The sequence below is a fragment of the Heloderma suspectum genome, chromosome 6 (assembly GCF_057233095.1).
Source record: "Heloderma suspectum isolate Gila_16-S chromosome 6, 16-S_ref, whole genome shotgun sequence".
Classification (NCBI taxonomy): domain Eukaryota; kingdom Metazoa; phylum Chordata; class Lepidosauria; order Squamata; family Helodermatidae; genus Heloderma; species Heloderma suspectum.
The window spans coordinates 79814878-79886966 of record NC_139463.1 but is presented as its reverse complement, the minus strand read 5'-3'; the positions used below and the strand labels follow the sequence as shown (position 1 = coordinate 79886966).

General features: G+C 45.2%; 3 protein-coding genes and 2 pseudogenes across 3 annotated transcripts; all 5 read left to right on the top strand.

Annotated features, from left to right (window-relative positions):
• The first annotated feature begins 20032 nt into the window (after positions 1 to 20032).
• Positions 20033 to 21866, top strand: LOC146341369 (olfactory receptor 10A2-like; annotated as a pseudogene).
• A 17684-nt stretch (positions 21867 to 39550) lies between these two features.
• LOC146341368 (olfactory receptor 10A2-like) lies at positions 39551 to 40489 on the top strand. Its single transcript, XM_084807400.1, has one exon. The coding sequence runs from the start codon at positions 39551 to 39553 to the stop codon at positions 40487 to 40489; it is 939 nt and encodes a 312-aa protein (XP_084663526.1).
• Positions 40490 to 42943: 2454 nt separating this feature from the next.
• On the top strand, positions 42944 to 43728 carry LOC146341367 (olfactory receptor 10A2-like; annotated as a pseudogene).
• A 7907-nt stretch (positions 43729 to 51635) lies between these two features.
• On the top strand, positions 51636 to 52574 carry LOC146341366 (olfactory receptor 10A2-like). The gene has a single exon (XM_084807399.1). It carries the CDS (start codon positions 51636 to 51638, stop codon positions 52572 to 52574), a length of 939 nt encoding a protein of 312 aa, XP_084663525.1.
• Positions 52575 to 57617: 5043 nt separating this feature from the next.
• LOC146341365 (olfactory receptor 10A4-like) lies at positions 57618 to 58568 on the top strand. The gene has a single exon (XM_084808333.1). It carries the CDS (start codon positions 57618 to 57620, stop codon positions 58566 to 58568), a length of 951 nt encoding a protein of 316 aa, XP_084664459.1.
• The last annotated feature ends 13521 nt before the right edge of the window (positions 58569 to 72089 follow it).

Sequence of the window (72089 nt, the reverse complement as noted above, 5' to 3'; positions counted from 1 at the left end):
TCAGGCAGGTTATGCTACAAAGAGAGTGACCATCCCAAAATCAAATACTAAGCTTTGTGGTTAAGCAGAGAGCTGTATGTGGATCTCTAGTCTGGTATGCTAACCACTAAACTATACTGGTACTTTCAACTACAATACAAAGTACACAGTACTGTAAAATAAACCTATTTAATAATACCAGTTAAAATGTTTGCCTGCCTATACATCTTGCTGTCCAAGAACCTTCTGCAGGACCCATCATGATAAGGTCCAATGATATCACGACAGGCTTCTCTTTCAAGAAATTCCTCACCTACCTCATTAATGTGGAAGGAACGCTCTCCAAACTCCTGCCCCAATTACAGCAGTAATAATTACACAGGCTGTGTTTTGACTTCTTTTATGGTGATTATTTGGAACATAATCTCCAACATCCCCTGCAACAGAAGGTATAGAAGTACTTGCAAAAATGCTTCATAAAACTTAATATGCACCACTTTTTAGATGCTTTCCCCACACATTTGAGTCTCCATGTAATAATAACAGCTGATTCTCATAACAGAACAAATTACTTGCTGTCATAAATGCTTATTTTATAGGAGCTTCACTCAGATTTCAGTAAGAGAGATAAGCAGAAGTGACAGAGCCTATTTCCCTTCTTGATCTTTAGTAAGAAATTGGTGCCATGTTTTGTTTTGAGGACATGCCATTAAGTCATCTTATTCCCCAAGGCCCATACATAATTTCTGACCACAGAATAACCAGAGCTGGCACAAATTTAATGAACCTTCTTCCTTACTTTATCCACCATGTCCTTAGGGATGGCTGAAAATTTCAGTCCAGTTCATTCTTTTGTGATAATATACCAAAATTGTACATTTTTTCATGTTCAGGAAAGAAACAACTTGAGACTGTTTGTTTTAATTTTTATTCTTTTCTTTTTTTTTAAGAAAAGGAATGTGAGAGAAACCGAAACTGACAGATTCATCCATCCAGGTCCAGGGCTTTGAGTGCTTTGCTCTTAAACATCTGGGATTGAATCCCTGTGTATTCAACCATGTTAATGCTAAACTGGGGTATGGTTACCACCTCTTTTTTTCTGACAAGCTCATCCTTAACAAGTATATCGCAGGCAGGACAACAGGACATTGTCTTCTCCATGTGGAAATAGCTATACCTATTGAATTTGGTTAGTGCAGATGCATGAGAATTTCATTTAAGTTCATTTTTTATATAAAAAAAAATTCACACATTTCTCCATATTTGGGGTGGAAAGCACTTCATATAAAATACATACATACATACATCTGGAAGTAAATGAAATTGACAGATTTGTCCATCCTGGAATCCAAATTACTAGAAAATTGATGGGTGTGTCCTTTGGAGATTTACACAAATAGAACAGCAACAACAACAACCACACATACACACACACACACACACACACACATACAAGTTTGTTTGTATGTATGTATGTCAGACTTGGACCAGGGAGACCTGAAAATCCCCACTCAGACATGAAGCTCAACAGCTGATCTTGGGCCAGACTGACCTATCTCCCATGATTGCTGTAAGGACATAATAATATAAGCTGTTATTCATGTTGCCCTGAGCTCATCAGAGGAGTTCTTTTTTTCTTTTCTTTTTTTCAAACAGTGATTCATTGTATTATATCAGGTGATGCAAAGGCCAATGCCTTAGAACAGCCTTCCCCAACTTGATGCCCTCCAGATGTTCTGGACTACATCATTCCTGACCATTGATCATGCTGACTGGGCCATATGGGAGTCAAAGGCCAAATATCTGGAGGAGAAAAGGCTGGGGAATAAAGACCTAATAAAGACTGAGTGGGATTATACAATACAATAATAAACAGAATGAAAGACCAAAATGCAAAAATACATACATAGATACATCAGGAAAATATTCATCGGGGGTCCTTAAAAGTTAACTCATTGTTGATTGGAAATGCTTGTCCCTGAGAAGTGTAGAGTACTGTTCTATGATGGTTGAAAAGACTCATATAGACCCTGGTCTATTAAGCAAGAAATCCCATCATTGTCAAAATCATTTCCCCTATAGCAGGGATGGATGGAAACTTCTGGCCCACAGGCCCGATTTGTTCTTCACATCTGGACTACTGAGGCTCTGGTGGAGGCCTATCCCCAAAGCCCTGCCCTTCAGAGAAAGGTGAGGGGAAAGGCAAGCTGGCCCTATTGGAAACCACCACCTCAAGGCTTTGAAGTGGAAGTTCCCAATGGATCAACTTTTTCCATTGTCTTTCCCACACAGCAGCTGGAGCACTTTGAAATAGCAGGTTCAGGAGGGGCCACCCTCTCTTTGTAGGTGCTCTAGTGGTATGTGTTCATATATGAATTGTGTGTGAAAGAGAGAGGGGGAATGAGACAACGTTCTGACCTGCCCACATAGGACTCTGGCCCTGCCCACTGGTGACATGTGGCCCCAGAGATTATTCTTGGATTCCAATGAAGCCGGGGGGGGGGGGGAGCTTTCCACCCCTATATGGTCTATAGGAGCACAAATGCTTGAACAACAGCATTTTCAGGAAACAATAGAGGAACTTGTTTGTGTATGTAAGTACGTATGTATTTATGGCAGAAAGAAGCTTTGGTGTAATTGTGATTCAATATATTCCAGCAGACACAGCCCTATACAAGGTGCAGATAGTGCAGGGAACCCTTCCCAACTGCCCCACCCCCCTCAAGATAGATCTGTCCAACTAGATCATGCTGTACTGCTGTTTCAATTCTCCTCCACTGAGTTCCAGCACTGGGCACACCTGGTCACAACTTTTTTTAAACAGTAGGCTCATGTCAGAGGCACTCAGTGAAGCAGGGGGGTCAGAGGACCACTCTCCCTTACTCCCAAATATGATCCTTATCCAGCTCACCCATGTTTTTACTGGGGGTTCTCTGCTAGGTGGATTAGTTGGGTGTGTACGTTTTGTTCAGGTTGTGATGGGATACTCTATCACTGGTAATCATGGGCTGTGTGGATATTTTATTTTGTCTATGGGATGGGGTGGGATGCTCGCTGATAGGTGGATTTGGCAATGCTTTTTTGAGTTCTGCTTCTTCTTAGGTCTGGGTAAGTCCTGTTTACTTGTGTGAATGCATATGAATAGATTTGCTTTTTGTTATTGAGACTCTGGCTTTGGTTACAGTGTGAAAGCGCAGAGGGATGGGAATTACTGTACTGGAATTGCTGTGTTGGGAACCCCTGCTTACTTCTTAGTAGACAGCCCAAAAGGTTGGATGTTGTGATTGCCTGTGCCTGTGCCAGCTGATTGTGATTTGTGTGTTTGTGTATGGGGTTATTCTCTCTGACAAGGGAGAGGGATGACAATTAGTGCTCTAGAATGACTGTGTTGCTTCTCCCAGAAAGTGTGGTTGCAAAGGACTGATTCTGTGTCTTGCTGATCTACCCCACTCCCCAACTTTCTGCTTTATGGGCATGATCTGAAAGTTAATTTGCTTCAATTTCCCTTTTCTATGCAATTGAGGCTGTTGCTGGAACTGAAAACTGTGGGTCCAAAGAAGTGCTGTGACATTCCTGGGCGGATTCCACCCCCCACACACTATTTTTCACTCATGACCTTAAGGCCACTTGCCTCAGTTTCCCCTTTCTCTGGTATGGGTTGCGAGTTCCTGTGGATTCCAAAGATGGCTTCACAATGGTGCAGTAAACATTTATCCCAACCTTCCCTCGTACAACCTTTCCTACCCCCCCCCATCCTTGTAGTCATGATATTTGCTAATGTCCATCTATTTCTCCTTTTGTTATGGGCTGCTGCTGGGTTCAGCAGACTGCTTTTTTGTTCTACTGTTTGCCTATAAGGAGCCCTTGGGCTCCACCTATGTTCACCTCCTTGGCTCTACCTATGATGACACTGCCCCATAGATGAGTAACTTACCCCCCTTTTTTCCCCACCCTCTCAAATGAAATTTCTACTTCTTGCCACCACAATACTTCCTACTTTCTGTAAGTCCTGTGGTGGCACGTTCTGTCCCTCCCACCATTCCTTATTTGTCTACCCTCAAAAAAACATCCTAATTCAATGCAGCAACAAGCCCTTAATGATAAATTACAATCAACAAATCAATTAAGAAAAAATAGAATCATAGAATCATAGAATCATAGAATAGGAGGGTTGGAAGGGGCCTACAAGGCCATCAAGTCCAACCCCCTGCTCAATGCAGGAATCCAAGTCAGAGCATCCCTGACAAATGGCTGTCCAGCCTCATCTTGAAGGCCTCCAGTGTGGGAGAGCCCACCACCTCCCCAGGTAATTGGTTCCATTGTCGTATTGCTCTGACAGTCAGGAAGTTTTTCCCGATGTTCAGCCGGAAACTGGCCTCCTGTAACTTGAGCCCATTATTCCGTGTCCTGCACTCTGGGATGATCAAGAAGAGATCCTGGCCTTCTTCTCTGTGACAACCTTTCAAGTACTTGAGGAGTGCTATCATATCTCCCCTCAGTCTTCTCTTCTCAAGACTAAACATGCCCAGTTCTTTCAGTCTCTCTTCATAGGGCTTTGTTTCCAGTCCCCTGATCATCTTTGTTGCCCTCCTCTGAACCCTCTCCAGTTTGTCTGCAGCCTTCTTCAAGTGTGGTGCCCAGAACTGGACACAGTACTCCAGATGAGTGCTAACCAGTGCTGAGTAGAGGGAAACTAGGACTTCCCGGGATTTGGAAGCGATGCTTCTATGAATGCAGCCCAAAATAGCATTTGCCTTTTTTGCAGCCACATCACATTGTTGGCTCATATTCAGCTTGTGATCGACAACAATGCCAAGATCCTTCTCGCTTGTAGTGTGGTTGAGCCACGTATCCCCCATCTTGTAACTGTGCATTTGGTTTCTTTTTCCTAGGTGCAGAACTTGGCATTTGTCCCTATTAAATGTCATTCTGTTGTTTCCTGCCCAGCGCTCCAGTCTATCCAGATCACTTTGAATTTTGTTTCTGTCTTCCAAAGTATTAGCTATCCCGCCCAATTTTGTGTCATCTGCAAATTTGATCAGCATTATTTGCACCTCCTCCTCCAAGTCATTAATACAAATGTTGAAGGGCACTGGGCCCAGGACTGAGCCCTGCGGTACCCCACTCGTTACCTCTCCCCAGTTTGAGAAGGTCCCATTGATAAGCACTCTTTGAGTCCGATTCTGTAGCCAACTGTGGATCCACTGGATCGTTGTTTCATCTAGCCCACTTTGAGCTAGTTTGCTCATCAGGATATCATGGGGCACTTTGTCGAAAGCTTTGCTGAAGTCAAGGCATATGATGTCTACAGCATTCCCACGGTCTACAAGGGAGGTTACTTGATCAAAAAATGAGGTCAGATTTGTCTGGCAGGACTTGTTTTTGACAAATCCATGTTGGCTTCGAGTAATCACGGCATTGTTGTCAAGGTGCTTCCAGATGGATTGCTTTTTGATCTGCTCCAGAATTTTCCCAGGGATTGATGTCAGACTGACTGGTCTGTAGTTCCCAGGTTCCTCCTTTTTACCCTTTTTGAAGATAGGGACAACGTTAGCCCTCCTCCAGTCATCTGGCACTTCCCCCGTCCTCCATGATTTCTCAAAGGGAATAGACAGCGGTTCTGAGAGTTCTTCTGCCAGTTCCTTTTTTACTCTAGGATGCAGTTCATCTGGCCCTGGAGATTTGAACTCATTCAAAGTAATGAGGTGTTCCTTGACCATATGCCTGTCGATCTCAAGCTGCAATCCTGCCCCTTCAGCCTGTACTTTGCCTTTGCCAGGGGGGTCATAGACCCTCTTTTGGCAGAAGACTGAGCCAAAGTAGGAATTGAGCACCTCTGCCTTTTCTTTGTCATCTGTTATCGTTTTGCCATCCTTATTTAATAGCTGAACCACCATTGCTTTCTTCTGCCTTTTACTATGCACGTCGCTGAAGAAAGCCTTTTTGTTGTTTTTAACATCCCTTGCTAACCTCAGCTCCTTCTCAGCTTTAGCCTTCCTGACGCCATCCCTGCAATTCTGTGCTATCTGCCTGTACTCTTCCTTTGTTACTTGGCCTTCTTTCCACTTCCTATATGTGTCCTTTTTTGTTTTCAGGTCATCCCTAAGCTTTTTGTGAAGCCACATTGGCTTCTTCTGTTGTCTTCCACCTTTTCTTCTTGTTGGAATTGCTTGTGATTGTGCCTTGAGAATTTCCTTTTTTAAAAGCTCCCACCCATCTTGGACTCCTTTTCTCGCTAGCATCGCTTGCCATGGGACCTTACTGGTCATTGTTCTGAGTTTATGAAAATCAGCTTTCCTAAAATCCAGGGTACGCGTTTGACTACACTCGGCTTTTGCTTCCCTTAGAACCAAGAACTCAAGTACAACACGGTCGCTTTCCCCCAGAGTTCCTGTAACTGCTACTTCATCCACTAAGTCATCTCTGTTGGTTAGGATCAAGTCAAGGATAGCCGATCCTCTAGTTCCTTCCTCTACTTTCTGTAGGAGGAAGTTATCCGCCACACAAGTCAGGAATTTCCTGGAGGGGCCATGTTTTGCAGAATTTGTCTCCCAACAAATATCGGGGAAATTGAAGTCCCCCATTACTACTACATCATGCTTCCTTAAAACATCGGCTATTTGCTTTTCAAAAGTTTCATCCTTGTCTTCTCCTTGATTGGGTGGCTGGTAGTAGACTCCGACCACCAGGTTCCTTTTATTCTTTGCTCCATTTATTTCAACCCAGATGCTCTCGATGGGGCTACCAAGCTCCTCCTCCTGTATTTCTGTGCAGAGATATGTATTTTTCACATACAGTGCAACCCCACCTCCCTTTCTCTTCCTCCTGTTCTTTTTGAACAAGTTATATCCTTCAATTGCTGTATTCCAGTCATGAGAGTCATCCCACCAAGTCTCAGTTATACCTATCAGGTCATAATTTCCCTCTTGTATTAAGAGTTCAAGTTCGTTCTGTTTGTTTCCCATACTCTGGGCATTAGTATATAAATATCGAAGACCATGTGCTTCATAGTCTGGCTTTCTTCCTACATGTGTCTGAAGACTATTATTGGGCGCTATCAGAGCTGTTCTCTCCATTGCAGTGCATGCTCCTATGTCCATTGTTATCCCCAACATTACATCTCCCTTCCCCGTAGGATTCAGTTTAAAGCCCTCCTGATGAAGTTCTTCATGCTGTGGCCAAACACATTCTTCCCATCCTTTGTGAGGTGCAACCCATCCCTAGCGAACAGCCCATCTTACAGGAAGTATAGCCCGTGGTCCCAGAATCCAAATCTCTCTCGTCGCCACCACCTTCGTAGCCAGTCATTCACCCAGACTATTTTTCGTTCCCTTTCTATCCCTCTTCTAACTACTGGAAGGATGGATGAGAAAACTATCTGGGCCCCAAAGTTCTTGAGTTTCCTTCCCAAAGCTTCAAAGTCTGACGTGATCTCTTCATAGCTCCGCTTGGCGGTATCATTTGTTCCCACATGGATGAGAAGAAAGGGATACCTGTCAGTGGGCTTTATGTGTGCAGGCAACCTTTCAGTCACGTCTCTAATCTGTCCTCCTGGGAGACAACATACCTGGCGAGTCCATGGGTCTTCGCGACATACTTGGGTCTCGATCCCACGCAGCAAGGAGTCTCCCACTACTACCACTCTTCTCTTCTTCTTCTTGTAGGCCTGGGTTTCATCGCCTCTGTTTGACTGACCTTTAGCCTCTTGCTCACTCTCATGCAGGTTCCCCTGTGATTCTTCCTCTACAGGCTGTCCTCCAGTCTCATCCGCAAGTACCTGGAATCGGTTCCACAGCTCCACTGCTTCCACTGGTGCAGAGTGGCGTCTAGTTCTTCTTCTCCTAACTGTCACCCTTTTCCAAGGAGTATCCTCTATTCCATTTTTCTTCCCCTCAGCATTTCCCACTGCCTCATCTTGCTGTTGCTCTTCAAGCTTCTGGTCTTCCCTTTGCTGCTGTAGTTCCCCCATTCTGTCCAAGAACTCTTCATGTTCTCTTATTCCCCGGGGGGTCGACAGTCGCTGCTCCAGTCCACTTACTTTTTCCTCCAGCAGCGTGATCAACTTGCACTTGTTGCAGGTGTAGGCCATGTTGTTCTCAGGCAAGAAAACAAACATTGCACACACCTTGCAGATAAATAATAATAAATAATAATAAATAAATAATGGCAAGTGCTCAATCAATCAATAAACTACTTATCAACTAATTAACCATCCACAATTCAACTAATCTACCAATTTTAACTTAATCATTATATCAAAAGAATAATAACCTACTATTAGAGGTTAGATCTAGGATCTGCCTTCCACAAGAGGAAGGGTTCTTCTGCAAGAGGCCTCAGATAATGCAGTGAAGTTCCTTGCATTTATGAATCAATGACTACTAGTGTTCCCAACCCACCTAGACTCTAGTGTATCATGGCTCCACTCTGGGTGGGAATTTGATCTCATTTTCAAGGCCACAGTTATGCTATTTATTTATTTATTTATTTATTTATGGCATTTATAGCCCACTTTTTTCCCTCTTGCAAGGAACCCAAGGCAACTTACAGTCTTCCTCCTCTCCATTTTATCCTCACAACAACAACCCTATGAGGTAGGTTGGGGTGAGAGTCTGTGACTGGCCCAAAGTCACCCAGTGAGCTTCCATGGCAGAGTGGGGACTAGAACCCATATCTCCCAGCTGCCAGTCCAACATTGTCACCATTACACCATGCTGGATCTCATGCTAGGTGCTAACTTCCTGAAAATCATTTAGAACATTTATGAGTATAGCATTTTAAACATAGACTTCAAAAGCCACTCTAGGTCACAGCTACGTCCATCAGTTGTTGGCAGAATAGCAAGAACCTGACAAGGGCTGAGCTGTGTGGAATCTCTATACAGTCAGTAAAAACAAGACCTGGAGCTGACTGTGGCTCAGATCATGAGCTGCTTCTTGCAAAATTTCAGCTTAAATTGAAGAACGTAGGGAAAACCACTAAACCATTCAGGTATGACCTAAATCATATCCCTTATGAATATACAGTGGAGGTGAGGAATAGATTTCAGGGATTAGACCTGATAGACAGAGTGCCTGAGGAACTATGGATGGAAGTCTGTAACATTGTTCCGGAGGCAGCAACTAAATCCATCCCTAAGAAAAAGAAATGCAAGAAAGCAAAGTGGGTGTCTGAGGAGGCTTTACAAGTAGCTGAGGAAAGAAGGGAAGCGAAAAGCAAGGGAGAAAGGGGAAGATATACCCAACTGAATGCAGAGTTCCAGAGAATAGCAAGGAGAGACAAGAAGGCCTTCTTAAATGAACAATGCAAAGAAATCGAGGAAAACAATAGAATGGGAAAGACTAGAGATCTCTTCAAGGAAATTGGAGATCTCAGGGGAATGTTTTGTGCAAAGACGGGCATGATAAAGGACAAAGAAAGCAGGGATCTAACAGAAGCAGATGAGATTAAGAAGAGGTGGCAAGAATACACAGAAGAACTATACAGGAAAGATCTGAATGTCCCTGATAGCCATGATACTATGGTCACTGAACTTGAGCCAGACATCCTCGAGAGTGAAGTCAAGTGGGCCTTAGGAAGCATTACTAACAACAAAGCTAGCGGAGATGACAGTATTCCAACTGAGCTATTTAAAATCCTAAAAGATGATGCTGTTCAAGTGCTGCACTCAATATGCCAACAAATTTGGAACACTCAACAATCGCCACAAGACTGGAAAGACTGGGAAAGGTCAGTTTACATTCCAATTCCAAAGAAGGGCAATGCCAAAGCGTGTTCAAACTACTGTACAATTGTGCTCATTTCACATGCCAGCAAGGGGATGCTCAAAATCCTACAAGCTAGGCTTCAGCAGTATGTGAACCGAGAACTACCAGAAGTACAAGCTGGGTTTCGAAGAGGCAGAAGAACTAGAGATCAAATCACCAACATTCGTTGGATCATGGAGAAAGCAAGAGAATTCCAGAAAAACGTCTATTTCTGCTTCATTTACTATGCTAAGGCCTTTGATTGTGTGGATCACAACAAACTAGGGATGTACGAAAGTCACTTACCTTTTCGCAGGGGTGCTTCGCGGTGGGGGGGAGGCGCTACGCTTCTCCCCCCGAAGTTCAGGCGAGGGGGGGAAAGGCATCCTTCCTCGCCCGGCCGAAATTCAGGCTGGGGAGAAGCGCCCCGTCTCCCCGGCCACGAAACAAAAAGTAAAAAACTACAACAACAACATGATAGGCTACGTAATGATTAACGTAGCCTATCACGGCTAGATTTCCAAAGTCAGCCATGATATGCTACGTAAATCATTATGTAGCCTATCAAGGGTGACTTTGGGGGGGAAAAAAGCGCGTAGGCAAATGGCGGCGCCCTATGGGCGCCGCCATTTGTGTTCCTTATTTGGTCCCGGTAGTCTACGTAAAGATTTACGTAGACTACGGCGTAATTTTTACGTAGACTACCGGGACCAAATAAGGAACGCAAATGGCAGTGCCCATAGGGTGCCGCCATTTGCGTATGCCCTTTTTTTTTTCTTTCAAAGTCACCCGTGATAGGCTACGTAACGATTTACATAGCCTATCACGGCTGACTTTGGAAATGTAGCCGTGATACGCTACGTTAATCATTACGTAGCCTATCACGGGGTGTTTTTTTTTTTTTTACACTTTACTTTGTAATGGCGGTGGTGGCAGCCAGTTGGAAGACCGGCTGCCGCCCCCGCCCCCGACGAAAGGACGACGAACTGCCGCCGCGACCCACCGCCAGGAGGGACATTCGCCAAAGGTAAGTCCCATCCCGGGGGGGCGGGGGGGTGGAGAATTTCACCGCCGATTTCAGGGGGCCGAAAGCGTTGGCGCTCGGCCCCCCGAAGATTTGGGGAGAAATTCTACGCCATCCCTACAACAAACTGGCAAATTCTTAAAGAGATGGGAGTACCAGACCACCTTACCTGTCTCCTGAGAAACCTGTGTGAGGGTCAAGAAGCAACAGTAAGAACCAGACATGGAACAACCGATTGGTTCAGAATTGGGAAAGGAGTATGACAAGGCTGTATATTGTCTCTAGGGATGTAGGAGAATTTCTCCACAAATCTCCAGGAGGCAGAATGCCAAGGCATTCGGCCTCCCGAAATTAGTGGAGAAATGGTCTGCAACCCCCCGGAATGGGACTTACCTTTGCCGAATGTCCCTGGCTATGGCGGATCCCGGCGGCGGTTTGCCGGTGGTTTGGCGGCAGCAGCGGCGGCGGCCGGTCTTCCGACCGGCTGCCACCACCGCCATTTCCCAGTAAAAAACAACAACAACAACAACCAACGTGATAGGCTACATAAAGATTTACATAGCCTATCACGGCTAGATTTTCAAAAAACACCATGATAGGCTACGTAAATCCTTACGTACCCTATCACAGCTGACTTTGGGGAGGGGAAGTGCCTAAGCAAATGGTGCGCCCATGGGCGCCGCCATTTGCGTTCCTTATTTGGGCACGTGTAGTCAATGTATACGTTTACGTAGACTATGGCGAAAATAAGGGCAACGCAAATAGCAACGCAAACATCCCTAATTCCTAAAATAAGGGCAACACAAACATCCCTAATTGTCGCCCTGCTTATTTCACTTATATGCAGAGGACATCATGAGACATGTCGGGTTGGATGAATCACAGGTCGGAATTAAGATTGCTGAGAGAATTATCAACAACCTCAGATACGCAGATGATACCACCCTAATGGCAGAAAGCAAAGAGGATCTAAAGAGCCTCTTGTTGAGGGTGAACGTGGAGAGTGCAAAAGCTGGTCTGAAACTCAACATTAAAAAAATGAAGATCATGGCATCTGGCCCCATCACTTCCTGGAACATAGAAGGGGAAGAAATGGAAGCAGTGACAGATTTTATTTTCTTGGGGTCCAAGATACTGCAGACGGTGACTGTAGCCATGAAATTAAAAGTCGCTTGCTCCTTGGGAGGAAAGCTATGGCAAACCTAGACAGCAGAGTAAGAAGCAGAGACATTACCTTGCCGACAAAGGTTCGTATAATCAAAGCTATACTTTTCCCAGTAGCAAAGTATGGCTTTGAGAGCTGGAATATAAGGAAGGCTGAGAGCCGAAGAATTGATGCTTTCGAATTGTTGATGCTGGAAAAGACTCTTACAAGTAGGGATGAACGAAGTTCACTTACCTGGTCCCGCAGCTTGCTTCACGGTGGGGGGAGGCGCTCAGTTCCTCCCCGCCAAAATTCTGGCCAGGGGGGAGGTGCCCTGTCCCTCCGGCCGAAATTCTGGCCAGGGGGGAGGCACCCCGTCCCTCCGGCCACGAATCCTCCTGGCTGGCTGGGACGCAAATGGCGGCAGCCGTAGCCGCCGCCGTTTGCGTCCCTGCAGTCAGCCGTGATACGCTACATAAATCCTTACATAGCCTATCACAGATGACTTTGTAGTGTAGACTACACGTGCCCAAATAAGGAACGGAAATGGCTGCGCCCATGGGCGCTGCCATTTGCGTACGCACTTTTTTTTTTTCCCCCAAAGTCAGACGTGATAGCTACATAAGGATTTATGTAGCCTGTCACAGGGATTTTTGAAAATCTAGCCATGATAGGCTACATAAATCTTTACATAGCCTATCACGTTTGTTCTTGTTGTTGTTGTTTTTTACAGGGAAATGGCGGCGGTGGCAGCCGGTCGGAAGACCGGCCGCTGCTGCAGCCTAACCACCGCCGAACCGCCACCGGGACCCGCCAGCGCCAGGGACATTCGCCAAAGGTAAGTCCCATTCCGGGGGTGGCAGGGGGGTGGCGGACCGTTTCTCCACCAATTTCGGGGGGCTGAATGTGTTGGCATTCGGCCTCCTGGAGATTCGTGGAGAAATTCTCCGCCATCCCTACTTACAAGTCCCCTGGACTGCAAGGAGGTCAAATCAGTCCATCCTAAAGGAAATCAACCCTGACTGCTCATTGGAAGGACAGATACTGAAGCTGAAGCTCCAATATTTTGGCCACCTAATGCAAAGAAAAAAGTCACTGGAAAAGACCCTGATGCTGGAAAAGAGTGAAGGCAAAAGGAGAAGGGGACGGCAGAGGATAAGATTTCTAGATAGCATCACCAATGCAATGAATATGAACTTGAGCACACTCCGGGAGAGAGCGGAGGACCGAAAGGCCTGGCGTGCTATGCTTAGGGATGTAAGAAAGTCACTTACCTTTTTGCAGTTGTGATTCGCGGTGGGGGGGAGAGATGCTCCATTCCTCCCCCGGGAATCCTCAATGGGGGGGAGGCGATCTGGTCCTCCCCCCCCCCAGGAATCCTGCCTGGCCGGCTCTGCTCCGCGGCGGCTCCGCGGAGTTCTGGCCGCGGACGGGCTACTCCGGTCGCAAATGGCGACTGCTGTAGCACCTGCCATTTGCATCCAGCCAGGCTGCCATGATAGGCTACATAAGTATTTACGTAGCCTATCACAGCAAGAAAAAAAAAAACTGCGTACGCAAATGGCGACGGCTACAGCGGCCGCCATTTGCGTTCCCTTTTTTTTCTCCTTTTTAGCTTACGTAAATATTTACGTAGGGTATTACAGCAAAAAAAAAGGGGAACGCAAATAGCATAGTGGGAGCTATTTGCGTTCTCCCCCCCGCATTTTATCCCACGTAAATATTTATGTAGGCTATTACAGCAGGAAAAAAAGGAATGCAAATAGCGCCCACTACGCTATTTGTGTTCCCCATTTTTTTTGCCGTAATAGCCTACGTAAATATTTACATAGGATAAAACGGTGAAAAATAGGGAACGCAAATGTCGGCCGCTGTAGCCACCGCCATTTGCATACGCTTTTTTTTTTTTGGCTTGCCGTGATAGGCTACGTAAAGGCGTCCCTGCGTTAGCTGTGATAGGCTACGTCAGTAAGTATTTACGTAGCCTATCACGGCTATGATGAAGAAGTCATGAAGAAGGCGCAGGGCGGCCGCCATTCGCAAGTCAGCGCGGACGGCTGCAGGTAAGTGCTCCGTTTCACGCACCTTTCATGGGTTGGGAGCTCCGTTCTGTGCGCCGTTCATGGGTTGTGGGGGCGGGGTCTTTGTTCTACCATGGATTTCGGGGGGCCTAATGCACTGGCATTCGGCCTCACCGAGATCCGTGGTAGAATTCTCTGCCATCCCTAGCTATGTTTCATGGGGTCACGAAGAGTCGGACACTACTTAATGACTGAACAACAGCAACAACAAAGTAGAATATGATCAAGTTGCCTAGTTACTGTAGTTGTCTAGTTACCCCCCACATTTTTGTCTCTGCACCCCTAAGTGAACATTTTTTGCATAGCATTGTTACTACAAGAAAGAAAGAAAGAAAGAAAGAAAGAAAGAAAGAAAGAAAGACAGACAGACAGACAGACAGAGATGAATTGGGAGATATACATTTTGTCCCATGGGGAAGAAGATTTATAACACTTCAGAGCTGCCTTTAATTTTCACATTCAACATGCTACTGGGAAGACATAGTGACGATGAATCTGCTGCTGCAGTAGATTAGAGTAGACAAGGAGATCCCTAATAGGTATCCCTAATTAGTAGAGGGCTGGATATATGGTATGGCCTCAGGTGATAGTAAATATGATTTCACTCTCTGACTCATAGTCCTTATTATACCCTTGATAATTTGCTTCTAATCAAGGTAATTAAAATTTAGATGTGCTGCTTTAGCATGTTTCCCCATGGGAGAAAAAACAAAAAAAAACACCTTAGAAATAAGAGTCACAGATAATATTCCTAAGGTAATTTTCCTATAGTATCACTATGGAGTTATGTCAACATTTAAACACATGTGGGGTGTTGTTTTTTTGTTTTGGTTTTTCCTTTTAAACACACACACACAGCTTAATGCAGAAACAGGATGGATGCAATTGACCTATGAATTGACAAATGCAAAACTGACATGGGTCAGAACTACACTGATCCATCCTGCCCTAGATTGACCCATGGTTGAAGCATCCTAAATGATGTTCTGTTTCATTCCATTCTTAGGTTTTGTAGTGGGGAAGGGTATATCATTCTCATCCCATTACAAGGATGTCTGGAAATTATGTCCTGGAAATAATAAACTCCTATTTTCCAGACAAGGACACAAATGCGAGTGGTGTGTACCAGATGAAGAATGCTGTAGCCCATAAAATCTCTGAACACAATAAACTTGTTTAAGGTGTCAAAAGGCTTGTGCCATTTTGGTGTAAGAGATTAATGGGTCTACTCTTTCTGGAATGTGATCTTTTTGTTGTTGTTGTTGTTGTTGTTGTTGTTTTGTATTCCAAGGAGACCCTAGTATTTGTGCTGCAGACACATGTCGTGCAGGAGACCCCCTGCTACTGTGGAAAAACAGGGACAGACAACTTTAAGCTTGTCCTGTTTGAGATTGGTTCACTTGGTTTCAATGTGTTATTATTACAGCATATTTTCATTTGTCACTGAGGCTGGCATTGTATGCCAAAATGTTTAGACAGGAACAGAGAAGGGAGCAGCATCCAGGTCTTCACAGAAGTCAAGGAATATAGTGATTAATCCATCACTACCTGTATCACCCTTATTCTGATGAAAAGGTCAATTCCCCTCTAATACACAAAGGGACACAAAGTTGCCTCACTCACTCATGCTGAAGTATCTGAAGCTTTGTCTCTTTTTCCTTCTCATAGGCATTGTTACTAATGGAACTCTTGAATTCTGCTGTTTCTGTCTGCAGGGAAGGGGTAGCAGGGAACAGTCAACTGCAAAAAGGATGACGTGATTTGCAGGTAGAAAGGGTGGAAATAAAGACATGAGACACATGTGATTGGTATCAAATTGGGCCACATTTATTCATCAATCTGCACAAGGGAAGACCTGGATGGGAAACTAATCTGTCCCAGCAACTAACTAGGCACTGTATCAGGTGAAACATTCAAAGCTTCCTGAGTGGCGTCTAAGAGATTGCCACCCCCAGGACTACCCCTTTCGGGGGAGGTAGGCCTTACCCTGTCACCCCCTCCCAGGCCACAAAACACTGGGTGGATGAGTTGAGGTGGCCTCACAGGTAATCCTTATCCCCCTGCTGGGTCCACAAAACCCAGAGCAGGAGGCCTCAGGCATCACCTCTCACCAAAACAGTGCCTCTGAATGCTCACCATCCCTGTTCTCATCCTCATTGCCCATCCCTAGCAACTTACCTGGAAAAATGTGACGAAATAACATGACCATCAAATAAGGCCAAATTCACCTGGTGGACACACCCTCTCCATTTACAGTGTGAAGTAGGCAAAAAGACCCACAGCAACAGCCAATCAGACTATGAGCCAAAAATTCCTACTCAACCCCCAAATGTAGGGATGTATGAAAGTCACTTACCTTTTCGAAGGGTGACGTTTGTGGTGGTGGGGAGACGCTCCATCCCTCCCCCCGAAATTCTCTCCAGCTGGCTCTGCTCCACAGAGATTCCGTGGAGCCGCCGGCCGGGCTGCCTGCAGCCGGACATCCAGCCTCTGGGCAGCCTGCAGGGATGCAAATGGCTGCTGCCGTAGCAGCTGCCATTTCCGTCCCTGTATTTTGCCGTGATAGGCTACGTAAATATTGACATAGCTTATCACGGCAAAAAAACACCCAAAACACTGGACGCAAATGGTGGCGGCTATGGCGGCCGCCATTTGCGTTCCCTTTTTTTCGCTGTTTTAGCGTACATAAATATTTACGTAGGGTCTTATGGCAAAAAAAGGGAATGCTAATGGCGTAGTGGCCGCCATTCGTGTTCCCTTTTTTTTTTGGCTGTTTTAGCCTATGCAAATATTTACGTAGGCTCTTATGGCAAAAAAAAAAAAGGGAACACAAATGGCGGCCGCCATCGCCGCTGCCTTTTGCATCCGCTGTGTTTTTTTTTTTTTCCCGTGATAGGCTACCTAAATACTTATGTATGTGAGTATACTGATATATGTGAGCTACTGATTGCATAGCTTCCTCTGCGCTCAATGTTCCCTCAGCAACAAGCAAAGGGCTGGATGTGCGTGCACTTGTCTGATCTCAGAAGCTAAGCGGGGTCAGCCCCGGTCAGTACTGGGATGGGCAACCACTTGGGAATCAGGCTTCCTTCATTGAGCAGGGGGTTGTTCTATCACTTCAAATGAGACTAAATTTTACCCCCTTCAGCTTTTTTTTAAAATTAAGGCATTATCTTTGAAGAATCATGGCTTCTCCGCGATTTTTTTTTTTCTAATTCAGGCATGATCTTCGAAGATTCAAAGATGTGAAGCTTCACATCTTTGAAGATTTGAATCTTCAAAGATCATGCCTGAATTAGGGGGAAAAAATCATGGAGAAGCCACGATTCTTTGAAGATAACACCTTAATAATAATAAAAAAAAAGCCGAAGGGGGTAAAACTTAGTCTCATTTGAAGGGATAGAACAATCCCTGCTCAATGCAGGAAGCCTGATTCCCAGGCGGTCGCCCATCCCACTACTGGCCGGGGCCAACCTGCTTAGCTTCTGAGGTCAGACAAGGGCACGCACATCCAGCCCTTTGCTTGTTGCTGAGGAAACAATGAGTGCTGAGGAAGCTATGCAATCAGTAGCTGGAAGACGACATGCGGCCGTCGAGAGCTGTGAGTGTGGTGGGCATAGAATCAGCAGAAACAGGAAGAGTTTCTTATCCTCTAATGAGAGCCTCCATCTTTAAGAGCAGGAAAACAGCACACCACTTGAGTGTGAACCGAGCTCGTGCATTCGATGAAGCACCGCAATGGGGAAAATGGGTGAGTGTGAACAATCACATTTTAATGTGAGGGCATTTAACCCGACAGGACACCGAATTCATTGTGATGATGGGCGCAATGTAGAGTGGCCCTTGGAGCTTATTGTGCAGGTAGTTTGGGAAACAAAGAAATGGAAAAAGTATATTTGGTTAAATAGTTAGTTGATTTAGGTAGGAGGGCCTTTCGAGTTACAGATATTGGATTCTTGAACAACCTTTGACTTTTGTAGAGACTGTGAGATGCTTCATGTCTAGGAGAATGTACTCTCTCCTGCTTCTCTCTCTCTCTCTCTCTCTCTTTCTGACACACACACACATGACCATTTACTTTGTATCTTTTCCCCCGGTAGGATGAAATCAATGATCATTAAAAACTCATTTCTTTATTTAAATGGTATTTTTTAAAATGTTTTAATATTCCAGTGCCTCTAAAATGAACTGCTTTTAAATTAAATCTAAATGTTGTGTGTGTGTGTGTGTGTTTAAAAAAACCCTTTATGTTTTATGTTATGTCTGGCTAAATTGATGAGCCTCTATCAAAGACAGTATTGTTATACCTCACACCCCACAAATGGCCATGGGGAAAAATGGATGAGGTCAAGCTTTTAGATATAATGTATTTATGGCTGTGTGTTTTTGTTTGATCCCAGGGACTAGCAATCATCACATCTCTGAGACCCCATTCTGAATCTCAAAGGGTCATCCACTGGGTGCACTTGAATCCTGGGTAATCTTGAATCGTATGTTATGTCCTCTAACTACTTTAATTAATTTGTACAGTATATGGTCATTTCTTAAATTATTACTACTGCGACTGTATCAATGAAATGGTACAGACATTTGCTTTCCATCCCATGGCTAAACCATGTTCTGCCAAGAAAGTAATAATCTTTGCTTCTGGAAAACTCTGGACATAATAATAACTGTGTCCACTCAGAAGTAAGCTCCACTTTTTCAATGATTCTGATGTCCCAGTAAGTACACTTAGAATCAATTTAATTAAATATCAGTGAATCATTCTTGCTTAGAATTCTTAACTGTGAGCAGATAGTGCCAACACGAAATCCATCAATTTCACAATCACCCCTCCCCCACTCACTAAGGGAGCAATCCTATGCATGTTTAGACAGAGAAAAGGCCTACAACTCCCAGCATTCCAAAGCTGGCTGGGGAATGCTGGGAGTTGTAGGCCTTTTCTCTGTCTAAACATACATAGGATTGTACCCTAACAAGATGTAAGGTTGGATCCAGACTTTGTTTGAATATAGCAATCCTATGACCACTAGACAGTGTCTGGATGGTCATAGGATTTTTTGGTTACCAGAAACTGCACTTCCCACCCCTTCCCCTGTTGCCTTGTAGGTGGCATGGTCCTTCCCAATGTCTGTGCTCATAACCACAGTGTGGAACAGGTGAAAAGGGGGCATTCCTGGGGGTGAGGAGGCTATGGGACCATGGAAACATCATTACAACACTTCCTATGCGCCATGCAGCCTCCTCCCCTCCCACTCCAACATCCACAGCTGTCTAACCACAAAGGCAGGGTAGACAGAGCATGGAGGAGAGGATCCCCTCCATGTTCCACCTGCCCTGCATTAGATACTTGGCCACCTCCAAGTTCGGAGGGGGTTGAATATTCCAACATGATTGCACCCTAAATATGTTGGAAATATGTGGGGAATTTGAGTTAAATCCTTGAGTTATAAACATTAATCCTTAGTGCATTTTTATATTTTGCATTACATTGGAGTCATTGTCAAATACATCCCACTGTTTTTTGTTGTTGGTTTTGTTGCTTTTAAATTATTATGACTTAATTCAGGTCTATTTCATCCCAATATCTGATCAGCAAAGTGTTTGTTACAAGTTTACAATGGAACTAATAACTACATCTTGGTTATGGCTGTTTGCTTGAGATTGCTTGTTTGAAGTTGTTTTAAATATATGTTCTCTTGTGTATATTATCTGTTCGTGTGTGTTTTTATGTAAATAGCTTTTAATCTCTGTCTACTATATTTTTTAGTGTTTTTAACCTTTGTAAACTGCCCAGAGAGCTTTGGTTATTGGGCGGTACAGAAATGTTGTTCATGATGATGATGATGAATTGGACTTTTGTGGTGATGTTAAGCATTATTTAAACTAGCAATGCAATGCTTGCCATGGAGTTTGCTCTGGAGCCAGCTAGGCCTGACACCCCCATATTGAGGAACAGATTAAACTCCTAATGATAATCTAGAATTCACTGCTTTTGTTGGTCTTGCATGGTTTCCAAGACTTTACTTCTGATTTTTAATTCCAGAGATTAAGAATGACATGGCCCAATCAGACTATAATCAATCAGTTTATTCTTTAGGGATTTTCCAACCTAGGCCAACTCCAGATTCTCCTGTTTGCTGTCTTCCTGGCTATCTAAGTATCTATGCAGTGTCTGTGATGGGCAACTTAGTCGTCATCTTGCTAACAAGAATGGACACCAGCTTGGACACCCCTATGTATTTCTTCCTCCAAAACCTCTCTTTTGCAGAAATTGGTTGCATAACAAATATTGTTCCTAAACTCCTTGTCAACTTTCTATCAGAGAAAAAGACCATCTTTTTATCTGGATGCAAGCTGCATATTGTCACCCTGCTTATTTAACTTATATGCAGAGTACATCATGAGAAATGCCGGGTTGGATGAATCAGAGGTCGGAATTAAGATTGCTGGGAGAATTATCAACAACCTCCGATATGCAGACGATACCACCCTAATGGCAGAAAGCGAAGAGGATCTCAAGAGCCTCTTGTTGAGGGTGAAAGAGGAGAGTGCAAAAGCTGGTTTGAAACTCAACATTAAAAAAATGAAGATCATGGCATCTGGCCCCATCACTTCCTGGCATATAGAAGGGGAAGAAATGGAAGCAGTGACAGATTTTACTTTCTTGGGCTCCAAGATCACCGCAGATGGTGACTGTAGCCATGAAATTAAAAGACGCTTGCTCCTTGGGAGGAAAGCTATGGCCAACCTAGACAGCATAGTAAGAAGCAGAGACATCACCTTGCCGACAAAGGTCCGTCTAATCAAAGCTATGGTTTTCCCAGTAGTAATGTATGGCTGTGAGAGCTGGACTATAAGGAAGGCTGAGCGCCGAAGAATTGATGCTTTCGAACTGTGGTGCTGGAGAAGACTCTTACGAGTCCCCTGGACTGCAAGGAGGTCAAATCAGTCCATCCTAAAGGAAATCAACCCTGAGTGCTCATTGGAAGGACAGATCCTGAAGATGAAGCTCCAATATTTTGGCCACCTAATGCGAAGAGAAAACTCCCTGGAAAAGACCCTGATGCTGGGAAAGACTGAAGGCAAAAGGAGAAGGGGACGGCAGAGGATGAGATGGCTAGATAGCATCACGGATGCAATGAATATGAACTTGAGCACGCTCCGGGAGAAAGCGCAGGACAGGAAGGCCTGGCGTGCTATGGTCCTTGGGGTCATGAAGAGTCGGACACGACTGAACGACTGAACAACAACAAGGCACAGATATATTTCATCTTCTTCTTTGTGACCATAGAATGCTTCCTGTTTATCATCATGGCATATTACCGCTTTGTTGCCATTTGCTACCCTCTGCGGTATGCCATCACAATGAACAGAAAATTCTCTGTGCTACTGGTGATATTCACATGGACTGCAAGATTTCCTATTGGGACTATACAGAGTACATGGCTCTTTAACTACCCATTCTGTGGGTCCAATGCAATTTCTCATTTCTTCTGTGATGCCCCACCCATTCTACAGTTGGCTTGTGGAGACACTTACAAATTTGAGCTCTTTTCCCTTATCGGAACTCTTATAATTATACTATTTCCCTTCACAATGATTTTGATCTCCTACATCCATATTATACACACCATCCTGAAATTGCCTTCAACTGAGGGAAGACATAAGGCTTTCTACACTTGCTGTTCACACATCATGGCAGTGAATCTTTTCTATGGCTCAGCCAGTCTGACACACTTCAGACCCAAGTCAAGCTATTCCTCAGAAAGCAGATACTTTCTCTCTCCTACATTTTCACACCCATGTTAAACCCCATTATCTATAGCCTGCAGAACAAGGAAGTTAAAGGTGCCTTAAGTAGGTTGCTTAGTAGGAAAATATGTTGATGGAGATGTAACAACTACAAAAAGTTTAACATTTAAAAATCAGAAGTGATTCGCTTGCTGAATTGTTGTACAATACACCAGTGACTTTGCAGATCTAGGATTGTAACCTTCAGACAACTTCTATGAGTTAGGAGCACTGCTTCAGTGAATGATGAGATAGGTGATTCCTTACATTTCTTGGGGAAACAGTGGAATGATGGTGCCCATTCTGTCTCAGTGCAGGGGGAAATAAATATTTGGGTTTACTTGTGTAAGTAATAAGGGTGCAATCCTATTGGGATAGGCAGCCACCTCCAAACTCAGAGACAAATGCCTATCCAATGCAGGGCAGGAGAAGCATGGAGGGTATTGTTCCCTCTGTTCTTCAGCCGTCCTGCATTCATGGCTAGACAGCAGATTTTGGCTGTCTAGCCATGGGAAGTTGGAGCAGGGCAGGTGGACACAGACCAACGCATAGGATGTGTCTGAATGGCATGTCCGCCCTCCTTGCCCTGGCACACCCCCAGGAATACCCCATTTTCACCACTCCACTCTCCTCTTCCGAGCGCAGAGTGCTGGGCTGATCTATGCTGCCTACATGGCATTGTGGGAGGGGGCAAAGATCGGTTCTCAGTGAACCGACCTATCCCTGTCTTCTAGCCTCTGACCAGTAGCCATAGGATTGCGCCCTGAGAGACTGATAATGCCTTTACAATTATATTGACCACTTTAAACTCTAGAGGGGGAGGAATACTGAGCTGAAAGTTCTTAGAGAAGGGATATTACATTGTCGTATGTGGACATCTTTCATTAACTTTGAAAGTAAGGTGTCATAGATGGATCAATGTGTTTCTCATGCAGTAGCTGGTAGACAGCTTCTAAAATATTAGCTCTAGATGCTGATGTGTTCCATGTGTGATCATCTATGTGGGTGGTAGTAATAATAAACTTTCCAAAAGTACCTTGAATCCTCAACTTGCAATTTGATTGACCCATGGCAGAAACATGGTATTTTACATGTTATATTCTGTGTCATCCTACTCTCCTGTTCTGTTTGGGGTTTTTTTTTTTTGGGGGGGGGTAAATTGACTCATAAACAAATGTTTATTTTCAAAAAAAATGGACACAAATGTGACTGTTGTGCATCAGATGATTTGGCAAATTTAGACAGAATGCTGTCATCCATTGAGGAGGCTCTCACAGCTGTCTTCTCAAGTGAGAGGTTCCCTGCACATGGGTGGAGAATATTAACTATTTTATGCTCAATCCAGATTGAGCATAAAATTAAAATTAAAATTAAAATTGTGGTCCTTTCACCCATAATACTGTCTCATGTCTTCATTCTGGTGTGTGTGTGTGTGTGTGCACGCACTCAAACATAACAGCAATCAAGCAGGAAAATAACAGATTAGCCAGCGTGATTACAGGCAAAGAGGAAAAATGTGTCTTGCAATTTGCAGTCTCTCCTAAATGGCATCAAGAAGAGGAAACTGTACATTTTTGGGAACTGCATATAAATATTGCAGTGTGGAATGCTCCTCTCCAGAGTTTTTGTCATCTACCCATGCCCTTTTCCAGAAGACTCTATTCCATTTCCCCTCTCCCTTCGTTTTCTATTTTTCCTCCGGGACTCAGCATTCATGAGCAATTTTCCCTCAGTTATTTTTGGTACTTCTACAAAAACCTTGGGGTTCTCCTAAGACTGCTATGTCCTCCTCATGTATGGATGATGCTACATAAGGATTCCCACTCTGAGAATCAGTTCACTATTAGTATATAGGATACACATTCCCTTACTGTTTATCTGCATGAATTTACAAGCATGTGCACTAAGCTCTATTCATCATGGAGATATCACCCCTACTCAGTGCCCTCACCCTTGACATCTGTTTTGCAGCAGCCGTGTTTCTCCCACTGCTGGTAGCACATATCTTACAGGCTGATGGTTGACATTTTTCCTACAGATGTCCATGTGGAACTATGCTATATGATGATGTAGTGTCATTGTAGGGAGAAAAATTCCTCCATTAGGAGTGTTGCTGCTAGTGGTAAGAATGTCCTCTCTCTCTCTCTCTCTCTCTCTCTCAGCCTGGCTTTTCAAAATCCCTACTTGTGAAATCTCCAAAATGACATCCTATGAAGAGTCATCAGGACTGACACAGGAGGGTCCCCAACCAATGACATCAATACTGTCTTTGGGGAGCTGATGATTCTGGAGACATCTGAGGACATCATACATGGGAGCCAGATAAGCATGGGCTGTCTTGGAGGCTGGACCAACAGCTCTGGACCAGCTAGCTGGGGTCAGACAAGAAGACCAGGATTGCTACAAAGGTGGACAACAAGAAGGGTGGACAAAAGAGAAGGAAGAGGATGATGAGGGGAGATGAGCTGAAGTATGTGATTTGGAGTCAGGCAGAGAGAGGAGGTGAGAGTGAAGATAGAGCAAAGGGAAGAAGAAATCTGGCATGTTGAGAGAGAGACAGACAGACAGACAGACAGACAGACAGAGACAGAGAGAGTAGAAGCTGACAGAAGCAACCAGAATGAAAGAGAGTCTTGGGGAAGGAAGAAGGAAAGCAAAAGGAAAGAAGGGCCATTGAATGAGATGACAGAGGGGACCTACAGGAGCCCAGTCAGGGTAGAGGGCTATTCCACCATCTAGAAGAGCAGTTGCCTCCCTACTCTTGGCAAGTCAGGCTGGTGGGAAATAACTCTGCGGTCTCCCACCTTCCTGGGTAAGTTGGGAAGTGGTGTCACAAACATAAATTACACCATTTGACTGCTCTCCATGGAAAAAAAGTATGGGAGGGGCCTCATGATGTCAATCCAAGAAATTGTTGTAGGCAAAGGCCAGGAGAACCATGAGAAAAAGGAAGACAGCACTGTGATCCCCACACAGCATTCCTGGGAAACATCTCCCCCACCCCACCCCCTTGCAGCCACCAAAGGCTGCATGCCTGTGTCATATTTCAGCTGCTTTCTAACTTAAATTCCACTGATTTTCAATGGGTTTACACTAAATATGAATGAGTCTAAATCCAACCAAAAATAATTTTATCAGGGCTGTCATACCCTACTATTATTACCAAAAATGAAGGAAAATAAAATATTTCAATCTGCTCAAGCTTGCCAGGATCTCCACTCTCCACTGTCCTTGGGAGTGAGTGAAATAGAGGGTCTGAGGTCAGATGTCCCATTCCTCCCAGAGCCCATGGTACCCCCACTGTGGTTTGATAAAGGTACTCTATAAGGCCTTGGCCCCAAACGCCACTGAGTAAGTAATGCAATGTTCCTCGGAATTACTTCCCTATCCCTAATAGGGATGTACGATAGTCACTTACCTTTTCAAAGGGTGACATTTGCGGTGGGGGGGAGGCACTCCGTCCCTGCCCCTGAAATTCTCCCCGGCTGGCTCCGCTCTGCAGTGACTCTGCGGAGTCGCAAGCCGGGGCTGCCCACAGCTGGACATCCAGCCACTGGGCAGCTTGCACAGGGACGTAAATGGCGGCTGCTGTAGCGGCCGCCATTTGCGTCCCTGTATTCAGCTGTGATAGGCTATGAGAAGACTTACGTTGCCTATCACGTGTGGGTTAAAAAAAAAAAAAAGCGTACACAAATGGCAGCAGCTATGGCCGCTGCCATTTGTGTTTCCTATTTTTGGTTGTCTTCGTCTACGTAAATATTTACGTATTACGTAAATATTTATGTCTGCTACACTATTTGCGTTCCCCCTTAGTTTTGCCATCTTAGTCTACATAAATATTTACGTAGACTAAGACAACCAAAAATAGGGAATGCAAATGGCGGCGGACATAGCCGCCATTTGTGTACGTGTGTGTGGGTTTTTTTTTTAACCCAGACGTGATAGGCTATGTAAGTCTTTACACAGCCTATCACGAATGGGGGGGGGGACTGCAAATGGCGGCAGCGGCCAGTTGGAAGACCAGCCGCTGCCACCGCCTTCACCGAAGCCACCGCTGGAGCCACCGCCATCCGGAACATCTGCCCCAGGTAAGTCTCGTCCCTGGGGGGATCCACGGGGGCAGGAGGGTGGCTGGCCGTTCTGCCACAGAGTTCGGGGGGCTGAATGCACTGGCATTCGGCCTCACCGAGATCTGTGGTGGAATTCTCTGACATCCCTACACTGGAAGCACTCAAGACGAGGCTGGACAGCCATCTGTCAGGGATTCTCAGACTTGGATTCCTGCACTGAGTAGGGGGTTGGACTCGATGGTCTTGTAGGCCTCTTCCAACCCTATTATTCTATGATTCTATGAACTTCTTCATAGGGATACTGGAGAAATCTGCTGCATACTCAAATGAGGCTGGATTCCAAAGAATCCAAGCTCCAGAATCTGTGGTGGACTAGCCACACTCACCTTTGGGTCCAGAGGAGTCCCAATGAGGTGGCTCTCCAGTTTTCTAAAAAAGACATATGCTTGTGATCATTATGATCATCACAAGAAAGTTACAGCTATAAATGGTGTATTTTATGCTATTTGCAGCCATAAAGCACTTACTTATACCTAAATACAGACACAAAGTGCTGCAATTTAGGTATAAGTAAGTTCTTTACAGCTGCAAATAGCATCAAATATACCATTTATCCCTGCAATTTTCCCGTGATAGGCTAAGGGCAGCTGCCATTAGCGTGTCTCATTTTTTAGAAAGCTGGAGAGCCACTCTGCCAACTCCAGCAGATGTGGCAGGGCTCTGGAGGACTTTGTGGGGCCCCAAGCACCCTGAATTACCCTGGCTTTAAAAGGGGTTAGATAAATTCCTGGAGGAGAAGGCTATCAATGACTACTAGGCCTAGTGGCTATGAGCTACTTCCAGTATCAGAGGCAATACAACTATGTACACCAGTTGCTAGGGTCCATGGATGGGCGGGGGGTGTTTTTGCACTCGCGTCTTGCTTGTGGTTTCCTGGTCGACAGCTGTTGTTCACTGTGTGAACAGAATGCTGGAGTAGATGGACCTTTGGTCTGATCCAGCATGGCTCTTCTTATGTTCTCATGTTTATTCCACTGACTTTCCATGTGCTCTAACCAAGTATCTCTGTCAGCTCCCTCTCCTAACTGACTTTCTCCACTGACCATCATGCTATTTTGGTTCCTATTATCCAGAATTCTGCCACTCTTTCTTCTGTTACACCCCCTAATTTGCTACATGTGCATACAGAGTTGCAATGGGGTGATGCATTCCACCTCAGCTCAGATACCAGCAACAAGATTCACCAATACTCTCTTCGGAGATTTGATTTCTATAAATCCAGAGTCCAAAGACTAAAGAATTGCAATTTTAAAACTTTAAATTGGGATTATCCCTGGTAAATTTATACATTTAAACATATATTTATTTAGGGAGCATAACTTCCAGAACAAATATTCACTTACACAGAATAACAGATACCAATTCTAATATCCTAACCAAATATAACAGATTCCCCTTTTCATCAACAGCTGTCCTCACCACCAGCTTTCATCTATATCTTTTCTATCTCCCTGATCCCACTCTCCCTATTAATTCTCTTTGACTTCTCACTACTTATGTGTATGCCTAACTCTGCCCTGTAATACCTTTCACCACCTCTCACCATTTTCACTGTTTCTCCCCTATGAGGGAAGGTTGCAACAGTTGGGATTGTTTAGCTTGGAAAAAGGGAGAGTAAGAGGAGTGTACGATAGAAGTGTACGAAATTATGCATGATGTGGATAGGGAGACATTTTTCTCCCTCTCTCACAATACTAGAAACAGGGACATCACATGAAGCTGATTGGTGGGAGCTTCAAAGATAAAAGGAAGTACTTCTTCTCACAGCACACAGTGAAACTATGGAATTCACTACCACAACATGTAGTGATGGCCACCAATTTGGATGACTTTAAAAGGGGTTAGATCTCCTGGAAGAGAAGTCTCTCAATGGCTACTAGTCTTGATAACTGTGTGCTACCACCAGTATCAGGGACAGTATGTCTATGTAAACCAGCTGCTGGGGAACATGGGTGGGAAGGTGCTGTTGGGGTCATGCCCTGCTTGTGGCTTCCTGATCAACAGCTGGTTGGTCACTGTGTGAACAGAATGCTGGAGTGGATGGACTCTTGGGCTGATCCAGCATGGCTCTTCTTGTGTTCTTATCTTAACTCCACTGACTCCTCATGACCTCTATCCAGTTATATCTGTCAATGCCCCCTTCTAACTGACTTTCTCAACTGACTCTAACTCCACCCATCATGCCATTTTGGTTCCTACCATCTAACATTCTGCCACTCATTCTTCCATTATCACCCACACTATCTTCAGAAGTTTGACTTCTATAAATCCAGAATCCAAAGACTAAAGAATTGCAATTTTAAAACTTTAAATTGGGATCATCCCTGGTAAATGTGAGTATTTCCAATGATATTGCAACTGGGAAATGATAATTGAAGTAGCTGGGAAATGAATTGAAAAGGTAATGGTAAATCAAATGTTTCTTCTTTTACAAGAAATCTAGTTTTGGATGAAACTCATGAAATGGCAAAGTTCTGCTGTTTTGTTTTGTTTTCTGTTCCCTGATGAGTACCATAACATGCACAGTACTGTGCAGTTGTGTATTGCTATCACAATCCTGATTCCTAGTAGCAAAGAAGAGGAAGATATTTGATAACTTGGACAGCTCTTTGTTCTCTCCAGGAGGTATATCACATGGAGTACATGGTAGTAAAGTGGGATAAGTCCTACTTATAGTAGACTTATTGAAATGAATGAAACTTAAGTTAGTCATGGATAACTTCAATTCCATTTATTTCAGCAGATCTACTATAAGTATGACCTATGTTGGATTTTACCCAATAGATTTATAAGAGTTATAGCTCTCTTGCATTTACGATATGAATTCAGTCCGTGTACAAGATGGACTGGGCCAAATGAAAATATAGTTATCTATTTTATCCTTCCAACTCACACTTCTTTCTATGTCCTTGATAATTAGCTTCTAGGCACAGCTCTTTAGATCCAAGGGACTTGTTTCAACAGCTTCCTCATGGGAGAAGATATATTATAATCAGAGCTTCACAGAGAAAAATTTAAATATTCATCAGACAACATTGTTGATCCACTCTCTATTGCTGAGCCAAGAAGCAAAAAAGTGATCATAGAAAGAAAAGAAGTCCTTCCACCTCTGCAATGGTAAATAAATAAATAAATAAGCAAATGACAGAGATAGTTGGCTGCTCATGATTTGTTTCATTAAATTCAGCCAATCAATGGTGCTACCTCTCTGATCATTTTCATTTCTTGGGATATGGAATAATCTATTTTACCCAATTACCCAATCTATTGTGGAGCCAAGAAGGAAAAAGTGATCATGGAAAGAAAAGAAGTCCTTCCACCTCTGCAATGGTAAATAATAATAATAATAGTAATAGTAGTAGTAGTAGTAGTAGTAGTAATAATAATAATAATAATAATAATAATAATAATATAACAGAGATAGTTGGCTGGTCAATCAATGGTGCTACCTCTCTGATTATTTTCATTTCTTGGGACATGAATAATCTACTTGTCTAGATCTTGTCCAAGAACAGATGGTAGACAAAATGCATTCCCTTCTTTGTTACTGAATTCATGTAGATATGGCATTAATATCCCATCCTTCCTTCAAAGAGCTCACAGCAGTGGATCTGAGAACATCCCATTCCATTCTCACAAAAAACATGTGAGGTTCATTAGGTTCTGAGAGAGATGGTCATAGCCCACCTGGTTAACTATATCTTAAACAAGGGATTTTAATCAAGATTTATGCATTACTGTATCCATTATGGCATGCTGGCTGCCTTGGTGCAGGACTTGGTAGAATCGTAAGGATAAGAAAAATGAAGGGATCCCAAGAAAAGACAACAATTACCAAGCAGCTGAAAGAGGGTGAGTAGTTTCTTGAGTACATCATGAGAAATGCCGGGTTGGATGAATCAGAGGTCGGAATTAAGATTGCTGGGAGAATGATCAACAACCTCCGATATGCAGACGATACCACCCTAATGGCAGAAAGCGAAGAGGATCTAAAGAGCCTCTTGTTCAGGGTGAAAGAGGAGAGTGCAAAAGCTGGTTTGAAACTCAACATTAAAAAAACGAAGATCATGGCATCTGGCCCCATCACTTCCTGGCATATAGAAGGGGAAGAAATGGAAGCAGTGACAGATTTTACTTTCTTGGGCTCCAAGATCACCGCAGACGGTGACTGTAGCCATGAAATTAAAAGACGTTTGCTCCTGGGGAGGAAAGCTATGGCCAACCTAGACAGCATAGTAAGAAGCAGAGACATCACCTTGCCGACAAAGGTCCGTCTAATCAAAGCTATGGTTTTCCCAGTAGTAATGTATGGCTGTGAGAGCTGGACTATAAGGAAGGCTGAGCGCCGAAGAATTGATGCTTTCGAACTGTGGTGCTGGAGAAGACTCTTACGAGTCCCCTGGACTGCAAGGAGGTCAAATCAGTCCATCCTAAAGGAAATCAACCCTGAGTGCTCATTGGAAGGACAGATCCTGAAGATGAAGCTCCAATATTTTGGCCACCTAATGCGAAGAGAAAACTCCCTGGAAAAGACCCTGATGCTGGGAAAGACTGAAGGCAAAAGGAGAAGGGGACGGCAGAGGATGAGATGGCTAGATAGCATCACGGATGCAATGAATATGAACTTGAGCACGCTCCGGGAGAGAGCGCAGGACAGGAAGGCCTGGCGTGCTATGGTCCATGGGGTCATGAAGAGTCGGACACGACTGAACGACTGAACAACAACAAGTTTCTTGAGATCAGGTGATGATATCTCTGGTGATTAATTTATGATCCTTTTCTCTACTTCTGTTGCTTTAAGACTTCTTCCGGGGACAATCAGGGAGACCTTACTGAAGTCAGTCTCAGAAGTTGGTGTGGAAACACTGTGTATTATGGAGCTGGGTAAGGAATGATACTCCCACGTATTGGGAGAATCATTCTACACATCGAGAAAAATATTGGCATTGGGGCAGAGAGGCGGGTGCTATGTATGGAAAAATGAAGGACAGATTATTTGGAAGACTTGCTATTAATGCTGCCAGTACTTGTACTTGTCAGGAAGTGAATAGTCATTCTTTCCCCCCCCCCATTTTCTAATACAGAAATCTAATATAAAGAAAAGTGGTAATAACAGATAACGTAACAAATATGTACACCACCTTGGCTTTAGATAGGTACACATCAAGATGAGTGAATGAGGTAATCTGTATCTTTATATTTCAGAATGTGTATGTCTGTGTGTCACTATGTGCGTTCTTCACAGTTTTCTATATCTTCAAATGAAGCTTATAAGGGACTGGGAGGGATGAGAAGCAAAGGATTTAGAGGGAAGGCTAAATATTTATAAAAATATTTAGGAGGATCTTTATAGTTGTGAATGCTGGATTCATGAATACACCTTGATTCAATTAATGTCAATGAGATTGTTGTCTGCCTGCCTGCCTGCCTGCCTGCCTGCCTCTGTCTCTGTCTCTGTCTCTGTCTCTGTCTCTGTCTTTCTCTCTCTCACACACACACATACATGTATAACCCTTTACATTGGAAGTATCTTGAAATCTTGTACTCAGAGTAGATGAATCCAATGGTCGATTATTGTTAATTATTATTATTTTTTAAAAAAATCAACATGTAATTCTAAGGTCAGAGCCCTCCATCTATCCAAAGACCTGGCAGAATAATGAGGAATAATGGAGGCAATTTCACCTCTTGTTCCTCCTAAAAAATAAATCCAGCTAGATGGGGTTCTGAGCAATCCAGAGGTGGAGACATTAATGGAGACATCAATGGAGAGGCTGTAGGATACTGCAGGTACATTCTGGGATTACATTACATAATTGCATTTATCTCCCACCTTTTTTTCCTCAAAGGAACCCAATCCTATTCTGAACCTCTTCCTTGCCATTTTATCCTCATATCAACCCTGTGAGGTAGCTTGGGCTGAGAGTCAGTGACTGGTCCAAACTCACATGGTGAGCTTCACAGCCGAGTGGGGACTGAAACCCAGATCTCCTGAGCCACTGTCCAGCAGTCTAACCACTCCACCATTGGATCCTTGGGATCACATTGGGATTAAAATATGACTTTGTCTGCATCGAAAGCAATAATTATTTCTTAAACTTAATTCACAAGCTTCTATGGAAAACTGTATTGTGTGTGTGTGAGAGAGACAGACAGACAGACACACACACACACACACAAACACAGGCAGTCAGAGAGAGAGACAAAGACACAAACACAGAGAGACAGAGAACGACAGAGAGACAGAGAATGAAAACTGTGGAATGGGGACTCTTGAGGTCAAGCTTTTAGATACAGCCTAATGCCATGTACTCCCCTTCATGGATCACTGCCTTGTTGTGGCAAAGGGGCTTGCATAACTCAGTTAAGCCTTAAGCTATGCCATGCAGGGCCACCCAAGACGGACAGGTCATGGCGGAGAGTTCCGACAAAATGTGGTCCACTGGAGAAGGAAATGGCAACCCACTCCAGTATTCTTGCCAAGAAAACCCCATGGAACGTATCACAAGGCTAAAAGAGATGGTGCCGGAAGATGAGCCCCTCAGGTCAGAAGGTGTCCAATATACTACTGGGGAACAGCAGAGGGAATTTCCAAGTATCACCAGAAAGAGTGAAGCGGCTGGGCCAAAGCTGAAAGGACACGCAGCTGTGGATGTGTCTGGTAGTGAAAAGAAAGTCTGATGCTGTAAAGAACAATATTGTTTAGGAATCTGGAATGTCAGATCAATGAATCAAGGTAAGCTGGAGGTGGTCAAACATGAGATGGCAAGATTGAACATCGACATCTTGGGAATCAGCGAACTAAAATGGACAAGAAAGCACGAATTTAATTCAGGTGACCATCGTATTTCCTACTGTGGGCAAGAATCCCTTAGAAGAAATGGAGTAGCACTCATAGTCAACAAAAGGGTGGGAAAAGCAGTACTGGGGTACAATCTCAAAAACAATAGATCTCAGTAATCCAAGGCAAACCTTGGATTCAATATCACAGTAATTAAGTCTATGCCCCAACCACTGATGCTGAAGAAGCTGAGGTTGATTGGTTCTATGTAGGGATATCAGAGAATTCCATGATGGATCTCGGTGAGGCCAAATGCCAGTGCATTCAGCCTCCCCAAATCCATCGCGGAACAAAACCCTTTCCCCCCCAACCCAAGAAAAGCACGGGACAATGTCCCCACCGCCCCTACCCCACGAAAGGCATGTGAAACAGAGCACTTACCTTCTCCCGTCCGTGCTGCTTTACGAATGGCAGCCGTCCTGCGGCCGCCATTCGCTTCCTCCTCTTCATAGCCATGATAGGCTATGTAATACTTACGTAGCCTATCGCGGCTAACACAGGGACGCCGTTTGTGTCCCTGCAGAGGCCATGATAGGCTACGTAAGTATTTATGTAGCCTATCACGGCGGGGGGGGAGCATACGCAAATGGCGGCGGCTACCACCATTTGGTACGCTGGGTTTTTTCCCCCTCTGCCATGATAGTCTATGTAAGTATATGGCAAACCTAGACAGCATAGTAAGAAGCAGAGACATCACCTTGCCGACAAAGGTTCGTATAATCAAAGCTATGGTTTTCCCAGTAGCAACGTATGGCTGTGAGAGCTGGTGTCAGGGTGGACACTGAGACCATAGAATCCCAGAGTAGTTCTGATTCGGAGGAAGAGCAGTCGCTCCTGGGAGAGGAGCGTGCCCCTTTTTCCCAGGGCCCGCAGCTGACAGAGATTCCTCCCACCCACATTCCTAGATTAGAAAGCAGTCCAGGGAGTGACCCAGAACCGATAGCAGACTTGATGGATGCGCGGCGCAGACGCAGAGAGCGGCGCCAAATGGAGGGCGCGGAAAGGAGGCGTAGCGCCCAGTTGGCGCTCAAAGAATGGTTGAGCCCAGAGGATCCAAGGGAAAAGGGGAGGGATTCTCCCTAGTCCTTATATTCAGGGGTCTGCCAGTAACTGCCTTTCAAACGGGGACCAACTGTTCCAACTTAGGGCATAGGGATGCTGCTGCTCAGATCTAGTTGCTACCTGTAAAGTTGTTAAGTTGTAAAAGAAGAATAAAGCTTTGAAAAGAATCCCTTTGTCTGCATCTGGACTTGGCTACTGGATTAGACTGAGAGAGCCCTCCAAGGAGCCCTTGACAGCTTGGTCCCAGTTAGTCTTTTTTTTTTTTCTCTCCTCTCTCTCTCTTTTCTCCTACTGCCTTATGGAGGGTGCTGGGAACCCAACGGTGCAAGCTCTGGCGCAAGAGAACCAGATGCTCCGTGATCAGATGGCTCAACTGACAGCTGCCATGCAGAATCTACAGGCAGCGTTTCAACCCCCCCGCCACCTCCGATTCCCACATGCTGCAAGTGCCCGGTGGCTTTGCCAGAGAAGTTTTCTGGTGAGAAAGGACTTTTTTCAGATATTCAGGGCCCAGTCAGAGCTGTACATACATCTTAGACCTGAGGATTTCCAGACGGAACAGGTTCGTGTGGGTTTCATCATTACCCTACTGTCAGGCATGGCAGCTAAATGGGCTTCGGGGCTCCTACTCGCTAATGGCCCCCTGCTCGAGGACTATCAGGGTTTCATGACAGCCATGGCATGTTTTTTCAGTGACCCCCTGCGCACGCAGATGGCTTCTCGGGAGATTCACCCCCTCCAGCAGGGCAAGGACTCAGTTTCCAGCTACGCGACAACCTTTCGCTTGCTGATGCAGGATTTACAATGGAATGATGCTGCGCTAGTGGCTCAGTTTTTGGATGGTTTGAATGACGAGATCTTAGATGAGTTGGCGCGCATGCCCTGCCCGCCTACTTTGGAGGAGCTCATCCAGACCTGCCTTCAGATAGATAGTCGTCTGGAGGGGCGCCACCAGACCCAGCGGGGTGCCGGGAACCGGGATTTCCCTCCTCCCATTCTCCCACGTTTCCTGCCTCCTTCCCCACCCCCCGCTCCGGTGCTGGGGGTGGAGGAGACGCCGATGCAGCTGGGGGCTACCCGAGCCTCACTGCTGCCAGAGGAGCTTCAGCGCCGGCGAGTTGAGCGCCGATGTTTTCGTTGTGGAAGCCTGGGGCATTTCGCCAAGACCTGCCCAGTTAAATCCACGGCTCCGCTGCCTCCTCCTCCTCTCCTTCCCCCCCTCCTCCTCCTTGTCCCCAGGCTTGACTAGACTGCCCCCCAAGCTTGTTGGGGGCCTCCAGTGTGGGGGTCAGCTCCCCACCGGCTGGGTGCCTTCCCCAACCCCCCCACCCTCCCACCTGCGGTTGCATGTTCACCTCCGCTCCTCACAGCGGGGGTGTGTGTGGAGGCCCTGGCTTTAGTGGACTCGGGGGCTACAACCAGTTTCATGGATGAGACCTTCACCCTCTTACACGGGATTCCTACCCTGCCCCTTCCTGCCCCCTTTGCAGTGCAGACCATTGATGGGCATCCTCTCTCTTCGGGCAAGGTGACCCATATTACAGTTCCACTCACTCTACGCACCCAGTCCCACGTTGAGCAGATTCAATTTCACTTAGCCAAAGTTCCCTTATACCCAATTGTGCTGGGTTTTTCCTGGCTCTCTAAGCACAACCCTCAGATTTCTTGGGGGTTTCGGCAAATGGAGTTTGCATCTCCCTACTGCCGGGAGCATTGCCTCAAGGAGGAGGCGCCAGTCCCTGCCCAGGCTTTCACCCTTTCCCCCCCCTTCTCTGCTTCTGGCAGTCCTTCAGCTACCGTCATCCTCCCAGAGAAGTATGCAGCTTTTCGACATGTGTTTGACAAGAAGGAGACTGACCGGTTTCCCCCCCAAGGCCTGGCGGCAGCTGCGGTGCCTCACTCTTGGGAAGAGCTCCTTCACTCTGCACAGGCTCAGGATGATTTTGTTCGCACAAAGGTGCAGGAATTGGGGCTAGCCTCTGCCCCCCCCACTCTACCCCCTTTTCTTTGCGAGGTGGCCTGCTTTACCATTCCGGCTGGGTCTATGTGTCTTCTAGACCCCTCCGTGAGAGGGTCCTCCATCAGTGCCACGACTCCCCCACAGCAGGGCATTTTGGCGTCACCAAGACCCTGCATGGAGTGATGAGGGATTTTTGGTGGCCTCGTGTGTGTCAGGATGTCAGGTCCTATGTCGCCTCCTGCCCAACCTGCCAGCGAGCGAAGGCCCCCTCAGGCAAGCCCACAGGCTTGCTTCACCCCCTGCCTACCCCCTCAGGACCTTGGAAGCTGCTCTCCCTTGACTTCATCACTGACTTGCCTCGCTCACATGGTAAGACCACTATTCTGGTGGTGGTGGTTTTGTTTTCTAAGATGGCCCATTTCATCCCCTGCTTGGGGTTGCTCACAGCCAGGGAGATGGCAGAGCTGTTCGTGATGCATGTTTTCCGCCTCCACGGATGGCCCGAGGGCCTCATTTCCGATAGGGGGGCCCAATTCACTGCCCATTTCTGGAGGGAGCTACTGGCGTTGCTCCATGTGACACTCCGTCTTTCCTCCACCCACCATCCACAGATGGACGGTCAGACCGAGCACACCAATGCTACTCTGGAGCAATATCTGCGCTGTTATGTCAATTACCAGCAATATGACTGGGTTTCCTTGCTGCCTCTTGCAGAATTTGCTTATAACAATGCCTGCCAGGCTTCCACCCGCCAAACTCCATTTTTTGCCAATTTTGGTTACCACCCCAAGGCCTTCCCATCCACCCTAGCTCCCTCTTCGGTGCCAGCGACCTAGGACTTTTTAGAGGAGTTGCGAACAGTACTCCACCTCTTACAGGACTCCCTCGAGCAAGCCAGGACAGCCTACAAGGCCTCGGCAGACCGGCGGTGCCAGCCGGGTCCGTCTCTGCAACCGGGGGACTGGGTTTGGTTGTCCACCCAATACCTCCCCGCTCACTCACCTGCAAGGAAGCTCGCGCCTCACCACACGGGGCCTTTCCAGGTTACGGCCCAGATTAACCCTGTTGCTTTTCGCCTGGCTCTCCCCCCCTCCATGAAGATCCATCCTGTTTTTCACCGGTCCTTGCTGTCCCCCCTGGTTTCTGGCGACCCTCATCGCTCAGTCGGCTCCCCCCCATCGCCAGTGCTGGTGGAGGGGGAGGAGGAGTTTGAGATCGCGGAGATTCTGGACTCCCGCCTTTCTCGTGGCCGCTTGCAATATCTGGTTGACTGGAAGGGGTACGGGCCTGATGAGCGATCCTGGGAACCCGCAGAAAATGTGCATGCTCTGTTGCTGCTGCAGCGCTTCCACCAGCTGTACCCCCACAAGCCCGTGGCCCTAGGGGAGGAGCATGAGGGGGGGCCTCATGGGAGCGAGGATGATGTCAGGGTGGACACTGAACCAGTAGAATCCCAGAGTAGTTCTGATTCGGAGGAAGAGCAGTCGCTCCTGGGAGAGGAGTGCGCCCCTTTTTCCCAGGGCCCGCAGCTGACAGAGATTCCTCCCACCAACATTCCTAGATTAGAAAGCAGTCCAGGGAGTGACCCAGCACAGATAGCAGACTTGGTGGATCATGGCGCAGATGCAGAGAGCGGCGCCAAATGGAGGGTGCGGAAAGGAGGCATAGTGCCCGGTTGGCGCTCAAAGAACGGTTGCGCCCAGAGGATCCAAGGGAAAAAGGGAGGGATTCTCCCTAGTCCTTATATTCAGGGGTCTGCCAGTAACTGCCTTTCAAACGGGGACCAACTGTTCCAACTTAGGGCATAGGGATGCTGCTGCTCAGATCTAGTTGCTACCTGTAGAGTTGTTAAGTTGTAAAAGATGAATAAAGCTTTGAAAAGAATCCCTTTGTCTGTGTCTGGACTTGGCTACTGGATTAGACTGAGAGAGCCCTCCAAGGAGCCCTTGACAGCTGGACTATAAGGAAGGCTGAGCTCCGAATAATTGATGCCTTCGAACTGTGGTGATGGAGAAGACTCTTACGAGTCCCTTGGACTGCAAAGAGGTCAATTCAGTCAATCCTAAAGGAAAACAACCCTGACTGCTCATTGGAAGGACAGATACTGAAGCTGAAGCTCAAATATTTTGGCCACCTAATATGAAGAGAAAAGTCACTGGAACAGACCCTGATGCTGGGAAAGTTTGAAGGCAAAAGGAGAAGGGGACCGCAGAGTCTACGTATACAATACAATGTAATGAATATGAATTTGAGCACACTCCGGGAAAGAGTGGAGGACAGGAAGGCCTGGCATGCTATGTTCCATGGGGTCACGAAGAGCAGGACATGATTTAACGACTGAACAACAACAACAATACCATGTACTATATAACTGTGCACTTCCTTCCAGACCTACGGACTCACAATAATTACAGGATTACAGGTACAATGATACAAGAAATATCATTTGGTACTGTATAAAGACCATTCACTAAATCCACCTGGGTTATCTTGCATTCAGTTGTATGTCCTTTGCTTAACACAATTCTATTGTCTCGATTTCTGAAATTATGAATATTTTTTACATTACAAGTGAGACAATATAGATTTTGTTTTCCATTTTATTGAGAAACAGTATTCTGCCAGCAGTTACTAGCCATTGCTTCTGGAAAATTCTGAACACCTTTAGAGCAATCATAACCATGTGTACTTAATAGTAAGCTCCACTACGTTCACTGGGTCTGACTCTCTAGAAAATGTGCTTAGGGTAGCAGCCATAATTGTCATGGAGGTGTTCTCTCTCAGAGTTCTTTTGTGTGTATACCGAGAGAGCCAAACAAAATTCATGGATTTCAGAGTTGTCCCTTCCCTCTGGGGTTATACACACAACATGCTAACCCATAGTCAGTGGTTGAGTGTGGGCTGTTTTGCACTCTGGGTTGTTAAGAACATAAGAAGAGACATGCTGGATCAGACCAAAGATCCATCTAATCCAGCATTCTGTTACACAATGGCCAACCAGCTGTCCAAGGGAAACCACAAGCAGGACATGAGTTCAACAGCACCCCCCCATCAATGTTTCCCAGCAATTGGTGTACATAGGGATACTGTACACCATGGGTATGAACCATGGGTTAGTGTGTTGTCTGACCACAGCATGTTTCCACAGGGTGGGTTACTGTGTTGTCTGAACACAGTCAGGGTGGCTTGTTAACCACCCTTAACAACCCAATAACAAACCACTGGTTCTCAAGACAGTTTGTTTTTGAGAAAATAAGCCACACTGAATGGTTAACAAGCCACCCTGGCTGTGTTCAGAAAATACAATACCCCATGGTTCAACAAACAACCCAAGGTTCCAAACAACCCACACTCAACCACTGAATATGGGTTAGTGTGTTGTGTGAACAGCCCCACTGTCTAACATAATATAATTTTGTAGCACAAGAGACATCTTGGCTGTACAATAAAAGGTTTTAAAATATATTTTTAAAATAATTAGGTTCTATTAGGCTGAAAATTAATATTTGTGGAAATCATTAGAGCAGTCAATTAGCATGTCTGTTCAGGAACTATCAAGATAGTTATGGGGAAACAAGGTAAACCAACTATTTTTTTAATGGTTTACACCAGCAATGCAATGCTAATATAGGGTTTGTTCTGGATCCACCTTGGGCAGACATTCCAGCAGTGCAGAAAGGGTTTACCTCCCAGTGGTAATCTAGAATTGCTGCTATTATTGATCTCTGCATGTTCCAAATATTGCACTTCTATTTTTTTTTTAAAAAAAATTCTAGATAAAAAAGAATGACTTCGCCAAATCAGACTGTGATGATCAATGAGATCATTCTTTGGGGATTTTCCAACCTAGGCCAGCTCCAGATTCTCCTCTTTACTGTGTTTCTGGTCATCTACATAGCAGCTGTGATGGGCAACTTCCTCATCATTTTGCTAACAATAATGGACACCAGTTTGCACAGCCCGATGTACTTCTTCCTCAGAAACCTGTCCTCTGCAGAAGTTGGATTCATCTCAACTATTATCCCGAAGATGCTTGTGAACCTTCTCTCAGAGAAAAAGACCATCTCCTTATTAGGCTGCAAGGCACAAATGTATCTTGGCTTCTCCTTTGGAACTACGGAGTGCTTCCTTTTAGGAGCCATGGCATATGACCGTTTTGTTGCCATCTGCAACCCTCTGAGGTACATGGTTATCATGAACAGGAAGTTCTGTGTGCTGCTGGTGATGGCAGCATGGGCCTCAGGACACCCTGTTGGGACTATACAGGTTACCTGGTTGTTTAGTTTCCCATTCTGTGGGTCAAATACAGTTTCTCATTTCTACTGTGATCCTCCACCTATACTTCAGCTGGCCTGTGAAGATACTTACAGATTTGAGCTCTTTTCCCTCGTAGCAACTGTTATAGTTATAATATGTCCATTCACACTGATTCTGGCTTCCTATGTCTGTATTATTAATGTTGTCTTGAGGATGCCCTCATCTGAAGGTCAATGGAAAGCCATCTCCACTTGCTCTTCACACATCACAGTAGTGAGTCTGTTTTATGGCACAGCCAGTCTGACTTACTTGCAACCACGGTCTAACTATTCTCTAGGAATCAGCCATCTTCTTTCTCTCTCATATGTTATTGTCACACCCATGCTAAATCCCATTATCTACAGCCTGAGGAACAAGGAGATGAAGGATGCCTTCTGTAGGCTGGTGAGAGGGAAAACATGTGGATAAAGATGGCAAATATGTTTCAAAGTTAAAATTGACTGAATTGATGAGTGGTGGTAGAGTGTGTCATACGATTTGTTTCACATCTTAGGCTGTGACATTCAGATAAGTTATATAGGAGCTCTCCTGTATGGATAATGGTGCTCTTGCCCTGGCCCCTGGATAACAGATGGGTTGTGGAGTGGAGTTGTGATTGGGTGGTGGAGGGGGACAAGGTACAGTGGCTGGCTACACTTAATGCATTGCACTGGCAATTTGAGGCAGGTGTTGGCTGCTATTTCAGGACAAAGAAGGTTCACATGCAGCTCAGCCCAGCCTCTTTCTTTAGATGCAGTTCAGGAATAAGGGGCCAAGTAGCAAATCCCCACAACCACCGCCATCCACACTGGCAATGAGGGAACTTTTTCATGTCTACTCTGCTCTTACCTGGTCAAAGATAACACAACAATTAGCATCAATTTATGGTTACAACATGCCAGGACAGTGTGGGTGAGAATTATTAGGCATCAGTTTTGGTGAAGAATATTTCCTCAAAGCAGTCTCCCAAGGATAACCAGACTAGGAGAAGAGGTAGGAACACCTTTTGGGCATGCCTGAGTCTCCTGTCTAGGATTTGCTGGCACAGGGGGTGGAGACTGGAGACTTGGACAGGGCCGCCTCCCTCAACACCCCATTGGCTCTGTGGGGATGTTTACTGCTCCTGGTCAGAGCCAAGGTTGAGCCCACCCAATAATTTCTATCCCTGATCAGAATAGCTCTCATTGTCCTACCACGTGAGAATATTTGTTGCTTGTTGCAGACCCCATTCATGCATAAATAAAATTTAGGGTGCAGTTTTACCCTAAAATGTTGTGTCCTGCCTCTTTATCCACCACAATGAGATGGGTGATTCCTTACAGCTAACTTGCGAATAGTGAATTAATTGTGTTCATCCTTTTGCCTTTCAGGGCAAAATAAATAAATAAGTGCTATGGGTAGTATCCAACAGTTTCCCAACACTAGCACTAATTATGTTGCACTAGTGTAAACCTATGTTTGGGCAGTGCAACTAGTGCTTCCTGGCACACAGGAGGTTTGTCATGGGACATCTTTTGCTTTGGGAAGTTATCAGGCAGGGACACAGACAGCTTTCAGTCCTGCACAGATATCAAACACAATACACTGGATTTATTTGTTTATTTCATGTCTATGCCACCCAATATCCTAAGCTCTCCAGGCAGTTCACAAAAATGACAAACCATAGAATACAAGATGATAATTCATAGTGTGTGTGTATACCAATTTAAAACATTTCAAATGGCTAAAAACCATTTCAGTAAGACATTAGACCTGATAAAAGACAGCTGACATAAATGCCCCATTATATGCCACTAAATGACTGGGAGTAGAGGAAACCCTTAAGTTGCTGCCAAAAAGATGACAGTGTTGGCACCATGCAGGCCTCGGTGGGGAGACTGTTCCATAATCAGGGGGTCACCACTAAGAAGTGAATTCCACAACAAAATTCCACAATGAAATTCTAAAGGAAGTTTCTGAGGGTTGGATCAAGGAAGGGGACATCTATGAGAGGAAGGACTCCACTCGTGCACCAGGAAAAGGCTCCCTGTGCCAAATGAAATTTGGCAGGTCAGCTCCCCTCCATGTCTGCAAAGGGGCCCCTAGGTTTCATGTATTTATCATGAAAACTGAAAATGTTATGTCCATTTCTGTGTTCCCATGCAAGTCAATGGGAAAATGCCCAAAGCAAGAGGTCCGGATATCCAAATCTCACTTCGGATCTGGAACTGAGTCAAAGTGAAGGGGGTCCGAATTAGTCTGAGGGGGTCTGAATTAGTCTGATCAGGAGGGTCCGAAGCAGCAACTGAAGTGAAGCGGGGGCTCTGTGCACAGCCCTACTTTTACCATAGTTCCAGATATGATATGACACTGCCCACTTTCCCACAATTCACCGACGTCTGAATAAACAGTGGTGTAGGGCACAATCTTATGCATATTTAGACAGAAAAAAGTCCAACAGTACTCCACATACCTTAGCCAGTCATCCTAGATAGGGGATGCTGGGAGTTGTAGGACCATTTTTCCTGTCTAAACATGAAGAGGATTCCACCCCGAGTCAATGAGATAATATTCCCTGGTGGCCCTGGCAGGCAGTTTGGGTTCTCTCCCCTGGGCCCCCACTTGAGACCAAAGATTGCTCAGAGAAGTATATCTGCTAATGTTCTCTGCAATCAGAAGGATTTTAGTGGAAGCTAGGAATACTTGATATCCAGTAGTGATATGGACAGTACAAGAGGCTTTTGTTTTCTTCCCCAGTGTTTAAAGGTATGCTTAATGTTCTTTTGCCCAGTTCTCTCCAGTCTAATATTGCCATTCTTTACAGAATTCAGATTAACTCCAAGATGTCCGTTATAGTTTTCAAGAATGCTTCATTTTCCAGAATTCTAGAACATTGAGACAAGAATGGACACCATCTTGGACAGCCCTATGCATTTCTTCCTCCAAAACCTCTTCTTTGCAGAAATTGGTTTCATAACAAATATTATTCCTAAACTCCTTGTCAACTTTCTATCAGAGAAAAAGACCATCTCCTTATTTGGATGCAAGGCACAGATATATTTCATCTTCTTCTTTGTGACCATAGAATGCTTCCTATGTATCATCATGGTGTATGACCAGTTCATTACCATTTGCAACCCTCTGTGGTATACCATCATAATGAATGAAGAATTCTCTGTGCTATTGGTGATATTAGCATGGACCACAGGATTTCCTTTTGGGATTATACAGACTACACAGCTCTTAAACTACCCATTCTGTGGGTCCAATACAATTTCTAATTTCTTCTGTGATGCCCCACCCATTCTACAGTTGGCTTGTGGAGACACTTATAAATTTGAGCTCTTTTCCCTTATCGGAACTATTATAATTATACTATTTACAATGGGTGAATGATTTTGACCTCCCACATCCATATTATACAGACCATCCTGAAATTGCCTTCTACTGAGGGAAGATGTAAGGCTTTCTACGCTTGCTGTTCACACATCACGGCAGTGACTCTTTTCTATGGCTCAGCCAGTCTGACACACTTTCGATCCAAGTCAAGCTATTCCTCAGAAAACAGATACCTACATTCTCTCTCCTACATCTTCTTCACTCCCATGTTAAACTCCATTGGCTATAGCCTGCGGAACAAGGAAGTTAAACGTGCCTTAAGTAGGTTGCTAAGTAGGAAAATATGTTGATGGAGATGTAACAACAACAAAAAAGTTTAACATTTAAAAATCAGAAGTGATTCGCTTGCTGTGAATTGTTGTACAATATACCAATGACTTTGCAGATCTAGGATTGTAACCTTCAGACAACTTTTTTGAGTTAGGAGCAGACTGCTTCAGTGAAAAATGAGATAGGTGATTCCTTACAGTTCTCTGGCAAACAGTGGAATGATGATTCCCATCCTGTCGTGGGAACCCAATCCTATTCTGATCCTCTTTCTTGCCATTTTATCCTCACATCAACCCTGTGAGGTAGGTTGCGCTGAGAGTCAGTGACTGGCCCAAACTCACCCAGTGAGCTTCATGGCCTAGTGGGGCCTGTAACCCAGATCTCCTGTGCCACTGTCCATTTCCCCTCTCACTTTGTTTTCTTTATTTCCTTGAAGACTCAGCATTCATGCTCCCTGAACATTCATGCTCTTCATGGATCTCTCTCTCTCTCTCTCTCTCTCTCACTGTGTCTATGTCCCCCTGCCCCCCCCCATACCACTTAATTTTTTTTCCTCATTTATTTTTGGTACTTCTACAAAAACCTTGGGGTTCTCGTAAGCCTGCAGATATAGCCTCCTCATGTATGGATGATGCTGTATAAGGATTCACACTCAGAGAATCAGTTCACTATAGGATACACAATGCCTTACTGTTTATCTGAATGAATTTACAAGAATGTGCACTCAGTTCTATAATGGAAGTAAGCTAAAAGTTCATCATGGAGAAGTCACCCCTACTCAGTCCCCTCACCCCCTCTGTTGCCATCCATTTTCCAGCAGCAATGCATCTTTTCTTTTTTCCTGGCTTTCCAAAATCCCCACCTGTGAAATCTCCAAACTGACCTCCTGTCAGTCATCAGTGACAACAATTCAGTCTTTGGGGAGCTGAGGATTCTGGAGACATCTGAGGATATCATACATGGGAGCCAGATATCCACGGGCTGTCCTGGAAGCTGACAAACAGCTCTGGACCAACTAGCTGCAGGCTGAGGGGTATGTTCAGACAACAAGACCAGGATTGCTACAAAGGAAGACAACAAGAATGGTAGAAGATAGGGAAGGGAGAGGGTGAAGAGGAGACAAGAACAGATGAGCTGAAGGACATGAATTGGGGTCAGGCAGAGAGAGGGGCTGAGAGTGAAGATAGAGCAAAGGTAGGGAGAAATCTGGCATTTTGAGAGAGACAGAGGGAGAGGGAGAGAGGGAGAGAGAGGCAGAGGCAGAGGCAGAGAGAGTAGAAGTTGACAGAGGCAAGGCAGCATGAAAGAGAGTCCTGGGGGAAGGAAGAAGGAAAGCAAAAGGAAAGAAGGGCCATTGAATGAGAAGGCAGAGGGGAGCCCAGTCGGGGTAGAGGGCTATTCCACCATCTAGAGGAGCGGTTGCCTACTCTTGGCATGTCAAGCTGGTGGGGACTAACTCTTTGGTCTTCCACCTGCCTGTGTAAGTTGAGAAGCGCTGTCACAAACTTCAACAACACCACTTCTTCAATGTTCTCCTTGGAAAAGCTGTGAGAGGGGCCTCATGTGGTCAATCCAAGTATTTGTTGTAGGCAAGGGCCAGGAGAACCATGAGAAAAAAAAGATAAACAGTGCTGAGATCCCAACACAGCAACCCTGGGAATCTTGTTCCGCACCTTGCAGCCACCAAAGGCTGCATGCCTGCATCATATTTCAGCTGCTTTCCATCTAACTTAAATTCCATTGATTTTCAGTGGGTCTGCTCTAAGTATAAATGAGTCCAAATCCAACCCAAAATAATTTTATCAGGGCTGTCATACCCCCCTACTATTTACAAACATGAAGGGAAATTAAATAGTTCAATCTACCAATTTGGATGACTTTAAAAGGGGGTTAGATCTCCTGGAAGAGAAGTCTCTCAATGGCTACTAGTCTTGATAACTATGTGCTACCACCAGTATCAGGGACAGTATGTCTATGTAAACCAGCTGCTGGGGAACATGGGTGGGAAGGTGCTGTTGGGGTCATGCCCTGCTTGTGGTTTCCTGATCGACAGCTGGTTGGTCACTGTGTGAACAGAATGCTGGAGTGGATGGACTCTTGGGCTGATCCAGCATGGCTCTTCTTGTGTTCTTATCTTAACTCCACTGACTCCTCATGACCTCTAACCAGTTATATCTGTCAATGCCCCCTTCTAACTGACTTTCTCAACTGACTCTAACTCCACCCATCATGCCATTTTGGTTCCTACCGTCTAACATTCTGCCACTCATTCTTCCATTATACCTTCCAATTAGCCATATGTGCATAAGGAGTTGAAATGGGGCGATGCATTTCACCTCAGCTCCGATACCAACAACAAGATTCACCCACACTATCTTCAGAGGTTTGACTTCTATAAATCCAGAATCCAAAGACTAAAGAATTGCAATTTTAAAACTTTAAATTAGGATAATCCCTGATAATAGTGGAGTAATTCCAATGATATGGCAACTGGGAAATGATAATTGGAGTAGCTGGGAAATGAATGGAAAAGGTAGGGATGTACGAAAGTCACTTACCTTTTTGAAGGGTGACATTCACGGTGGGGGGGAGGCGATCCATCCCTCCCCCCAAAATTCTGTCCGTCCAGCTCCGCTCCGCGGAGATTCTGCAGAGACGCCAGCCAGGGCCACCTGCAGCTGGACATCCAGCCGCTGGGCAGCCTGCAGGGACGGAAATGGCAGCTGCTGTAGCCGCTGCCATTTGTGTCCCTGTATTTTGCTGTGATAGGCTACATAAGTATTTACATTCACGGCTTAACTAAGGGAACGCAAATGGTGGCGGCTACGGCGGCCGCCATTTGCGTTCCCTTTTTTTTTGCCATTTTAGCAAAAAAATGCGAAAAATGCTACGGCGGCCGCCATTTGCATTCCCCCCCTTTTTTTTGCTGTAATAACTTATGTAAATATTTACATAGGCTAAAATGGAAAAAACAAGGGAACGCAAATGGCAGCCGCCGTAGCCGCTGCCATTTCCGTTCCCTTAGTTAAGCCGTGATAGGCTACATAAATACTTACGTAGCCTATCACGGCTTCTGCAGAGACGGAAATGGCGTCCCTGCATTAGCCATGATAGGCTACGTAAGTATTTACGTAGCCTATCACGGCTATATGGAAGAAGCGAATGGCGGCCGCAGAGGCGGCCACTATTCGCAAGTCATCTCAGATGGCAGCAGGTAGGTGCTCTGTTCCAGGCCCAATTTGTGGGGTGAAGGGGCAGGGGGGCTTCGTTCTTCTATGGATTTGAGGGGGCCGAATGCACTGGCAATCGGCCTCACTGAGATCCGTGGAGGAATTCTCTGACATCCTAGGAAAAGGTAACAGAAAAGCAAATGTTTTCCCATTCACGAGAAATCAAATTTTGGATGAAACTCACAAAATGGCAAAGTTCTGCTATTTTTCTGTTCCTTGATGAATACCTTGACATGCACAAGACTGTGCAGTTGTGTCTTGCTATCACAATTATGATTCCTAATACAGCAGCAGTAGAGGAACACGTTTGATAACTTGGCCAACTCTTTTCTCTTACCAGGAGGTATGTGGGTATGAAAATTACTTATCACATTGAATGTATGGTAATAAATTGTGATACACTCTGTCCACACTTTAAAGAATGGATTATTTACTTGAGAGATAAATCCTCATTTCTGCATACAGTGAGAAATGCAGCTAATATGGGGGTGCAGACAATCACACTCTCTCCTTCCTACGCACTGAATTTTCATGTAAAAAGAGCACTTTTGACTATTATACATGATCTTGCATAACCAGACATGATAGGTCCACAAAATCATGTCTATATGATGTCACTTCTTTAATATTAGGGTCAGGAAAATCATAGTATCTCTTTCTATTGAGTTTTCTTCTATGATTTCTTCATGTCACATTGCACACAACTTGAGTAAACGATCCATTTGCTGAATATATATTTTCGTCAGTTTAGTATATCACAAACATTTGATTAACAGTGCTAATGAAGATAAATAACATTCCCAGATGGCACTTCTAGGTTATTCCCCTAGTGACTAGAGAAAGTTCTAGTAAGTACTCTTGACAGATGAGTACTTTCACCCACAGTCTTCATAATCACTTTGGCATGACCTTCTCAGAACGTATGGGCTCTGTTGATACCTGCTTCCTGTGTACATCTTCATAAGGAACTGGGAAATTCCAACATAGGTCCTACTCATATTAGACCTATTGATATGAATGGAACTTAGGTCAGTCATGAATAACCTCAATTCCATTCAATTCAATAGGTCTACTGTAAGTAGGACCTATGCTGGAGTTTACCCAACAGATTTACAAGAGTTATAGTTCTCTTGCATTTATGATATGAATTCAGTCCGTGTACAAGATGGACTGGGCCAATTGAAAATATAGTCATCTATTTTATCCTTCCAACTCACACTTCTTTCTATGTCCTTGATAATTAGCTTCTAGGCACAGCTCTTTAGATCCAAGGGACTTGTTTCAACAGCTTCCCCGTGGGAGAAGATATATTATAATCAGAACTTCACAGAGAAAAATTTAAATATTCATCAGACAACATTGTTGATCCACTCTCTACTGAGGAGCCAAGAAGGAAAAAGTGATCATGGAAAGAAAAGAAGTCCTTCCACCTCTGCAATGGTAAATAATAATAATAATAATAATAATAATAATAATAATAATAATATAACAGAGATAGTTGGCTGCTCATGACTTGTTCCATTAGGCCAATCAATGGTGCTACTTCTCTGATTATTTTCATTTCTTGGGACATGGAATAATCTACCTGTCTAGATCTTGTCCAAGAACAGATGGTAGACAAAATGCATTCCCTTCTTTGTTATTGAATTCATGTAGCTATGGCATTAATATCTCATTCTTCCTCCAAAGAGCTCACAGCAGTGTATCTGAAAGCATCCCATCCCATTCTCACCAAAAAACAAACAAACAAACAAACATGTGAGGGGCGTTAGGTTCTGAGAAAGGTGGTCATAGCCCACCTGGTTAACCACATGTTAAGGAAAGGGTTTCAATAAAGATTTATGCATCACTGTATCCACTATGGCATGCTGGCTGCCTTGCTGCAGGACTCAGTAGACCTTATCAGGGAGACCTTACGAAAGTTAGTCTCAGCAGTTGTTGTGGAAACACCATGTATTATGTAGCTGGGTAAAGAATGATGCTCCTGCATTCTACATATTGAGAAAAAATCTTGGCATTGGGGCAGAGGGGAGGGTGCTATTTACAGAAACACAGAGAACAAATTGTGTGAAGAAGTTGCTATTAATGCTGCCAGTACTTGTACTTGTCAGGAAGTGAGTAGTCACTCCCCCCCCCATTTTATAATACATAAATCCAGTATAAAGGGATTTCAGTGGTAATAACAGATAAAACAAAGAAACAAATATGTAAACTACCTTGGCTTTAGAAAGGTACACATCAAGATGAGTAAATAAGGTATTCTGTATCTTTATATTTCAGAATGTGTGTCTGTGTGTCTCTGTGTGCATTCTTCACAGTTTTCTAAACCTTCAGATGAAGTTTGTAAGGGAAGTGACTGGGAGGGATGAGAAGCAAAGGCATTTGAGGGAAGACTAAATATTTAGGAGGATCTTTATAGTTGTGAATGCTGGATTCATGAATACGCCTTGATTCAATTAATGTCAATGAGATTGTTGATGTCTGTGAATCCTCTCTCTGTCTCTCTCTCGCTCTCATTCTCACTCTCTCACACACATACATATATGCAGATGTAAAACCCTTTACATTGCACTCACTTTAATTCTTGTGCTCAGAGTAGATGAATCCAATTGCTGATATATTCATTTTTTTTTAAATCAGTATCTAATTGTAAGACCGGAACCCTCCATCTAGCCAAAGCCCTGCTGGCAAGAGTCAGGCAGGAAGGGAGGAATCATAGAGGAAATTTTACTTCTTGTTCCTCTTTAAAAATTATTTTAAAAAATTCAGCTAGATGGGCTTCTAAGTGCAAAGGAGAGGTGGAGACATTGATGGGGACATCAGTAGAATCATCGATGGAGAGGCTGTAAGATCCTGCAGATACATTTTGGGATTACATTACATTAAATAATTACATTTATCTCCCACCCTCTTCTCCTCAAAGAAACCCAAGGCACCTTTCACTCTCCTCTTCTTCACCATTTTATCCTCACAACAACTCTGTGACATAGGTTGGGCTGAGAGTCAGTGACTGGCCCAAACTCACCCAGTTGAGTGGATCAATCTGGATTAATTTGTATCTCCCAAGTCCTAGTCTGACACTCTCATCACTCCACCATTGGATCACTGGGGTCACACTGGGATTGAAATATGACTTATTTTGAATCCAAAGCAATAATAATTTCTTAAACTTAATTCAAAAGCTTCTATGGAGAACTGTATTGTAAACGAGAGAGAGAGAGAGAGAGAGAGAGAGAAAGAGACAGAAAGAGACAGAAAGAGACAGACAGACAGAGAATGAAAACTGTGGAGGGGGACTTCTGAGGTCAAGCATTTAGATACAACATGTTTCTATAGTTACAGTATATGTACTGTAACATATAACATGCGCTATACTTATAAATGTGGACTTCCTTCCAGACCCATGGACTGGCAATATTTATTTCTTTATTTCTTTACAATATTTCTATACCACTCCACATCAGAAGATTTCAGAGCAGTGAACAACAATGTAAAAGAATAAAACACCAGGGTAAAAGAGTTAAATCATTTTTTTAAAGACAAATCTCAATAAAGTGGGATTACAGGTACAATGATAAAGGAAATATCATTTTGTACTACATAAGGGCCATTCACTAAATCCACTGGGCTGATCTTGCATTCATTTGCATGTCCTTTACTTAATTATATTCTGTTTGTTTCTGAAATTATGAATATTTATTACATTATCAATGAGACAGTATAGGGCTTCATCACACGGAGCTTTTTTCCTACGATTGAGATGGCTCCTTCACAGAAGTTTGGGGGTTCTTTACATGACGCTGTGACCCTGCCGTGACCCTCCTGCACTAAATGCCCTTTGTTCCATTTTTAAATAGATCGCAGATCATGAGCTATCAAATTACCCTGTCGTGTTCCACTTCAGTTTCCTCCGTGAAAAGAGTTAAAACGGCAAGAAGAGAACCGAGATCAATGAAAGATAATGGAAGACTCAGATATGTGGAGAAGGGGGGGGAGCACATGCAAAGGGAGTCAGGGGTGATTCTGCATTTAAAACAGAAGCAGACAGCCCTGTTTTAAATGTAGGAGTTTAGGCTGGTGTAGAAATGCCCATAGATTTTACTTTCCATCTTACTGAGAAACAGTATTCTGCCCAGCAATAATTGGCTAGTGCTTCTGGAAAATTCTGAACAAGTTTAGAGAAATCATACCCATGTGTACTCAGTAGTAAGCTCCACTAAGTTCAATGGGTGTGACTCTCTAGAAAATGTGCTTAGTGTAACAGCTATAATAGTCATGGGAGTGTTCTGTTTTCAGTGTGTACCCAGACAGCCAAACAAAATTAATTGATTTCAGAATTGTCCCCTCCCACTAACAAGATATGCTTTTGTAGCACAAGAATCATCTTGGCTGTACAATAAAAGGTTTTATAATATTTTAAAAGATATAAAGGCTGTATTAGGTTGCAAATGAATATGTGTGTAAATCATTACATCAGTCAATTCTTCATGTCTGGTTTGTTTTTGTTTTTTTAAGGTTTACACCAACAAAGAAATGCTGCCATGGAGTTTGTTCTGAGTCCACCTAGGGCAGACATTCCAACAAGGTAGAAAGGATTTAACTCCTAGTGATAATCTAGAATTGCTGCTATTATTGATCTCTGCATGTTCCAAAGATTGTACTTTTATTTATTTATTTTAAATTCTAGATAAAAAAGAATGACTTCGCCAAATCAGACTGTGATGATCAATGAGATCATTCTTTTGGGATTTTCCAACCTAGGCCAGCTCCAGATTCTCCTCTTTACTGTGTTTCTGATCGTCTACATAGCAGCTGTGATGGGCAACTTCCTCATCATTTTGCTAACAATAATGGACACCAGTTTGCACAGCCCGATGTACTTCTTCCTCAGAAACCTGTCCTCTGCAGAAGTTGGATTCATCTCAACTATTATCCCGAAGATGCTTGTGAACCTTCTTTCAGAAAAAAAGACCATCTCCTTATTAGGCTGCAAGGCACAAATGTATCTTGGCTTCTCCTTTGGAACTACAGAGTGCTTCCTTTTAGGAGCCATGGCATATGACCGTTTTGTCGCCATCTGCAACCCTCTGAGGTACATGGTTATCATGAACAGGAAGTTCTGTGTGCTGCTGGTGATGGCAGCATGGGCCTCAGGACACCCTGTTGGGACTATACAGGTTCCCTGGCTGTTTAGTTTCCCATTCTGTGGGTCAAATACAGTTTCTCATTTCTACTGTGATGCTCCACCTGTACTCCAGCTGGCCTGTGAAGATACTTACAAGTTTGAGCTCTGTTCCCTTATAGGAACTTTTATAGTTATACTATGTCCATTCACACTGATTCTGGCTTCCTATGTCTGTATTATTAATGCTGTCTGGAGGATGCCCTCATCTGAAAGTAGATGGAAAGCCTTCTCCACTTGCTCTTCGCACATCACGGTAGTGAGTCTGTTTTATGGCACAGCCAGTCTGACTCATTTGCGAGCTCAGTCCATATATTCTACAGGGATCAACCACCTTCTTTCTCTCTCATATGTTATTGTCACACCCATGCTAAATCCCCTTATCTACAGCCTGAGGAACAAGGAGATGAAGGGTGCCTTCTATAGGCTGGTGAGTGGGAAAATATGTGGATAAAGATTTCAAATATAAAATTTGAAACTGTGTTTCAAAGTTAAAATTGACCGAATTGATGAGTAGTGGCAGTGTGTGTCATAGGATTTATTGTGCATCTTAGGCTGCAACAATTCAGAATTGTTATATAGGAACATTCCTGTATGTATACTGGTGCTCTTGCCTTGGCCCCTAGGTAACAGCTGGGTTGTGGAGTGTATTTGTGGTTGGGTGGTGGAGGGGGCGATGGCTGGCCACACATAGTGCATAGCACTGGCAATGTGAGGCAGATGCAGCTGTCTACTTGAGGCCCAAAACTCACTTTCCAGACACAGTTCACATACAGCTTGTCCCAGCCTCCCTCCTTACATGCAGTTCAGGTCTAACTGCTCAATAAGGGCACAAATAGGAAATCCCCCCACCATCACCATCCACATCAGCACTTTGAGGCATTTTTTTCCCTATGCCTACTCTGCTCTGACCTGGTGAAGGAGAACACAACAGTTAAGATCAATTGATGGTTACAACATGCTAGGATATCGTGGGTGAGAATACTTAGGCATCAGTTTTGGTGAAAAGTGGTTCCTCAAACCAGTCTCCCATGGATAACCAGACTGGGAGAAGAGGTAGGAACACCCTTTGGGCATGCCGCAGTCACTTGTCCAGGATTTGCTTGCACTGGGGGTGAAGACTTGGACAGGATCTCCCTCAGCAGCACACCATTAGATCTTTGGGAATGTTTACTACTTCTGGTGTGAGCCAAGGTTCAGCCCACCCAATAATTTATATCTCATATCAGAATAGCTCTCATTTTCCAACCGGCTGAGAATATTTGTTGCTTGATGCAGACCCCATTCATGAATAAATAAAATTTAGGGTGCATTTTTACCCTAAAATGTTGTGTCCTGCCTCTATCCACCACAATCTGATGGGTGCAGAAAAGGGCAACTAAAATGGTCAAGGGGCTGGAGCATCTCCCCTATAAGAGAAGGTTACAACAACTGGAATTGTTTACCTTGGAAAAAAAGGAGAGTAAGGGGAGACATGATAGAGGTGCACAGTGTGGAGAATGTGGATTGGGGGACATTGTTCTCCATCTCTCCAAATTCTAGAACCCTGGGGTCATCCTCTGAAGCTGATTGGTGGGTGATTCGGGACAGATAAAAGGAAGTACTTCTTCACACAGCACATAATTAAACTATGGAATTCGCTACCACAGGATGTAGTGAAGATCACAAATTTGGATGGCTTTAAAAGGGGGTTAGGCTATCAATAGCTACGAGTCTTGATGGCTATGTGCTATCTCAGTACCAGAGGCAGTAAGCCTATGTACACAAGTTGCTGGGGAACACGGGTGGGAGGGTGCTCATGTCCAGCTTGTGTGTTCCTGGTCAACAGCTGTTTTGCCACTGAGTGAACAGAATTCTGGACTAGATGGACCCTTGGTCTGATCCAGCATAGCTCTTCTTATGTTCTTATGGTAATACTTTACAGCTAACTCACAAACAGTGAAATAACGGTGTTCATCGTGATGCCTTTCAGAGTAAGATAAATGTCATGAGTACTATCCAGCAGTTCCCCAACACTAACACTAATGATGTAGCACTAGTGTAAACCTATACTTGTGCAATGTAACTAGTGCTTCCTGGCACAACAGGGGAAAGCTCCCGGTGCACCTTGCTATGATGCAAATTATAACTGGGGGAGATAATGTACTGCAAATAACAAACTAACTCTAATAAATGAACTCTAGTTCTCTAGCTCTCAAAGGGGATGCAAACATGGAACCATGTTTCATATGGGGATGTTTGCACCATACAAATCTCTCTCTCTCTCTCTCTCTCTCTCTCTCTCTCTCTCTCTCTCTCTCTCAGACACACACACACACACACATATGGACCTTAAACTTTAGATAAACTGTAAGACAGACAGAGAGTTTTAAGGTGCCAAAATATAATATATATAATATGACGTGTGTGTGTGTGTGTTTGTGTGTGTGTGTACACACACACACACACACACACACACTGTTTATGCTGCTGTAATACTGTTGTGTGTGTCCATGTGTTATGTGTGTGGACTCCAACAGGACTGCTCCTCTGGAATGGAATGTTTATCTTCCAAAGAAAATCTGGTATTTGCCATTCAGTCAAATATCATAGTCACAAGAGGGTTGTTTTAGGACACCTTTTTCTTTGGGAAGTTATTAGGCAGAGACAGAGATACAGACAGCTTCCAGTCCTGAACAGATGTCAAAGACAATACATGAATGTATCTATTTATGTATTTCATGTCAACACCACTGAATAGCCAAAGCTCTCTGCATGGTTCACTGAAACAACAAACCCTAAAATACAAGATAATAAATCACAGTATACAATTTTTAATAGATAAATTTTAAAACAATTTAAATGGCTAAAAAACATTTCAGTAAGACACTAGACCTTTTAAAGATAGCTGACATAAATGCCCCATCTTATGCCAGTAAATGCCTGGGAGAAGAGGAAAGAGTTAAGTTGGTGCTGAAAAGATGACAGTGTTGGCAGCAGGCAGGCCTCAGAGGGGAGATTGTTCCATAATCAGGGGGTCACCACTGAGAAGTGAATTCCAAAGGAAAATTTCACAGTGAGATTCTAAAAGAAATTTCTGAGAGTTGGATCCAGGAAGGGGTCTTCAACGAGAGGAAGGTCTCCATTCGTGGAATGTCCCTCTGCCAGATTGTTCAGATTCCCCCCTCCCCACCAACACAACTGACCTCATTCAGCTGGTCTCCTGAATCTCTGTGTACCATTTTCAGGGGCGGGAGGGTATGCATGGCTGAATTATTTAATTTACTGTAAGCATGCACAGTCCCCATTTCAATCCGAACTGTGGAACCCCCTGTCCCAGAGCACCATGGTCTAAATCCAAATGGGGGCTGCATACACATACATTGAAGTAATTGAACAAGTAGTTTGGCCCTAAAACCACATTTGAAATATCATATCTCAGCTTAATAAGCCAAGCGATATATGAGTACATGCAATGTGTGTCCAAGGTTGCAGCCAGATAGCTTCTTTTTCTGGAGATTCATGATGGCTTGTTTTAATCATTTCTATTCTTCTGCTATTTTTTTTTTTTGCTTCATTTATTAATTTGCTTATTCCTATCCACCAAAATGAACACAATTCCCCAAGAATACTCTCTTGCTGAATGCAGGCTTTCAGTGATAGAGCTTTTACCACAGTTCCAGATTTGGTATGGTACTGCTGAATTCCCCACAATCCACATATGTTTGACTAAACAATGGTGGAAGTCACAATCTTATGCATGTTTAGAGAAAAAAAAGTCCTACAATACCCCACATTCCTCAGCCAGTCACCCTGGGTGGGGGATGCTGGAAGTTGTAGGACTTTTCCCCCCCCAATCTCAGCATGGAGGATTCCACCTCTGCTGAATGAGCTAACATTCCCTGGTGGCACACTGGCAGGGAGCTTGCTTCTCCCCCTGGGTCCCCACCTGAGATTGAGGACTTCTCAGAGAAGTATATTTGCCAATGTTCTTTGCAATCAGAAGGATTTGAGTGGAAGCTATGAATGGTTGGTATTCTGTAGTGACATGGACAGTACAAGAGACTTTCATTTTCTTTCCCAGCGTTTCAAGGTATGCTTTGTCTTCTCTTATTCACTTCTCTCCAATTTAATTTGGCCATGAATTCAGATTTACTCCAGGATGACTGGTATAGTTTTCAAGAATGCTGCTATTTCCAGAATTCTGGAACATTGAGACATTTGCCAACAAGAACTGGCTGTTAACATGATACAGAACACACAGGATGACTTAAAGAAAGCATCCATGTAATATAGTGCTGCTATCTGTCTGAGCATTCCAGTCCAGATTTCTTGGGGGTTTGTTTTTATTGACTACATTTTAAGAGGATCTGCAAAAGGTTACAATGCAAGCTACTAAACTCCTCTGCCCAAGCTGGGTCCCTATTAATTTGAGGCATCTGAGAATTTCTCCTTTTTTCTTTTCTCCTTTGTCTTTTTTAACAAGTTCCTTTATTTGTGGGGCCTGGAGTAATCGCTTCCCTAGTCCTAGCCTCCCCTAACCATCACTTCACTGTGTTGAGGGAATACAGTGACCCCCCGACACCCAGACTTGTGACTTTGATTGGATGAAACAAACAAGCCTCAAGTGGAACTCAGGTCCTCACGCTTGAGCCTTGTGGCTTTGATGGGTAGGTCTGAGGAGGCCCATCTTCTAAAGATGCATAAAAGTGTTCCCCACTTTGTACGCCCCCACACTTTGGCCTTTAACCTGCACTACTAACAAATCTGCCCCTCCCAGCCATTGCACAGGGCTTGGCACTGAGCCCCTTGCTATGTCTCACTACAGGAGGCTTCAGGAGGCTCTACACAAAGTCACTCCTCCACCCATCCATTCTGCAGCGAGCAATATTGTCATTAGCAGAGTGAATTCCAGAACTAACAGTTTCAGCGATGATAACTGTAAGGAATCCCTTTGAAATGCTTGATTCTTAAAAAAAAAAAAAAATAGCTGTCAACTACGTCATGTTGAAAATATGATTAGAAGATATTATATAACTGTTTGCCTAATAGCCCCTTGAGAGTGTCAGAATTGTCCCTTTTCTTTCTTTGTAGATGTTGCTTTCCTTTCTGCAAAGCTACAGTAGGAGATGCAAGAACTGACTGGATGACTAATGAAGAAGGAGGGCGTTAGGTTGCAAAGAAATGCTTTCCTTAGATTCTTTCAAAGACTTATATTTTAACGGTCTTTACCACTGACCCATAACATGTGAAATGTCATGGTTCTCCACCATTGTCACTGTACATTATGATGAGTCATCTCAAGATGCCCACACTGGAGATCACTTTGGGGTATTGCTACCAGAACCAGAAACATTCTCGATTACATGTGGTGGCTTACTCTCTCGCTAAAGCCTTCTATCATGACACCTATCATTGTTTCTATCATGATTCCTCCCAGTCTGGCTAGCATCACAGGACTAACATAAAAGGGATAATTAACCCCCTCTTTCCTCGACATTTCAATGACTGGCAAAGAATGTCCCACACAAACAATAGCGATGTCACTGAATTTATTTTGTTGGGATTTTCTGATCTCCTCCTTCAGCTGCAGCTTCTGCTTTTTATGGTATTTCTGGCTATGCATATCATAACCTTGTTGGGAAATATCCTCATCATCTTTCTCACAACATCGGATCCAGCGCTTCAGAATGCCATGCACTTCTTGCTTTGGAACTTGTCCCTCTTAGATATTTGTCTCACTCTAGTTGTAGTCCCCAAAATGTTGGTGAATCTACTTTCTGAGAACAAAACCATCTCCTTCCCCGGGTGTGTGATGCAAATGTATTTCTTCTTCTCCTTTGGATGTTCAGAGTGTTTTCTCCTAGCTGCCATGGCTTATGACCGCTATATAGCCATATGCAATCCCTTGCACTATGCTGTCATTATGAAAAAGAGGGCTTATGTCCAGCTGGCCCTGTTTTCCTGGTTCTCAGGAGTTCCAGTGGGGACAGTCCAGACAACATGGCTCTTTAGTTTCCATTTCTGTGGTCCTTATAACATAGACCACTTTTTCTGTGACAGTCCACCAGTGTTGCAATTAGTATGTGCAGACACTTACCTGTTTGAGATATATGCTCTCACAGGGACTATTTTCATTATACTATCCCCATTTATGCTAATCTTGGTTTCCTATGTTTGTATCATCACCACCATCTTAAAGATGCCATCTGCTGAAGGCAGGTACAAAGCTTTTTCCACTTGTTCCTCACATATAGTTGTGGTAACTTTGTTCTATGGCACAGCTGGGCTTACTTATATCCAACCAAAATCCAGTTATTCTCAAGACACTAAGAAGCTGTTGTCATTATTTTACACAGTATTCAACCCCATGCTGAATCCAATCATCTATAGTTTGAGAAATAAGGAAGTGAAGGGTGCTATAAGGAGACTGTTGTGTAGGAAAAAAAGGCTGAAATTGCAGTTGTAATAGTTGTAAGCTATTAACGGCGAAAAAAAGGGGAACGCAAATAGCGTAGTGGGCGCTATTCGTGTTCCTTTTTTTTGCCATTTTAGCCAATGTAAATATTTACATAAGCTATTACGGCGAAAAAAAGGGGAATGCAAATAGGGCCCACTACACTATTTGCGTTCCCCTTTTTTTCACCGTTATAGCTTACGTAAATATTTATGTAGGCTAAAACAGCAAAAAAAAGGGAACGCAAATGGCGGCTGCCGTAGCCACTGCCATTTGCATATGCAGGTTTTTGTTGTTGTTGTTGCCATGATAGGCTACGCAAGTATTTACGTAGCCTATCACGGCAAAGGCAGCTACGCAAATGGCGTGGTGACAGCCATTTGCGTGGCTGCCTTGTCGTGATAGGCTACGTAAATACTTACATAGCCTATCATGGCAGCCTGGCTGGACGCAACTGGTGCCTGCTACAGCAGCCGCCATTTGAGTCTGCAGCAGCCGGCCAAGAGGCCAGCTGCCGCCACCGCCGCCGGATCTGCTGCCGGAGCCGCCACTGCCGGAACATCCGCCCCAGGTAAACTTTGTCCTGGGGGGGGGATTCCGCGGGGAGGGCGGGCGGGAGGCCGTTCCGCCATGGGTTTCGGGGGGCCGAATGCCAGTTCATTCGGCCTCACTGAAATCCGTGGCGGAATTCTCCACCATCCCTAACTAGGGGTGTGTGCCAACCACAAGATTTGGCAATACTACTTTGAACTCCAATTTGGAAAACTGCATTATTGTCTCAGATGGCTCCATTTGGGGGCTGCTTTGCTTGACTCAGGGCTGAGTCTAAAATCCCATTGACTATCGATGGAAATAATAACATCAACAACAACTTTTTTTCTTTCTTTTTCTCAAATTTGGATCAGGTTTGCTGGCCTTGTTGTTGTTCAGTCGTTCAGTCATGTCCGACTCTACGTGACCCCATGGACCATAGCACGACAGGCCTTCCTGTCCTGCGCTTTCTCCCGGAGCGTGCTCAAGTTCATATTCATTGCATCAGTGATGCTATCTAGCCATCTCATCCTCTGCCGTCCCCTTCTCCTTTTGCCTTCAGTCTTTCCCAGCATCAGGGTCTTTTCTAGAGAGTTTTCTCTTTGCATTAGGTGGCCAAAATATTTGAGCTTCAGTTTCAGTATCTGTCCTTCCAATGAGCACTCAGGGTTGATTTCCTTTAGGATGGACTGATTTGACCTCCTTGCAGTCCAGGGGACTCGTAAGAGTCTTCTCCAGCGCCACAGTTCGAAAGCATCAATTCTTCGGCGCTCAGCCTTCCTTATAGCCCAGCTCTAACAGCCATACATTACTACTGGGAGAACCATAGCTTTGATTAGACGGCCTTTGTCGGCAAGGTGATGTCTCTGCTTCTTACTATGCTGTCTAGGTTGGCCATAGCTTTCCTCCCAAGGAGCATGCGTCTTTTAATTTCATGGCTACAGTCACCATCTGCGGTGATCTTGGAGCCCAAGAAAGTAAAATCTGTCACTGCTTCCATTTCTTCCCCTTCTATATGCCAGGAAGTGATAGGGCCAGATGCCATGATCTTAGTTTTTTTAATGTGGCGTTTCAAACCAGCTTTTGCACTCTCCTCTTTCACCCTCAACAAGAGGCTCTTGAGATCCTCTTCGCTTTCTGCCATTAGGGTGGTATCGTCTGCATATCGGAGGTTGTTGATAATTCTCCCAGCAATCTTAATTCTGACCTCTGATTCATCCAACCCGGCATTTCTCATGATGTACTCTGCATATAAGTTAAATAAGCAGGGTGACAATATGCAGCCTTGTCGTACTCCTTTCCCAATTTTGAACCACTTGGTTGTTCCATGTCTGGTTCTTACTGTTGCTTCTTGACCCTCGTACAGGTTTCTCAGGAGACAGGTAAGGTGGTCTGGTACTCCCATCACTTTCAGAATTTGCCACAGTTTGTTGTGATCCACACAATCAAAGGCTTTAGCGTAGTCAATGAAGCAGAAATAGACATTTTTCTGGAATTCTCTTGCTTTCGCCATGATGCAGCGAATGTTGGCGATTTGATCTCTAGTTCCTCTGCCTCTTCTAAACCCAGCTTGTACTTCCGGTAGTTCTCGGTTCGCATACTGCTGAAGCCTAGCTTGTAGGATTTTGAGCATCACCTTGCTGGCATGTGAAATGAGCCCAAATGTGCGGTAGTTTGAACACTCTTTGGCATTGCCCTTCTTTGGAATTGGAATGTAAACTGACCTTTTCCAGTCTTGCGGCCATTGTTGAGTGTTCCAAATTTGTTGGCATATTGAATGCAGCACTTTAACAGCATCATCTTTTAGGATTTTAAATAGCTCAGCTGGAAGACTGTCATCTCCACTTATTAGGGGATTATGTGTGCCAATTTTAAAACAAATAGTTGCAGGGCTTTTTGTGCTAGGTGCCTTTAAGTCAGCCACCCCCAAGCTGGTGTCCTCAAGATGAGTTGGAAGATTTTGCTGGCTGAAGGACTATGGGAGTTGTAGTCAAATACATTTGGAGAGTGCCAGTTGTAAGCCTACACATCTGGGGAAGTCTGCTTTAAATATTGTTATCGGGGTTGTTGTTTTTTAGAAAAAGGAAATGCCAATTCTTTTTGTGTTTGCAGAACTGGGTTAAATTTGCAGGTGCAGTTGCCCGTTCTCAGGGAATCATGCCTGCCAAGACTCAAACAAAAAGGTCAAGGGTATGCGTGTGAAAGAGCATCCTTTACAGTTAGTGGATTTCCAAAAGACAGATGTGCTCTTTGGAGGCAATTGTTATGAAAATGACATACATAGCTAAGAAACATGCAAAAGTTCAGAAGGATAGATGGAGCAGTGTTTGTCAAAGGGGAATCTTCACAGTTTTGGCTGTGCAAAGGAGTGATTTGTTTCCCCTTCCCCTTCTTTTTTGGGGTGGGATTTATATGAAAATGGCTTCTGTTCTGGAGGTGTCCCTAGAAATCTGCAAAATATCTGAAGGATAGGAGTAAGTAGGGATGGCGGAGAATTCCGGCATTGATCTCAGTGAGGCCAAATGCCAGTTCATTTGGCCCCCCGAAATCCATGGCGGAACGAAGCCCCACCACCCCACCACCCCGCAAAAGGCGCGCAAAACAGAGCACCTACCTGGTGCCATTTGCACTGCCTTGGGAATGGCGGCTGCATCTGCGGCCGCCATTTGCTTTATGATTTTTCCCGTGATAGGCTACGTAAATACTTACGTAGCCTATCATGGCTAATGCAGGGATGCCATATGCATCCCTGTGGAGGCCGTGATAGGCTACGTAAATATTTATGTAGCCTATCACAGCGAAAAAAAGGGACACAAATGGTGACGGCTACAGTGGCCACCATTTGCATCCCTGCTCAGCCCAGTAGCGGCCAGATGTTGCTGTGGGCGGCCCTGGCCGGCGGCTCCATGGAGTCGCCACAGAGTGGAGCCGGCCAGCGAGGATTTCAGGGGGAGGGACGGAGTGCCTCCCCCCCACCGCGGATGTCACGAAACGAAACAGGTGAGTTGTTTCGTACATCCCTAGGAGTAAGCATAGGGATTTATGACTAGGGATGGACGGACTTGCCTCCATCCGGTTGCCCAGCCACTCTTGCTGCCTGCCCATGCGAGCTGCACTGTGGGAGCTAAAGGACAGATCCAGGACCACCTGAGAAGTAACTGAGGCTGTCCTTCCCTTACCAAGCTTCAGTTGCGCACACAATTGCAGCCCTTAGTTACTTCTGCATACCTAAAGTTGTGTCTATGGTTACCTTCAAGGGGCAATGACTCAAGACTGCAGGTGTAAAGGGCATTGCAGCTCAGTAAGGGGTTGCTGAGAAGGCTAGTGCGAGCCCCCCACAGCCTGGCAAGAGAGTCTGGGTGGCCGGGCATGGTGGAGTCCATCCAACTCCCCTCCCCCGCTTAGACTCCCATGCTGTGAGTAATGAAAAGCGATTAAAGGCTTTTTGTTTGTTCGTTTCCTGCTCAGTATGCACTGAAGTCACAGAAAGTGCAGCATAGGACAGGAGTGGATGATCAACGTGGAGCATACAGTCACAGAAGCAGAAGGGCATATTATTTGCATCTTTTTACAAGCAAGCATCCAATGCTACATCAACCCAGCTCCCACAGACTCCTTGAAAGCTCTTTTAATATTTCTGCTTCTGCTTCATTTCTGCTGGTGCTGGAAGTGGCTACCACTGTCAGAAGTGACTGTGCTGCTAGAACCCCAGCATTTCTGCACAAACCACAATATAAAAACAACAACAACAACACATTAGGACTTTGGTTGGTGTTGTTGCTATAGTGCTATCTTTACTCAGCATAATTTAAAAGTTTCAGTAAAGTGGCAGTAAAGTGGTTGATGGGTAGGGATGTACGAAGGTCACTTACCTTTTCGAAGGGTGACATTTGCGGTGGGGGGGAGGCGCTCTGTCCCTCCCCCCGAAATTCTCTCTGGCCCGCTCCGCTCCACAGAGATTCTGCAGAGACACCAGCTGGGGCCGCCAGCAGCTGGACATCCGGCTGCTGGGCAGTCTTCCGGAAAAAAACCCCCATGTATGCAAATGGCGGCTACGCCATTTGCACTCCTCTTTTGCTGTAATAGCCTACGTAAATATTTATGTAGGCTATCACGGCAAAAAAAAAAGGGAAGGCAAATGGTGGCCACCATAGCCGCCTCCATTTGCATTCCCTTTTTTTTGCTGTAATAGGCTACGGAAATTAGTGATGTATGAAAGTCACTTACCTGGTCCCGCAGCTTGCTTCGCGGTGGGGGGGAGGCGCTTTGGTTCTCCCCGCGAAGTTCAGGCCAGGGGTGGAGACGCCCCGCCTCGCCTGCCCAAAATTCAGGCTGGGGAGAAGCGCCCCGTCTCCCTGGCCGCGAAATAAAAAGTGAATTTAAAAAAACAACACACACCTGTGATAGGCTATGTAACGATTAATGTAGCCTATCACAACTAGATTTCCAAAGTCAGCCGTGATAGGCTCCGTTAATTGTTACGTAGCCTATCACAGGTGACTTTGGGGGGAAAAAAAGCGTGTACGCAAATGGCGAAAATAAGGGCAACGCTATTTGCGTTGCCCTTATTTTCGCCGTAGTCTACATAAATCTTTACGTAGACTACACGGGCCCAAATAAGGAACGCAAATGGCGGCACCCATGGGTGCCGCCATTTGCGTACACGCTTTTTTTTTTCAAAGTCACCCGTGATAGGCTACGTAACAATTAACGGAGCCTATCACAGCTGACTTTGGAAATCTAGCCGTGATAGGCTACATTAATCGTTACGTAGCCTTTCACGGGTGTGTTTTTTTTTTTTACTTTATTTTGTAATGGCGGTGGCGGTGGCCGGTCGGAAGACCGGCTGCCACCCCCACCCCCGACGAAACACCGCCGAACCGCCGCCGGGACCTGCCACCGACAGGGACATTCGAGGGAGGTAAGTCCCATCCCAGGGGGGGTGGCGGGGGGGTGGCGGAGAATTTCACCAACAATTTCGGGGGGCCAAATCCTTTGGCATTCAGCCACCCCGAGATTCGTGGAGAAATTCACGGCCATCCCTAACGGAAATACTTACGCAGCCTATCACGGCTTTCGCAGGGACGCAAATGGCATCCCTGCATTAGCCGTGATAGGCTACGTAAGTATGTACTAGGGATGTACGAAAGTCACTTACCTTTCCGACGGGGTGATTCGCGGTGGGGGGGGCGCTCTGCACCTCCCCCCGAAATCCTGATCTGGCCGGCTCTGCTCTACTGAGATTCGATGAGCCGTCGACCGGGGACGCCCGCAGCCAGACTTCCAGCTGCTGGGCAGCCTTCCGAAAGAAAAAAAAAGCATATGCAAATGGCAGTGGCTACGGTGGTCACCATTTGTGTTCCCTTTTTTCCTCTGTTTTAGCCTACATAAATATTTACGTAAGATATTACGGCAAAAAAAAAGGAACGCAAATGGCGCCCACTACGCTATTTGCGTTCTCCTTTTGTTTTGCCATAATAGCTCACATAAATATTTACGTAGGCTAAAACTGCGAAAAATGGGAATGCAAATGGCAGCCGCCATAGCCGCTGCCATTTGAGTATGCGGTTTTTCTTTTTTAGTTTGCCATGAAGGCTACGTAAGTATTTATGTAGCCTATCACAGCAAAGGCAGCTACACAAATGGTGTGGTGGCTGCCATTTGCGTGGCTGCCTTTGCCGTGATAGGCTATGTAAATACTTACATAGCCTATCACAGCAGCCTGGGCGGCTGCCATTTGAATCCACAGCAGCCAGCTGACAGACCAGCTGCCGCCACTGCCACCACCGGAGCCGTTGCCGGAGCCACCACCGCTGGAACATCCGCCCCAGGTAGGCTTCATCCCAGGGGGGATTCCATGGGGGTGTGGGGGTGGGAGGATTAGGGATGTCAGAGAATTCCACCACGGATCTCAGTGAGGCCAAATGCCAGTGCATTTGGCCCCCCGAACTCCATGGCGGAACGACTTGCCCCCCCCGCCCCCCCCGCGGATCCCCCCTGGGGTGAGACTTACCTGGGGAGGATGTTCCAGGCGGCGGTGGCTCTGGCGGCAGCTTCAGTGGCGGCGGCGGCTGGTCTTCTGACCGGCTGCCGCCGCCACCATTACAAAATAAAAAAGTAAAACAAAAAACAAAAAACACACACCCCTGATAGGCTACGTGATGATTTACATAGCCTATCATGGCTAGATTTCCAAAGTCAGCCGTGATAGGCTACGTAAATTGTCACATAGCCTATCACGGGTGACTTTGGAAAAAAAAAAAAAAGCGCGTACGCAAATGGCGGCGGCCCATGGGGGCCACCATTTGCGTTCCTTATTTTGGCACGTCTAGTCTACATAAACATTTATGTAGACTACGGCGAAAATAAGGCGTTCCCCTTATTTTTGCCGTAGTCTACGTAAATGTTTACGTAGACTAAGACATGCCAAAATAAGGAACGCAAATGGCAGCGCCCATGGGCACCGCCCTTTGTGTACGCACGTTTTTTTTTTTTTTTAATCAGCCGTGATAGGCTACATAAACATTTACATAGCCTATCACGGCTGACTGCAGGGATGCAAATGGCGGCGGCTATGGCCGCCGCCATTTGTATCCCTGCTAGCCAGCGGCCGGATGTCCAGCCGCTGGAGGAGCTGGCCGGCAGCTCCACAGAATCCCTGTGGAGCAGAGCCGGCTGGCCGGCATTCGGGGGGTGGGAGGGACGGAGCGCCTCTCCCCCGGCCAGAATTTCGGGGGAAGGGAAGGAGCACCTCCCCCTCAGCATCAGCATAATCCGTGAACAGGTAAGTGACTTTCGTACATCCCTACAATTTTTGAACAATTTTAAGTTCATTCCATCCTGCTTCTGCATCAGTTTGTGAATATTTCTTTAGGAAAAAAATCTGCACAAAACGCCATACAAATTTGTATGCCTTTCTCCTAAAATAAATGTTGTATGCATTTCTCCCATTGTATTTCTCCCACGCTGTGCATTTTTGTATGAATACATAATTTCATGAAATTTGTACAAAAATGCATATAATGGGATAAAAGCATACAAAAATGCTCATATTAGGAGAAATGCATGTAAAATACCTTAGGAGAAATGCTTACAAAAATGCATATATTTGGGATGCATTGTTCCTAATACATGCATTTTTGTACACATGTTCACATAATATATGCATTTTTGTATGGAAGTTTTGACAGGAGAACTGCATTGCAAAATTCAGAGAAGTGTGAAAACAAGGTTCAGTATGTTATGGTTGACATATTAATTCAGTAAGCACAAATTCAGTCAATTCATATTCAAAGGATAATCAAACTAGGGGTGGACAAAAGTCACTTACCTGTCGTCGAAGGCCGTTCGCGGTGGGGGGGAGGCGCTTCGCTGCTCCCCCCACGAAGTTCAGGCCGGGGGGGAGGCTTCCCGCCTCGCCCGGCCGAAATTCAGGCCGGGGAGGAGGCGCCTCGCCTCGCCCGGCCGCGAAATAAAAAGTTAAAAAAAAAAAAACTTCCCCTGATAGGCTACGTGACGATTCACGTAGCCTATCACGGCTAGATTTACAAAGTCAGCCGTGATAGGCTACGTGAATCGTCACGTAGCCTATCACGGGTGACTTAAAAAAAAAAAGCACGTACGGATAATGGCGGCCCCCATAGGGAGCCGCCATTCGCGTTCCTTATTTAGTCGCTGTAGTCTACGTAAATGTTTATGTAGACTACGGCGAAAATAAGGGCAACGCAAATAGCGTTGCCCTTATTTTCGCCGTAGTCTATGTAAACATTTATGTAGACTACAGCCACCAAATAAGGAACGGGAATGGCGGCTCCCTATGGGGGCCGCCATTATCCGTACACACTTTTTTTTTTTTTTAAAGTCACCCGTGATAGGCTATGTGACGATTTACATAGCCTATCACGGCTGACTTTGCAGATCTAGCCATGATAGGCTACGTTAACCATCATGTAGCCTATCACGGGAGCGTTTTTTTTTTAACTTTTTATTTCGCGGCCGGGCGAGGCGAGGCGCCTCCTCCCCGGCCTGAATTTCAGCTGGGCGAGGCGGGAAGCCTCCCCCCCGGCCTGAATTTCGGCCAGGCAAGGCAGGAAGCCTCCCCCCCCGGCCTGAACTTCGCGGGGGGAGCAGCGAAGCGCCTCCCCCCCACCGCGACAAGCTTTGAGGGCAGGTAAGTGGGTTTCGTGCACCCCTACTCTTCACCCCACCTGCCTGCAATGCCTCCCCACCACAGCCAGACAAGCCAGACATGGCGGTAGGGCATTTCCAAGACTCTAAAAAGAATTTCCAGGAAGATCTATTTTTCCCTAATTAATACGTTACTTTTTTGTAATAACTGTTCTAGAAAGAGGAGGAGGAGGCGGAATCATGATTTTTTCCCCTAATTACCATATTGATTTTTTGTAATGACTCTTCTGGAAATAAGAGGAGGAATCATGATTTTTTTCCTAATTACCATGTTAGATATTTGTAATAACTATTCTGAAAATAAGTGTAGGAGGAATCATGATGATTTTTTTTTTTAATCATCAGCAAGACAAATCTGGGATAAAATTATGATATAAAGGATATTCTATTCCTCTTTTGTTGGCATACAAAACAAAATAAAGGATAGGGCAATCAGGGAGGGCATGGGACACATCTATTGGCCTTAATCCAATGTATGTATCTTTAGAATTTACTTAATATCTTTGAATCCTGACAATAATACCTATTGCATCATGGCAAGCACAGAAATCTCCAGGAGGGGATTAATCTTCCATTTGAAGTTTCTGCTATTTACATTTTTTGTGAATTATCTGATATTGAATCTGATTCTTGGATCAACAGAGGGGTAGAACTTTGAGGTCCCTTCCAACTCTATGATTCTAATGCAGAGGAGTTGCCAGTGCCCACCATATACATGTAGGTTTGACTGATGGCCTTCTATTACTGATCCTAGGGATGTCAGAGAATTCCGCCATGGATCTTGGTGAGGCCGAATGCCAGCACATTCGGCCCCCCGAACTCCGTGGTGGAACGGCCTGCCCCCCCGCCCCCCCGTGGATCCCCCCTGGGACAAGACTTACCTAGGGCGGATCTTCCGGGCGGCGGTGGCTCCGGCAGTGGCTTTGGTGGTGGCGGCGGCAGCTGGTCTTCCGACCGGCTGCTGCTGCCGCAATTTCCAGTCTTGGTAAAAAAAAAAAAGATGTGATAGGCTATGTAAAGATTTACGTAGTTTAAAAAACAACAACAACCCACCTATGCAAGTGGCGGCGGCTACAGCCGCTGCCATTTGCGTTCCTTATTTTTGGCTGTCTTAGTCTACGTAAATATTTACGTAGACTATGATGGCGAAAATAAAGGGGAACGCAAATAGCATAGCGGGCTCTATTTGCGTCCCCTTTTGATTCGCCATTTTAGCCTACGTAAAAATTTACATAGATTCAGACAGCCAATAATAAGGAATGCAAATGGTGGCGGCCGTAGCTGCCACCATTTGCATACGCGGGTGTTTGTTTTTTCCCCAGAGCCCTCTCCGGCCGGAAATCTGGCTGCGGACGGCTCTGGCCTGGCTGGGCCTGGCCGGTTGCTCCACGGAGCTGCCGCGGAGCACAGCCAGCTGTTTGAGGATTCCGGGGGGAGGGATGGAATACCTCCCCCCCCCCGTTCAACACAATCCGCGAAAGGTAAGTCACTTTCGTACGTCCCTAACTGATCCTTGGAACTGAGGAATAGGACATGAGAGAAGGACACTTCCATGTCAGGGATCTAGAGCAGTATGTGACAATCTTCCCAAACCATATTGTCTCCCATGATATTCATTTGGGGGGGGGCAGGAAACCATGATATATTTCTATTTATTCTAATGTAACTAGCATTTATGATAAAGAAAGTGCTGAAAAGCAAAATTTTGGTGGAAAATGTTATGAATCTATTACTTGCATACATGTTAATACCTGCACTCTGTCAAGGCCAGGAAATATAAACTTTGCATTAAACTTAACAAATGCGTTTACAATTTTGGGATCCAGATTCTTCAATAAAACAAAACACCATGACACCAGGAATCTATGTCATTGAAGGCATGGCAAATTCTACATTAATCGTTTTAGCATAAAATCCTCAATTCTTTGAATTCAGTAACATTTGATAACAGCTCATCTCAATGCCTCTTTAACCTCCTTATTCCTAAGATTGTAGACAAGTGGATTGAACATGGGAGGTAGTACAGTGTAGAGAAGAGAGAAACTCTTATTAAAATCTAAAGACTGGTTGCCTGTGGGCAGTACATACATGATGATGAGAGACCCATGAAATGTTGAGACAACAATAGGGGTGGACGAAAGTCACTTACCTTTTCTCGCAGCTTGTTCGCGGTGGGGGGGAGCGCTTCGCTGCTCCCCCCGCGAAGTTCAGGCCAGGGGGGGAGGCTTCCCGCCTCGCCCGGCCAAAATTCAGGCGGGGAGGAGGCTTCCCGCCTCGCCCGGCCGAAATTCAGGCCGGGGAGGAGGTGCCTCGCCTCGCCCGGCCGCGAACGCGGAAGTAAAAAAAAAAAAAAAAAAGCCCCCTGATAGGCTACATGACGATTCACGTAGCCTATCACGGCTAGATCTGAAAAGTCAGCCGTGATAGGCTACGTGAATCGTCACGTAGCCTATCACGGGTGACTTAAAAAAAAAAAAGTGTGTGCGGATAATGGCGGCCCCCATAGGGAGCCGCCATTCCCGTTCCTTATTTGGTTGCTGTAGTCTACGTAAATCTTTACGGCGACTAAATAAGGAACGTGAATGGCGGCTCCCTATGGGGGCTGCCATTTGCGTACGTGCTTTTTTTTTTTTTTCCAAAGTCACCCGTGATAGGCTACATGACAATTAACGTAGCCTATCACGGCTGACTTTGGAAATCTAGCCGTGATAGGCTATGTTAATCGTTACGTAGCCTATCACAGGGGTGTGGGGTTTTTTTTACATTTTTTGTAATGGCGGCGGCAGCAGCCGGTCGAAAGACCGGCTGCTGCCCCCGCCCCTGACGAAGACTTGCCGAACCACCACTGGGACCTGCCGCCGGGAACGACATTTGTAAAAGGTAAGTCCCATCCTGGGGGGAGGGCGGGGAGGCGGGGGGGAGAATTTCTCTCCGAACCTTCGGAGGACCAAATGCGTTGGCACTCGGCCCCCTGAAGTTTCGGGGAGAAATTCTCCCCCATCCCTAGAGAGATGAAGAAATGAGGCCACACAACCAGGAGGCAAAAGCTAGAAGAAAATTCTTGTTGTTCATGAGAATGTTGTAGTGTAACGGATGAAATATGGCTAAGTATCTATCATAGGACATCCCTGTGAGTAGGAAACACTCAGTTGACAATGATAACAGATGACAATGAAAAGGCAGAGGTGCTCAATTCCTACTTTGGCTCAGTCTTCTCCCAAAAGAGGGTCTATGAGCCCTCTGGCAAAGGCGAAGTACAGGCTGAAGGAGCAGGATTGCAGCTTGAGATCGATAGGCATGTGGTCAAGGAACACCTAATTACTTTGAATGAGTTCAAATCTCCAGGGCCAGATGAACTGCATCCTAGAGTAATAAAGGAACTGGCAGAAGAACTCTCAGAACCTAGGGATGTCAGATAATTCCGCGACGGATCTAGGTGAGGCCAAATGCCAGTGCATTCATCCCCCTGAAATCCATTGCGGAATGAAGCCCCCACCCCCCCCAACCCATGAAAGCCATGCAGGATGAAGTCCCCACAGCCTCCACCCCACGAAAGGTGTGCGAAACGGAGCACTTACCTGCTACCGTCCACGCTGCTTTGCGAATGGCGGCCGTCCTGGCCACCATTCACTTCCTCTTCTTCCTAGCCATGATAGGCTACATAAATACTTATGCAGGGATGCCATTTGCATCCCTGAAGAGGCCGTGATAGGCTACGTAAGTATTTGCGTAGCCTATCATGGTGGGGGGGGGAACCCCAGCGTACGCAAATGGCGGTGGCTACCGCCGTTTGCGTACGCTGGGTTTTTTTTCCCCCTGGTGTGATAGGCTACGTAAGCATTTACATAGCCTATCACGGCCTCCTCAGGGATGCAAATGGCAGTGGCTATGACAGCTACCATTTGCGTCCCTGCAGGGCTGCCCAGCGGCCAGATGTCCGACTGCGGGCGGCTGGAGCTGGCCAGCAGCTCCGCGGCTTGGCCGCAGAGTGGAGCCGGCCAGGCAGGATTCCGGGTGGAGGGACAGAGCGCCTCCCCCCCATCAAGGATTATGGGGGGAGGGACAGAGCGCCTCCCCCCCACCGTGGATGCCCCTGCGCAGAGCCAGATAAGGGATTCTTACATCCCTATCAGAACCACTGTCTATTCTTTAGGGATGGTGGAGAATTCTGCCACGGATTTCAGTGAGGCCAAATGCACTGGCATTTGGCCCCCCAAAATCTGTGGCAGAACGGCCCGCCACCCCCCCGCAGATTCCCCCTGGAACGAGAATTACCTGGGGCAGATGTTCCAGACAGCGGCGGATCCAGCGGCGGCTTTGGCAGCGGCAGTGGCAGCTGGTCTTTCAACTGGCTGCCACGGCCGCCATTTGCATTCTGGTCTTTGCCGTGATAGGCTACGTAAGTCTTTATGTAGCCTATCACGGCAATCCAATCAAACAAAAAAATGGAGTATGCAAATGGCGGCAGCTATGGCGGCCGCCATTTGTGTTCCTAATTTTTCGCCGTTTTAGTGCACGTAAATATTTACATAGGCTATTATGGCAAAAAAAAAGGGGAACCCAAATAGCGTAGTGGGCGCTATTTGCATTCCTTTTTTATTAGCCATTTTAGCCTATGTAAATATTTGCGTAGGCTAAAATGGCAAAAGAAAAATGGAACGCAAATAGCGCACACTACGCTATTTGCGTTCCCTTTTTTTCGCTGTAATAGTCTACGTAAATATTTACATAGACTAAAATGGCAAAAAATAAGGAACACAAATGGCGGCCGCCGTAGCCGCTGCCATTTGCGTACGCCATTTTTTTTTTTTCCCC

Excerpts from the sequence above, each read along its gene's own strand:
- LOC146341368 (XM_084807400.1), top strand. The coding sequence starts at position 39,551 with ATGACTTCGCCAAATCAGACTGTGATGATCAATGAGATCATTCTTTGG.
- LOC146341366 (XM_084807399.1), top strand. The coding sequence starts at position 51,636 with ATGACTTCGCCAAATCAGACTGTGATGATCAATGAGATCATTCTTTTG.
- LOC146341365 (XM_084808333.1), top strand. The coding sequence starts at position 57,618 with ATGTCCCACACAAACAATAGCGATGTCACTGAATTTATTTTGTTGGGA.